Below are 72,089 nucleotides of genomic sequence, written 5' to 3'. Positions count from 1 at the left end.
TTTTGTTATGCTACTTTTTGGCTATTTCTTTTCTTTCTTTCTTTTTGTTTTTCTTTTTAACCAAAAATTTTTATTTAATTGAGATCCATAGACAGTAGGCCACTCTATACTTAGAAGAAGATATCCTAGCTCTTTATTCACTAATAGTGAGCTATTATACAATCACACACATACCACCACTTACTTTTATTCTACTTCTAGCTGACAGAGACTGTCTTACTTCACATTCAAACATTTCTTTTATTGAACTTAAAGATGCAGGGGACAAAACATGCTTCTTGTCAAGTGAAAGTAAACACACAAGCACACACATAAACTAGCCTACTTATTTTAAAAGAGACAAACATAATGCAAAGACTATTAATTAAAAAGAACTACTTAAAGATGCAAAGACAACTTAGAACAGATAGAATGCATGCTTTTTTCTTTGTAGTGATGAACAAGGAGCAAGTCCACCTTTCATTTGTCATGCTTTTTCTTTCTCCTTTCATACACTTGGTTGCTAGTGTTTCCACCATCCGTGTTTGTTGTCTGTTGGCCTCGCCAGAATCCAGCCTTATTCATAGCCTCCTCTACTCTATCTTCAAGTCTCATAGCATTGCTTACCTCTACCTCACTTCTCTTTTTGAAGAATTCATCAAAAGTTGGGAAAGCCGGATCCATGTTGTGCAAATGTTCTCCAATATAGTTCAGTTTGATTTGGCTATTGATGTTGTAATCGGCTTGTACTTCATACCTTGCATCTTGGAGTGTTGTGAACTCTTTGAGAGCCCTCAAATTTTCAGCTTGCATTTGTTCCAACTTTCCAAAAGATTCATGAGATTGAAAAGCATGTTCTTCTTGCATCACAAGGAATCTTGACTCGAATTCACTTTGTTTGTTCATCATTCTTAGCTCCCTTTCTTCTTGTGCTTGTTGGTTTTTCATGTATAGAGAATGGTATTCCTCTTGCCTTTCTTGAATTCTCATGTACTGTTGTGACAATCTTCCTATTGCTTCTTGCATTTGAGTCATATCCATATTGCCATGTGGGAAAAAGTGCGGCTGTTCCTCCTCCTCTTGTGGCTCTTCTTCTATGTGTGGCTCATCTTCTTCCATTGGTTCTTCTCTTTCCCTTCTTCCATGTGGTCTTCGGCCTTGATGTGCTTCAAGGGGCATCATCATTCGTTCAATGGTTATGGGCATGCCTTGGCTTAACCACATTGGATTCTCCTCTTCCATTGGAACTTTAGCCTTTGCACACAACCTCCAAATGGTACTCGGATAGTACAACCAAGATCCGGCCGAATTCTTCTCAGCCAGCTTTTGAATGTCTTTTGTAAGGATTTTATGAACTCTTATCTCTCCTCCCACAATGATGCAATGCAACATCACGGCTCTCTCCCTGTTAACTTCTGAGGTGTTCACTGTGCCCAGAATTGATCTTTTCATCAACTCATACCATCCTTTTGCTTCCGGGGTGAGGTTACATCTCTTCAGATACTTATATTTGTTCTTGTCATCTCCTTCCCACTCTGAGTTCTCCATACAAATGTCTCTCGCAATCTCATCATAATCCTGATCCTCATTCAATCTTTGTTGGTATCCCGGTTCACTAAAGCGGACTGACTTTAGTTTCAAGACTTTCTTGATTGCATCCGGGCTAAAGTCTACTTCCACCCCCCGCACATAGCTCTTGTATGTTGGGGGCTCACGCATGTCAAGTCTTGAGACATTTGCATAGAACTCTCTTATGATATTGGCATTGACTCGGGTGGCTGGTGATGCAAGTTCCTCCCACCTCCTCTTTCGAATTTTGTCCTTCATTTCTTGGCATCCATCATCCGGCAACAAGAGTGGAATTTTAGGATAGATCCTTTTCTCGTTCATCCATTCAATTTGCATTTGATGGTACCGAGACTTGAATCTCCATTGGTCATATCCATGTGTGTCTTCCTCCACCATGGGGTCTTTCCCTTTTCTTCGTTTGGTTCTTGAGGAAGAGGCCATGATCACTTGGTTGGTTGAGTTTTGTGAGGTTAGAGAGAGTGTGAAGAATGTTGGAGAATTTGATGTGTGTTTGGAGCAAGAAGAAATTGAGACCGAACTTGTTATGACAAGAAATGATGAAGGGAAGTTTAAATGGTTGGAGTTTAAAGCAAGAGAAATGTTGAACAGAGCTTGTTATGTTGAGGAGTGATGAAGGGAATGAAGTTTCCAAGGTTGGAATGATTCGGTCATGTGCATGGCTTGAGGTGGTACGTTTGAGCAATGAAAGGCTAAGATGCAACTAGACACTATGGGGATCAAAGGTGTGCATGTAAGGATGAATGAAGACAAGGCTTGCTTCTTCACTTGCCTTTGCCGTGATCATTCTCAAGGAGTGGCAGATTTCTTTTTCGAAGCATGTGATGAGATTTTGTCCTCATGCTATGCTTTCCTTTGTCTTGTCTCCTTCATTGAAGATTCTTTGACCACCTAGTCATCACAACATACATTAGTTTTGTCCAACTATGGCAAGAGTATTCCTTTTATATGAATCATCAATTCTTATATCCAAATGAACCGTGACTCATCTTTGGAGGACACCAAACTTAATGTTTGGTCATGCATGAAGAAATTGTGTCTCTTCCTCCAATTAGTGAAATCCCAATGTCACTCTTAGTTAAATGTTTATAAGAATTGCTTTCATCCTAATTTTCCTTTTCTCTCTTTTTTTCATGAAGGGTCAATTGTGTCCCTAAATCGGTTCATCAAGTTTTGATGAACACCAAACTCGTTTCTTGTCAAAGGGTACATCACAATTGATGCCTTCATTACCGAATAAGAATTTTTCCATTTATAAGATTTTGGAAAACAACAATTGTATGATTATTGATGCATGAATTTCAAATTTTCATGAAGCTATGTGGACACCAAACTTTAGTGTTTGGCCATATGCTTTTAAGCTTGCAAAACGGAATTATTTGTAACGTTGGTTTAGTGTGCTTGAAGGCACACCAAACTTAGAATTCTCAGCATATGTTTCAAAACAGTGCATGCAGGCAATGGACATGTTCATGAAAAGAGAAAAGAATTCATGCTCAAATGATCATAACTTATTGAATTTAAAATGACATGAATCTTAAATCATGGGTTGCCTCCCATGGAGCGCTCTTTTATTGTCATTAGCTTGACATTGAGGCTTTCTTTTATGGTGGTTGGTGCTTGTAGAGCCTCAATTTGTCTCCCCTGACTGTGATCCTCTTCTTTGTTCCCTGGTGTTCAATTTCAGCATGCTCTAATGAGAGTATGTTGCTGACAGTGTAGTAGTCCTCAGTTTGTTGGTTTGCCCCCAGCTGTTGATATATAAGTTGAACTTTGTCATCTTTGGAAAGCCCCTCTGTTGGGATCTTCCTGTTCTTCCAACCCCTTTTTGTTTTGTTTCTCTGTTTCATCTTTCCTTTTGTTGTTCTTTCTTTTCTGGCCGTAGGCTTCCCTTGGGGACCTCTCTTCTCAATGGCTAGTACTCCAATATCCTCTTGGGCCTCTTCATCAGTCTGCACAGTCCTTAGCCTTGGGATGTTGCTGTGACTCTCTTTGTCAGCTTCTTCCCTCAACTGTGATTCTCCCTTGTCAATTTTCATACAGTCTTTCTTCTCATTACCAAACTGTGCTTCTGGTAACACCTTCAGAGTGACACTCTTGTCATGCATTCTGAGAGTTAATTCTCCTTCCTCTATGTCTATGATAGCTCTAGCAGTGGCCAAGAATGGCCTTCCCAGAATAATAGAGTCACCATCATCCCCTTCTGAATCTAGAACCACAAAATCTGTAGGGTATATGAAATTGTCCACCTTGACCAGAAGGTTTTCAATCATACCCCTGGGGTATACTGTTGACTTATCTACTAGTTCTAGAGATATCTGTACTGGTTTAACTTCCTCTATATGCAGCTTTTTTACCAAGGAGGATGGTATTAAGTTGATACTTGCTCCTAGATCGCACATTGCTTTAGTGATGGTTAATTCCCCAATGGTGCAAGGTAGCAAAAGCTCCCTGGATCTTCAAGCTTAGGGGGAAACCCTTTTTGAATCAAAACCCTGCATTCCTCAGTGAGCAGTATGGTTTCCTTCTCATGCCAACTTCTTTTCTTGTTGATAAGCTCCTTCAAAAACTTGGCATAAAGAGGCATTTGCTCAAGTGCTTCAGCCAAGGGAATGTTGATTTCCAGCTTTTTGAAAGTTTCAAGAAACTTGTGAAAATGTTGGTCCTTGGTTTCTTTGTTGAACCTCTGGGGATATGGCAGTGGAGGTACAAAGGTTCTCTCTACTTGTTGCTTTTGATTCTTGGTTGGCTTTTCAATTGCTTCATTCCCTTTTTTTGGAATTTTTGGTTGTTCCTCCTTTGCTTGAGTTTGCTTTGAGGCTTCCCTGCTTGCCATTGCACCATCATCATTGGCTTCCTCTGTGTGTGTTGGCTGTTCCTCTTCTATTGGTCTTTTGCTGCTCTCTACTTGCTTCTTAGTAGTGTCATTGTTGCTCGTCAATGTTCTCCCATTCCTTAATTGTATTGCCTTGCATTCTTCCTTAGGATTTGGAATTGTGTCACTTGGCAGTGAGCTTGAAGGTCTCTCAAGAGAAATCTTCTTGGAGATTTGCCCCATCTGTCTCTCTAGGCTCTTCAGGGATGCTTCCTGATTCTTGGTTACCATTTCCTGGTGTTTCAACATTTTGTCTATCACAGCCTCCAAGTTAGTGATTCTCTGGGCTTCAGGTGATACTTGAGGTGGGTTATGAGATGTGGGTGGTAGATGATAGGCATTTTGGTTGGTGGGTTGGTTATTGGATTGGTACTAGTTGGGGTTGGGGTAGTTGTTTTGATGTTTTCTGTAGGGGTTTTGGTTAGTCTGCTGCTGGTTGGTGTTTTGGTTGCCTCTTGGGTTATTTTGATTTGAGTTCCTCTGCCATGGTTGTTGGTTTTGGGTGTGATTATCTCCCCATCTGAGGTTTGGGTGGTTCTTCCAGGATGGATTGTATGTATCACCATACACTTCATTTGGTCCTTGGTTGTGCATATACTGTACTTGCTCTTGTTGTTGTTCTTCTTGAGTTTCTTCACTCTGTCCCAATGTGGTTGATGGTTGGCTAGTGTTAACTGCTGCAACTTGGAGACTATCAATCCTCTTGGCCATTTGCTCAAATTGTTGTTGAATTTGCTGCTGCATTATCTTGTTCTGAGCCAAGATTGAATCCACTCCTTCTAGCTCCATTACTCCTCTTCTTTGTGATGGTTGGCGGCTTCTTTGATGAGCAAAGAAATATTGGTTGTTAGCCACCATATCAATGAGATTTTGAGCTTCCTCTGCAGTTTTCATGAGTTGCAAGGAGCCTCCAGCTGAGTGGTCAAGTGATTCTTGAGCCTTTAGGGTGAGTCCTTCATAGAAGTTCTGTAGCTTGTCCCACTCAGTGAACATTTCTGGTGGACATTTCCTCAGCAGAGCCTTGTATCTCTCCCATGCTTCATACAGATTTTCATCATCCAATTGTGTGAATGTTTGTACTTCGGTTTTCAGCCTGTTAACCCTTTGAGGTGGATAGAATTTGGCTAGAAATTTAGTCACCAAATCATCCCAGCTAGTGATGCTTCCTTGAGGAAAGGTTTCAAGCCACTGTGCGGCCTTGTCCCTTAATGAGAACGGGAACAGAAGAAGCTTGTAGGTCTCAGGATTTACGCCATTGGACTTGACAGTGTCACAAATCCTTAAGAAGGTAGATAAATGTTGATTTGGATCCTCCAATGGTCCTCCCCCAAACGAGCAGTTGTTTTGGACTAATGTAATGAGTTGTGGCTTCAATTCAAAGTTGTTTGCATTGACATTAGGGGTGAGAATGCTGATTCCACAATGTCTAGCATTTGCAAAGGTATAGGAGGCCAAAACTCTCCTCTGGGGTGGGTTGTTGTTGTTGTTATCTGTTCCACCAGGTGGATTGGTTGAATGCTCCTCCATATCTTGGAATTCTTCTTCTGATTCCTCTTCTCCAACAACATTTTTCCCTCTTTCAGCTCTTCTTAACCTCCTGAGAGTTCTCTCGTCTTGTTCATGAAAGGTGGGTGTGGTTCTTCTTGTACCTGACATACAATCAAAACATAAGAAACACACAAACCAGTGACACTTCAATCTACTGCTAGAATGAAGTTTTAGTTAGCTTAAGCAAAAATTCAAACAGTTAGCGGGTTAATTGCAAATTAGAGAAAAATAAAGAAAAAATGCTTGATCTAGATCACCACCTCACTTAATCATTGTCAATCTAATCAATCCCCGGCAACGGCGCCAAAAACTTGATGGGATATTTTTATGAAAAAACGAATTTCTCCAAAACACCCAAAACTAACCGGCAAGTGCACCGGGTCGCATCAAGTAATAAAAACTCACGGGAGTGAGGTCGATCCCACAGGGATTGAAGGATTGAGCAATTTTAGTTTAGTGGTTGATTCAGTCAAGCGAATCAAGATTTGGTTGATTGATTGGCAAATTGCAGAATTTAAATTGCAAGGAAAGTAAAGGGAACGGGTGATTAGCATGAAATTAAAGAAAACAAGAAATAAATTGCCGAATCTTAAAGTGCAAGTAACATAAATTGCAGAAACTTAGATTGCAAGAAATGTAAATTGCAGAATCTTAAAGTGCAAGAAATGTAAATGGCTAGAAATGTAAAGGGGATTGGGGATTGGATTTGCAGAATTTAAACAAGGAAAAGTAAATTGCATCAAACAGAAGAGTAAAAGAGGATTTGGATCAAATCGGATCTCAAAGCAGAAAAGTAAATGAACATTGAAAACAGTAAACAGAGAATGTAAAATTGAGATCTCAGGACCCAGAGACTAGAAAACCAAGTCTAGATCTTAATGCCTTCCTAGATCCAACAAGAACAATTGCAAGGGAATTGTAAATTGCAAGGAAAGTAGATGAAGAGCAATTAACAGAAATTAAATTTAATCAAGAAGTAAATAAAGCAGAGAGATCCAAGGATGAGATTGAAACAGAATTTCTTCAATTCACCAACCCAAGATCCAAGACAATTGTAATTGAAATTGAAAGCAATAAAACTAAGAGGAAGAGAAGTGAATTCTCCTTCCCCAAGACTAAGAAATTAAAGATCACTCAATATCCAAAGCTCTCCGAAAACTATTATGAAAATTTCAAAAGAAAGCTCCCCGAAGAACTTGAATTCTATCCTATTTATACACTTTCTTCAAATGATCTTCAAGTCTTGAGTTGGGCCTTTGCTCTTGGTGGAATTGGGTTGAAAGAGGCCTTGGTTGATTGCTCTTGGAGTTTGGAGAAGAACCAAAGTGAACCAAATGAACCGGGCTGGAGTTTTGCAAAAGTTGGACCAAAAGTTGGAGCAAAAGTTAGGGTCTAACTTTTGGTCCAACTTTTCATATCAGTCCCCATATTTTGCTGATACTCACGTTGGTGCAAAAGTTAGGGGTCTAACTTTTGCACCAACGTTGGCCTTCCTTAGTGCACTTATGGCGCCAACGTTAGCCCAAAAGTTAGGGGCTAACGTTGGCGCAAACTTTTGCTCCTTCCCTTGTATTTTTCATGTGCCAACGTTAGCCCAAAAGTTAGGGGCTAACGTTGGCGCAAACTTTTGGTGGCCAGGGAGGTTTTTCTCATGCCAACATTAGCCTCAAAGTTAGGGGCTAACGTTGGCACAAACTTTTGGTGCCTAGGGGTGATTTTCATGTGCCAACGTTAGCCCAAAAGTTAGGGGCTAACGTTGGCGCAAACTTTTGGTGCCCAGGGAGTGATTTTCAAGTTCCAACGTTAGCCCAAAAGTTAGGGGCTAACGTTGGGGCTAACTTTTCTCCCAAAAGTTTGTGCAAAAGTTTGAGGCTAACTTTAGGTCCAGCTTTTTGCTTCCTGGTTCAATTTCACTTATTCCATTGTCCTCTCTTTACTCCTAGCTATTCCTTCTTGCTTCAACCTTTCTCCAAGCTTTCTTCACCTATCATTAATCAACCAAACACATCAAAGCTATGCTTAAAATCATGAGATATTCATTCTTTCATAATATGTGACAATTATAGTATAAAACCTCATGAAATAGCATGAATTCATACATGGTTGATTAAATCAAAGGAAACATGAAAATCTACCAAATTGGCTTACTTGTAGCTCAAGAAAGTGCACAATTCAAGTGAAAACAAAAGAAAAGGACTAGTGAAAATAGGCTAAGATGACTTGTCATCAGTTAACTAAGTGGAATTTAGATTCAACTTTCATTATTGTTGAGAGAGATAACTAAGTTGGACTTCCAATTTCTCTTACCTTGCCAGAAGTTTACTTTACAGTATTTATTTATTTTAATTGCCATCTACTTTACTTGTCATCTAAATCACTTGCTTCTCACCTTCTAAACCCCGATTACAACCTTTATAGCCAATAATAAGAACATACTTCCTTGCAGTTCTTTGAGAAGGCGACCCGAGGTTTGAATACTTGGTTAACAATTTTTAAAAGGGATTTGTTACTTGTGACACCCAAAATGTTTGTACGAAGGGATTTCTGTCGGTTTAGAGACTATATCTACAACGCGACTATTTTTTTTTGAACTTCTTTACTGGCAAAAATCCTAACGTCATTATGCCTCTTAGATTCCCAGCTTCTTCATCACAAATGAAGGTATCAGATTTAAACTCAAGCCAAGATCATATAGGGCATTGTCAAAAGTGATCTTTCTAAAAGGACATTGGAGCTAAAACTCCCTATGTCTGGCATCTTCCTTGGTAGTTCATTTTGGACTAAAGTAATACACTCTTTGGTCAGTACCACAGTCTCATCTTCTGGTTTTGTTTGCACGCCTAGGAAAGGTAGCTCTTGAGACTCTTTCACCTCTGCAAGGGCGAGCTCTGTGATAATCATAGGCTCCTCTTGCACGCCCAGAGAAGAATCAACTTGAGGTTCCTTCTCTTCTGTAGGGGCGTGTTCAATAGCATTCTCAGGATCCTCCTGGTCCTTGATTGCCTTCAGTCCCTCAATAGCAGGCTCCTAAGATTCGGCCTCCTTGGTGAAGACTACTGTTCCACCTTCTTTTAAGGTCTCCTTCCCAGAGAGCATCAAGCTTTCTATAAAGGCCCTATAGGGATGCATCAGTAAGAGGAATATTACCCTACTCAAGTGTCTATTGGTCGCGGGTGTGAATGTCGCCTTGAGGGTAGTTACCACTCATATCACTAGGAGCATTATAAATCTCTGCAGGGGGTGCGGCTACAGTATTCATGTCTAGAACTTCTACCCTAACTAGGGTCTCCTCACAGGAGTATAAGTACTGGTTGTTGGCAGCTATCTCGATGAGCTCATCTTCCTCTTCGTGTGTCTCTATAAAGTACAGAGAACCACCTGCAAAGTGATCTACTATCTTCTTGACTATCTCAGAGATGGCTTTATAGAAGATGATTGTCTTGCCCCAATTCTGGAAACATATGGGGAGGGCAATTCTTGAACATCAGCTTGTACCTCTCCCATACATCATGGAGAGACTCACTCTCCTTCTGCCTGAAGGTATGAACATCTGTCACCAGCTTAGTTAATCTCTGTGAGGGAGAGAACTTGTTCAGAAATTCGTTAACAACCTTATCCAAGGTGTTTACACTTCTGTTGAGTTCCATATGCCACCATTCATTTTCTTGAGCACTCAGAGAAAATGGAAAGAGTTTTAGCCTCTACAATGTCACAAAATTGTAGGAAGTTGGAGATGAACTTACTGGGGTCTTCCTGTGGGTGTCCATGAAACTGGTACTTTTCCGTAATAGTAGGATCTAGTCTAGGTTGACCTTAAAGTCATCTGAGTCAATAGGAGTGTCAAATGTATAGGAACCCAGAGGTCTCCCAATTCGTGTATTCCCCTTTTGATCCATAGTGACTTCAGTGTTCCTACATACATAAATAAGAGACAAAGAAAAATGAGAGTCTCTATTTCACAGTGTAGGGAGCTCCCAGTGAGATATCCAAAAAGAAATAGAAGAGAATAAAGAGGGAGATTTTGAAAATTAAAGAGGAAAAAGGAATTTAAAAATTAATTTTTTTAATTTGGAAATAATAATTAAAAAAGAATGGAAAAAATAAATAAATAAATTCGAAATAAAATAAAAAATAGAAAGAAAGGGAATTTAAAAATTTTTTTAAAATTAAAAAAATAAAGACAAACAATTATCTAACTAGATTTGAAAAGAAAGATACAGATTTGATTTTAAAAATTTTAAAATTGAAAAAGTGAAAGTCAAACAAAAAGATTTGAAATTTGAATTTCAAAAGAAAGAAAAGATTTGAAATTTAAAATTTAAAAGAAAGAGTCAAACTAAATAAGATAAGATTTAAAAATTTAAAATTTAAAAATTAGGAGATTTGAAATTTAAATTTGAGATTTTGAAAATTAAAATTTAAAGATTTAAAATTCAAATTTGAAATTTTAAAGATCAAGAATATAGAAAGATAAGATTTGAAATGATTTGAAAAAGATTTTTTTTTTTGAAATTTGAAATTAGAGAAGATAAGATAAGAATTCGAAAAGATTTGAAAAAGATTTAAAAAAGATAAGAATTGAAGTTTGATTTTTGAAAAAGATTTTATTTTGAAATTTGAAATTTAAGTTTTAAATTTTGAATTTTAAAATTTGAATTTTGAAAATTGAAATTGAGTTAAGATAAGATAAAATTTTGAAAATTGAATTTTAAAATTTTAATTAAAAACAAGATAAGAAAACAATTTGAAAAAGATTTGATTTTTTTGAAAAGATTTGATTTTGAAATTTAAACCTAAGATAAGATAAGATAATGATTTGAAATTTAATAAAAAGATAAGATAAGAAAAGATAAAGATTTGAAAAAGTTTTGAATTTTAAATTTAAAAAAAAAAGATAAGATAGAATCATAATTTAAAAGAAAAGATTTGAAAATATTTTAAAAAGATAAGATTTGAAATTTGAAATTTGAATTTTGAAACTAAGAAAGGATAAGATAATGATTTGAAATTAAAATTTGAAATTTTTATTAAAATTTTCAAAAAACTTTTGAAATAAAGATAGAAAAGATGTTTTTTTTTTATTTTTTAAATTAATGAAGAAAGAGAAAAATAACCAAAAGACACCAAGCTTAAAATTTTTAGATAAAAAAAGTGCTAATTTTCGAAAAATCAAGAGAACAATCACCAAAAGACACCAATTTTCAAGAACAACTTGAATATTAAGAAAGAAAACAAAGAACAATTTGAAAATTTTGAAGAAACAAGGAACACACAAAGGACACCAAATTTAAAGATTGACACAAGATTCAAACAAAAGATACTATTTTTGAAATTTTTTTTAAAAGAACACCAAGAAAATTCGAAATTTTAACAAGAACAAGAACAAAGACTCAAACAAAAAGGTAAAGATCAAAAAGAAAAGAAACGGTTTTGAAATTTTTTTTTATTTTTTCGAAAAAGAAAATAAAGAACTCAAACAAAATTAAAAAGTACCTAATCTAAGCAACAAGATAATCCGGTAGTTTGTCAAATCTGAACAATCTCCGAAAACGGTGCCAAAAACTTGGAGCACGGAAATTAACTCCGGACAACTAAACCAGCAAGTGCACTGGGTCATCCAAGTAATACCTGAGGTGAGTCAAGGTTGATCCTACAGAGATTGTTATTTTGAATCAAGCTATGGACACGTTGTGGATCTTAGTCAGGCGATTAGAAAAGATAGTTTATTAAGATAAACGCAAAAAACATGAATAGGGATGAAATTACTTAATTTGAGTAAAAACAGTGATAAGAGAACGGTTAAGGCTTAAGAGATGCTTCATTCTTCTGGATCAACCTTTCCTACTGTCTTTCTTCAATTGTGAGTGATTCCTTCCATGGCAGGCTGTAAGTAATCAACGCCGGTTTAATGGCCGCCAATCTTCCTCCCTCAAGTCGAACGCCAGGTTTAGTGTGCACCCAACCTGAATGAGGGTAAAGCTCCTACAGTTCATCCCATTGATGATCCTACTCAAAATGCCACAGACAAGGTCGAATCTTCCGAATCAGAGAATGTTGCGCCTTTGGTTCTAGCCTCTACCACAAAGACCCTAATCTCCCCATACCTCGACTGAACTAGTATCTCGAGAAGTCCCCAACGAAGTCGTGGATTAGCCATCTAAGAAATGTATAATCAAGCTGGTGGTTCAGTGATCTACTGTTACAGACTCACACTGAACCCATGTAGAATGAAGATGAGTGTCACGGATCATCCCATTCATAAGGTTGAAGAACGAAGATACATCTTAGAATAGAGTCACACACGAATTGAATAGAACAGTAGTACTTTTATTAATCCAGGAAAATCAGCAGAGCTCCTAACCTTAACCTTATGAGGTTAGTGACTCATACAGTATATAATAGTGTTCAAAAATAATGGGGGAGGAAGAAGATCCTAAACATGGGTGATCTTCTCCTATATATACTAATCTAATGACAGTGAAAAAATCTACTTCTAGGGCCCACTTGGTGAGTGTTTAGGCTGAGTTTGAGTGTCTCCCACTTGCTAATGTCCCTTAGGGGTCTTGAACGCTGGCTAGGGACCCCCATTTGGGCGTTGAACTCCAGTTGCTCCCTTATGGGCACTGGACGCCAGGACTGAGGCTGGTGGCTCTCGTTGAATGCTAGTTTTGGGCCTTCATTTCCGAAACAAATTATAGACTATTATATATTTCTGAAAAGCCTTGGATGTTAGCTTTCCATAGCCATTGAGAGCGTGCCATTTGGACCTCTGTAGCTCCAGAAAAACTCTTTCGAGTGCACAGAAGATCTACAGTCCTTTCTCTACTTCTGAATTAGACTTCTGCTCAAACTCCTCAATTTTAGCTAGAAAATATCTAAAATCACCATAAAACACACAAACTCAAAGTAGAATCCAAAAATATGAATTTTGCACTTAAACCTATGAAAATATAATGAAACTATCTGAAAACAATGCCAAAAAGCATATAAAATATCCACTCATCAACATTTCAACAGACACTTGGTGAGTATAATAATAAAACATAGTAAAATGCAAAAGATAATTGAAACTATAAATAATTAATGCAAACAATTAACAATAGCAACTTAATCAAACATATATAAACCTCAAAAGATCAAATTCATCAACAAGAACTCAATAGTAATTAAACTAACGAGGTAATTTCAATTATAAGAAAGTATGAGTAAATATTGTGTATTTGAAGAGAAAATTAAAGACTACTTATAATAGAAACAAGCTAGAATCCAAGATTAAAAATATAAATAGCAATTCTACTCTGAACCATAATAAACGCTGAGAACTAAGAGAATTTTGCTAAGAAAACTAAACTAAAACCTAACTAAAACTCCTAAAAAATGATGTATGTATGCTATGGCACTACAAAAAATTCTGGTTAAAATTGCGGTTTTTTTGTGTAATTACGGTGGTTTGAACCGCCATTATTACCAGAAACGGCGGTTTTAGAAAACGATGTAATTCTGGGTGCCATTTTGGTTATTACGGCGATTTTTAAAAAACTGCCACAATTTCCTGAGTTAAAACGGCGGTTTTTAGATAGGTTAAAACGGTGGTTCAAACCGCCATTTTTCCAAATAAAATTACATTTTTTGGTTGGTTAAAACAGAGGTTCAAACCGCAGTTATTTCAAAGGTTAAAACGGCAGTTTTTGTTGGTTAAAATGGCCGTTGAAACCACCATTATTTTTAGAGTTAAAACGGCGGTTTTGGTTAGTTAAAATGGCGGTTCAAACCACCATTATTTCCAGGATGAAAATGGTATTTTTGGTTGGTTAAAACGGCGTTTATGAACCGCCATTTTTATCCTAACATAGCATCATTTTGATTGGTTAAAATGGCATTTTTACTTGGTTAAAATGGCGTTTAAAATCGCCATTTTTACCGAGTTAAAATGGCATTTCATGTTGTTTAAAATGGCAGTTATAATCTGCCTTTTTTACCAGATAAAAGTGACATTTTTTAATCATTTACAAAGACAAATTTTAACCGTCATTTTTCTCGCATTAAACAAATTTTTTTATTAAACTTTTTCAATAACAAAAAATCAATACTCAAACAAAATATTATATAACTCATAAACAATGTATTAAATATAATATATTATTTTCTAGTATTAAAATCAAAAAATAATAACCCCCTATACAAATAAAGTATCTAATATAGCATAATCTTTTAATTATAAATGTCTTAACATGTATCTCTTAATACATAAAATCTCCATCATAGCTTTTGGTGCACTTTGTCATGATAATCTCTGTCATCACTCCAATCATTCTTTTGTCTTGATTATTTGCCTGAAAAAAAATCATGTTCATTTTAATTAATTATCTTTCACAGCTTGGCTTCTTCTTCTTCTTCTTCTTCTTCTTCTTCTTCTTCTTCTTCTTCTTCTTCTTCTTCTTCTTCTTCTTCTTCTTCTTCTTCTTCTTCTTCTTCTTCTTCTTCTTCTTCTTCTTCTTCTTCTTCTTCTTCTTATTATTATTATTATTATTATTATTATTATTATTTCCTGTAATAATGCCTAATTAATTATTACTAGCTATCTAAGAGATTCTGGAATGAAACACAAACTAATCAACAAGCAAACACAAAGTGCCAACCCTTCAAAATTTCCAAGCAAAGCCAATAGAATTAGACCATTTTTTCTTCACAACTTAATAAGTGATCAGCAGTTATTCTTGTTCTTCAAGCATAATGAGTCTAAAAGAGATGGAAGCATACATAATTTTTATACCTCATACTCAAAACTTTCCTACATGGATTAGATTTTAAGGAACAAGCCACTACTGCTATTAACAGATTCTTTAATTTCTGCCACACAGACACACTCTTAGTGGAGGAGATATCTATTATTGACTTAAATAAATAAACTAATAAGTTCTTCTTATGATATATACATACCAATAACTAATAAGGAATATTCCGTTTGAGAAATTTTTTTATTATACTTTATACTTTTATAATTACTATTTTCTTGATCAATATATACTCATATTTCTCTAGTTTACCTTATGTAATAGAAAGTTTGAAGATAGAAGAAAGTTTGTAACAGAATTTGTTTAGATCATACTACAAAGCAAAAACAAGATTTGTCAAATTATTATTACCCCCAAAAAATTGGAAATAACATGTTGAAGATTGAAATGGTAACATTCTCTTAAAACAATGTTTCTACAAGAGCAACCCACCTTATATGGAACATAATTACCATGCCAAGCAACAACATCGAAGGGAGAGAAATCCAGAACTGCAACAAATAGTTCACCACCAAAATTCTGCACTATAGTGTACCCAAGATTGAATTTATCTTCAAGGAAATCCCTTGGATATGCAAGACCATTAGCATATAAAAAAAAAACAAAATAGCAGATCAATTGATCTTTAGACATTACAGTTAGTTTATTCAAGTGCTAATTTAGATGTTCAGTTGTTAACATAAAAATTTTATCTTGTGATATCATTACATTAAATTACTTCACAAACAAGATATAATAAGTGCACTCAAATTCTAACTAAGACAAAAAGAAATTATAAGGAGAAAAACTAATTATGAGAAAATGATGAAACAAAAAATAAGGACGACTTGAACATACACAAGGGGTAGATTTGTATTTCCAAATAAAAAAATAAAAAAGAAAAGAAAAGAGAATCAATCAGCTCCCGGAAGAAGCTTGGTACTTGATTGGGAGGTTGTTCCAAAACCTCTAACAGCTGCAGGGATGACTCTTGATGGAGACACAACACCTCTGCAAACGAAGAGAAATAAGAATCTGTTCCTAGTCTACTCTGTAACCACCCTTTGTTCTCCAAGAACCCGTCTGCCATGATCCATGTGTTCTTGAAACCGAGGCTCGTTAATGTTCTTGCTACTATTTTTACTGAGTCCGAGTACCTAATTTTGCATCCAGCACCAATGGTTAACACTTAATAATCAATTTATATAATGATATAACTCAAAATAATAACAAAGAAACTAACGAGTCCATGATCAGAATGTTAGAGCCTTTGTTGATTTTCTTCAAGTAAGAAATCTTCAAAGCTGCTAGTTCAGCTTCCACTTTCTTCACATTCCTAACAAGTCCTCTGAGCTCTCTTGGTAGTTATCACCTACAAAGCACAGGAGGAAGCGTATTAGCCGATGGTTTTGCATAAGAACTTGTTAATGTCAAAGGTACCTTTGTAACCACGGAAGTTGAAGGTGATGCCAGACCAAATTGGAGGAAGTAAGAGGTATGCAATAAAGAGTGCTCCACCTGTTCCAGAAATCACAGTAGGATCTGAAGAAGATATTGTTTTAACTGTCGTCGAAGCTATTGGCTTCGCACCTTCAATCACCTTGGTTGTTTGTTGTGCAGTGTCCACGACTGCCTGAAAATTACAGAGAATATCCATACCAGGTCAAGAAACTTCGTTCTTCAAACATCATTCAAGTTTCTAAAAAAAGGTGCAAACTTCTTGAAAGGCGAACTACAAAATTCTTAGGGGTCTTAATATGATCTATTTCTTTAAATTCGATATTCAAGGTCATAAAGAAGAACCTAGAATAACTAGTCTATTTTTCTTTTCCCTTTTTGAAAGTTCTGTTACTACTCGACTTCGAAAAGGGGAGAAAGTGTTTTGGTAGCATCAAATGAATAACATTTCGAAAAACAGAACACAGAAGAAAATTGAGTATAATTTAATAATGAAACTCTAAAGACATTTAGCAATCTCAATTCTAATCACACTCTTAATTAGACCTTATCTCTGAGCAAATTGAGAAATTTTCCAAAGAAGTCCATGCTTTCGTAACAGATTAGTATTTATAAAACACATGCTAAATACAAAAACTAGTGCATTGTTGCTTAAACAGGAACCAAATTGAGCACTACAGAAACATGTATCAAACATCATGAATCATAATTCAGAATCAAACAAGTGATATTCTTAAACCTTGGCAACAGTGATGATAGGTTGGGGATCAACACCAGTGCTTTGGAGTGCCTTCTTGTACACCAGGAACTAAATGAAGATCTAACATGCAAAAGAATTTCCACTTCAGTGAATATTGTTTTGACTTTTTAAAAGCAACTGGCAAAAGAAACACACACAAAATTAGCCAATATAGCAAAAGAAACCGAGCAAAATTAAGCATTTCTGTTTCCCAGATAAACACTAATAATATTTTAATACATCAAAATTAAATAAAATGCTCAAGCTAATATAGGGCAGCTCTTGCAGCCAAAATTTTAACTCAAATATAAATATGAAAGCTTTAACTAATGGAAAAAAAATCTCAACAAAAGAGTATCTAATTTTTTAATTCAATTTGTCAAGAATCATAACACCATGTATTTATAATTTATAAAAAATTAATATTTTAAAATTTGAGAGAGAGAGAGAGAGAGAGAGCACCTTTTCTCCCTGCTCTTTTCCATCAGTTCCCTCCAAATCCAACACAAGTGTGCAAGGCTTAATGCCTGCACACCGAGCAATCCAGATTCCTTCGGTTGTTTTAAACCTAAAAACAAGCAATGCAAAGACCATCACATATCACATATCATATATCATATCTATACTTACAAAAGTCAAATAACATTGTATATAAAGAATGGGGATTACAAGAATTACTTGCCTTCTAGCATCAACACTCATCTCTTGGAAATTGGTATAAAACAAATGATTCAAGAGTGTGCTCTTCCTTGCCAAAAGTGAATAGAACAGTAAGTTACCATCACAACAAGAGGGGGGCTCCAAAATGAGTATTGTTGATTATACATAACAAGAAACTATCATGGAGAATGCTATTAATACCATAAAAGTTGACGAGCCGACTTCAGATAAAACAGACTTTGCTAGATCATTTGGAGAAATGATCTCATAATTTACAGAATCCTTCATTCCATTTTTTGAAACCCTACAATGATACAAGAACATATAAATTATTTGTCGAATTGATGTACCATACAATGCAAGCATTAGTTGAAACCTAGAATAAAATCAAGAACAAGTTACAACCCTTTTCCTACATGTAGGGGCTAAATCAACATGTATATGATATGTATATTTTAAAGTTTGCATTTAACCTTGTTCAGCATTTTCTGCTTACCTGCTAAGCTGTTCTACAACTTCAAATTTCAGTAAGTTTACATTCATCAACCTAGTTTAGTTTATTATTCATTAAGTTATACGTGAGTTACCATCAAGAATCCTAACACTTTAATGTTAAAAATGGATGAAAACCTTAAGGTCTTATATAGATCTAAGAGAAATACCAGACCTAAGAGGAAACTAACAGTCAAAACAAAATTCAAACACCAACAGCAACAAAAATGAGACCTTATACTAAAAAAATCAATAAATCAATCACTGTCGACAGAAATAAATTCAAAAACTAAGAAGAAAATAATATCAGAAACACAAAATAAAATACCTAACAGAAATGGAATATAAATGAGACCTTTGGAAGAGTAAGGGACAGCGGCAAAGGCACCAAGTAGAGAAATGGAGGAACATCAGCGGCGGCAGAGCAGCGGAACACAAATTGCTATTGATCTTGCTGCGCAAACGGCGGAATCGACTTCTCCACTCGTGATGGATCCTCGCAAATGGCCTTAAAAGAGATACTTATCACAGAGGAAGGAAATTAAAGGAAAGGAAAGGAAGGAAAGAAGGAAGGAAAGGAAGGTGTTGTCGATTTTGGTGGAGAAGACACAGAGGTCGACAAGGAGAGGAAGCTGGAGGAGACGTCATCGGAGGAGATCGCCGCTGTAGGAGATGTCACCGAAGGAGATCGACGCCGAATGAGATGTCACCAGAGAAGATCGTCGGAGAACACAAGAAGATCGAAGATCGTTGCACAGGCCAGGAGCAACAGCGCCACCCATGTGGTGTTTCGACTTTCAGCTAAGGGTTTCTGAAAAATAGGGATTACTAATTCTGCTTTTATATCACGTGATAATTGCGGTTCAAAACTGCCTTAATTATAAAAAATGCCACAAATCCAAAAATCAATTGTGGCAGCAGTAGAAACGCTGGAATATCCAAACATAATGGCGGTTTTCCAAAGGTGCCGTAATATAAATGTCATTTTAACCTCTTTTTTGTAGTGTGGTATGTTGTGGTATGTTGTCCCCTTTTGATAGAGTTTCAAAACTTCAGATTTGGACCAAAGAGACCCCCCAAAATCGCGAGGCACATGAAATTTTAAGTGAGTCATGCGTTTGTACTTGTACATATGCACAAGCATGTGTGCGTACGCACACTGGCCGAAACTCCCCTTGTGCATACGCATAGAAAGGTGTGCATACGGACACTAGCTGAAACTCTTCTTATATGTACGCATAGAAAGGTGTGCATACACACACTAGTGTGTTCTTCTCCTTTGTTTTCTTCATGAAATGTCCCACTTTGCATGTTTTCCTTCCACTTCTCCAAAGCCATCCTAGCTTATTGGTCCTGAAATTACTCTACAAAATATATCACGACATTGAATGGAATAAAGTGGAATTAGATTGACTATTTAGAGCATAAAAATAATGTTTTCAACACTTAGGTACAATTTAGAGAGAATTTACAAAAGCATACTATTCAAGTGAATAAATGCAAGTTTATTTGATGAAATCTACTCAATTCAAACAAAAAATTATCATCAAATGTGGATTTATCAGACATCCCCTAGTCCTTCTAAACTACAAAAGTGAGGGAATGACACTCTAGGTCTTCAAAAACTTAAGCCAAGCTCACGCCATCAAAATACAACATATCAATCATCACTCCTCCGCACGATCAAAGATCCTTACTAGGCCTCCAGTGCTCCATCTAAAGTGAAGGAAAGGGGTAAAACTTTGGGTTTTTAGTAAGGTTGGGGTTGTTAATTTAAGTTCTTTGATTCTTCGAGGTTTAGCAAATAAATAGCAGAATACAGAGAAACATTATACAGATAAAGAATACAAAACAACACCACACAGAAAAAGAATACAGAAAGCACACACATACGCACAGAATATATATATATGGTAGAGAAGTATGAGCAAACAAGTATGATACATGTCTATCCGATGCAGGCCATGAACTCACGTGTCAGTTTACACCTTGCAACTCGACATTACCTAAGAGCCAATCCTAGATATGGTTTTTTAGATGTTTAATTGCACAAGCCTTATGGCCGAACCCATTCAGTTAACTTTAAATGGTATTAAGCTATACGGCGGTGTAGCCATTTAATTGAATTTAAATTATATAAGCCCTACAGTATAGCCATTCAGTTGACATTAAATTGTATTAAACCCTATGACATAGTCATTTCGTTGACTCTAAATTATTTCAAGATGTCTATATCTTTAGAACAATCTTTAGTATATGGGTGCCCCCACTATATACTCAAATGATTAGCAAGCTGGATAGGCCCTAAACCTTGCTAGGCATGCAGCCTCTCACTCAACATCCTTAATCCCTAAGCTTTAATTAATTATATTTTAACTCTTTAGTTTGAATTTCTACAAAATTATATTTTTTTTTTGTTATATACCAAACTTCATTAATTGTACCTTGATGCTTAGCGCTTAAAGCAGCACTTGGCGTTTTCAAAGCATAAAATTTTGCAATCGCTCGCAGGCGCCTAGCGCCCAGAAACTTAAAGCAGCAGGGCACCTAGCGCCCTTGTTTAAGAAATTGGTTGCCCAGCAGCCATGTTATATACATATAGTTGGACACCCAACGCTTATAATTCATATATACTATATATATGTTAATTATTATATGGTATATACATATAATACATGTTAATGATTATTATATATACTTTTACCTTATATATTATATGGTATATTTTCTTGTATGGATACCTGGAGGGAGAGCTTGGTCTCTGGGAATCAACGCCGAGTTGTTATCTTTGGTGCCGACCTTTGAGCTTTGTGGTAATCCGAGCTTTACTCCAAGAGTATGTCCAATCGCGTAGATCTTTGAGCAAGAAACAAGGGGGAGTGTACCTGCAAAGGCACTCCGAAGCTTAAGTCAGTATTGAGAATTCAATGTGTCCTTTTAGGATGGAAGATCATACCTTTTATGGGTGAAAATGTGCAAGTCAGTTATGCTTCTACTTTATTGCCTATATTAAAGAGCAATAATAAGGGTGAAATGTTAGGTTGGACGTTTCACTTTTGGGAAGCAGTCCGTTAAGCTGAGTTATAACATAAGTTGCCGATTAATGGCGTTTATTGCCGATTAATGACTGTAATGCCAAACTATAACTCCAGCTTTCTAAATAATAACGTGAATAATGATGAGTTATGAATGACAATGCCAATTTATGATGTTGGATTTGTAACGGCCGGATCATAGCCCCCAAGCTTTGCCTGGAAATTGTGTTTAATGAAGTAGGTTGAGCTTTTTAATGAACAAGTCGGTTATTTGAGTTGGTGCATAACTCGGCGTTTGATGTGGTCTAGGAGCCCCCAATTCAAGATGATTTGTTAAACAATTAATAAATTAATATTAATGAGAGAGAGAATAGTGCGCATACTTATTAATGACGTGCGTATTCCCAAAGTACATCATATCTCTTGGGTCAGTTGAAGTGACTATTTGGTGGTTTTGGGAAGCGGTTTCTGGGTTTTGAAATTAACTTTTGGAGTTGAAAAGGTTTGGTGGTTTGACATAAGGTTGTGTGAGCCTTTTCAGAAGAAGTTTAAAGCAAAATATGAGCAAGAGAGGTATCATCTTTTTCTAACATCTGTAATCTTTGCTTTCCTTCTCTGTTATCTTTTTTCTTGTTCTTTCTCTTTTTGTTTTTAGGTTGATAATGGGGTTTGAGAAAGAGAAGAGGGAAAAGATTGACTAGTCATATGAGTGGGTGAATGAGGATGTGAAGAGGTATCCGTCACTATTTTTGGACGAGGGTGCTGTTAAGGAGATATAAGTTAGTAGGATAGTGAGGGGTGGGTGTGGGGTGCGATTGGACTTGCTTCCTTACACAGTTGTTGAACGTGTGTTCTACAGGGGGGAAGGGTTTGAGTTCTTTTATATGTATAGTAGTATTTTAGAGGAGTTAGGAGTGAAGCTTCCATTTAGCGATTTTTAGTGTCAGGTGCTGAAACAACTGAACTGTGCGCCTTAACAACTCCATCCCAATGGTTGGGCATTCCTTCGTGCATTTGAGATTCTGATGGAGTTTTTGGAGGAGCCGCCTACAGTGGAGTTATTTTTCTCATTGTTCCAGGAAAAAGTGTTTGGAAGGATTGTTGGGTGAATTTGAATAGTTCACCAGGGTTTGCTGTGTTCAAACTGTACAAATCATCGTTCAAAAACTTTAAGGAGATGTATCTGAAGATTAGGGGTGTGGAGGATGACTATCTATTTTACGTGGACGAGTTTTTGGGAGAGAAATTCCCCTTGTGGTGCTGTTTAGAACCTCAGAGTATTCTAGGGCCTGAATCAATATGTCCCCGGAATGAATGTATTATTGAGTTTTTGGTGGAGGGGATAGATCGGAAAAGTTTGTTATCGGTGTTTGAGTTGTTGAAATGGGATGAGAATAGGCAGGCTGTAGTGGATTATTTAGGTGAGCTTAGTTGTAAATGATGTAGTCTAGATAATGCTTGTTTTCATTTTGTAATCGATTTTGGATTATTGTTTTTTTAAGGTGGGAAGTATCCCGGGGTCAACTCGGCTACCCTTAGATCTCGGGTGAAGAGCAAAAGCTTGGAGAAGGAAGGTTCAACATCAAAGGCAGAAAAAATGGTAGGTGCTGGGGAGGTTGATCAGCCAAAGCCGAGGAGGACAAAGGTAATTTTGAAAAGGAAGAAATCTGACATGGTCAATTTGTAAGAGGATTCTGAAGATGGTCTCGGAGTTCCGAATGAGGAGCTGTGGAGGTTCTATGATAATCAGAAAAAATTGCATGAGGTTGTTGAGTAGAGTGAGGGTTCCTCTCTTTGGGGGAAGGATTATCCCTTCATGATTACTGCCGATGAAGTTTGTCAGACTCCTGCCGATGTTATCTTGGCTGAAGAGGTGGGAGATGTGGCTATTAATCAGTACATGCAGGTAATTTGCAATTATTTGTTTGTTTTGGTTTGATATTTTTATGGATGACCAATTTGGTGCATTTTTCTTAATTTGTATAAGGTTATTGGTCTGAGGCTTGCCAGTTTAGAGCGTAGCCGAGAAAAGAAACATTGTCAAGTGGCCGAGTAGAAGCCAGATGCGAAGTTGGAGGAACAGTTGAGCTTGAGGAATGTAAGGGTTACAGAACTGGAGAGTAAAGTAGCTGATCTTGAGAAAGAGCTAAAATTGATGAAGGAAAATTATGCAAAAGAGGTTGAAGATTTGAAGAAGAAAGAGGCCGAACTTTCTTCTATGACTTCCAGGTTGTAGAGGTAACAGCGAGATTGAAGGAAGTTGAGAAAAGTAAGGTAACAGAAATTTTAGACTCTTTTGTTGAGGGATTTGAAAGGGCTTCCTTGCAAGCAAAGTTTTTGTCTCTTGATTGTGATTTTTATCATATGGATCCGGGTAAAATTATCAGAGATAGAGTTATGGTTGAAGATGACGGAGATGCTGAGGAAGAGGATGAGAATAGTTGATCAGTGTGTATGTTTTGTGTTTTAAAACATGTATGTTGGTGATTTGTTTTGCTCCTGTAGTGAGCTTATGACTATTTATGTTCATAATTTTGGTACTGTTTCTGTAAACAGTTTATTTGGATTTTTGTTACTTGCACATGTTGATTTTGTAGAAAACATATATATTTTTATGATAGGTGAATTTTGCCTAGTTGTGATTGTGGCTTGGAGCCAATTTGTTTTTTAGGCAAATTTGTGTTAATGGTGTAATGCCATTAATTTGATGGAGAAGTATCATTGAAAGGCTGAGTGGGCGAAGTTTATTGAGATGCCGATTTAATAGGCATTGATAGTATATTGTGTAACTGGATTCTGTTTAATGGTCAACAGTAATTTTGAGTATTTCTCGGCAATCTGTTATTAAGTCCGAGTAGTTTGTTTAAGATCGTGGATTTGTTTCGACTGATATTTGCCGAAAGGTCGGGTTCAGATTATAATCGGATATTTGAATGAATGATAGTATCCGAGTGGTTGGATTTTGATTAAGATTAGTTACTTGATGGAATGATTGTATCCGAGAGGTTGGATTCCGAGTGAGATCGGATATATGTTTTATTTTGAATGATCGGCTTCCGATTTAGATCGGAGGTTTGTTTGAATGATCGGATTCCGATTTAGATCGGATATTTGTTTGATTGAATGTTTCCAAATGATTGGTTTTCAGATTAAGATCGGTTATCAGATTGAATCATTGTATCCGAGTGATCGGATTCCGTTAAAGGTCGACAGTCGGAATGACATTGTATCCGAGTGATCGGATTCCATTTTAAGGTCCGTAGCCGGATTGACTGATTGTGTCCGAGTGATCGGATTCCGTTTTAAGGTCGGCAGTCGGAATGACTGATTGTATCCGAGTGATCAGATTCTGTTAAAAGTCGGATACCGGATTGACTGATAGATTTCGAATGACCTATCTTGGCATATGATCGGTGTTGATAGTATCCGAATGGTCGAAATGATAGTATAGGTCGGCATTATATGTTTATAGATGAAGCGGAAATATAAAATGGAGAAAATAATGATTTGATAAAATAAGAAATTTATTTATTGAAGAACCCTTGATTTCAAAGGCCCAAGTAGGCTAGCCTCGTTAAAACCTCTCCAAGCAAAACCCTTGTGGGAAAAATCTTGGTAGTAGAAAAAAGAGTACTGGCCTGTCCCTAGTATTAACTGTAATATAACTTTAAGGAAGATACATTCCAAGTGTTAGGGAGATCTTTACCCTCTAGGGTTTGTAGTCAGTAGGCTCCATTGCCGATTACTTCTGTGACTCGGTAAGGGTCATCCCAATTAGCTGCTAGTTTGCCATGTGCTGATGGTTTCCTAGCTTGTTCTGTTTTTCTGAGCACAAGATCGTGGACTTAGAAAGACCTTGGTTGAAGTCTCTGGTTATATCTTCGAGCTATGTGCTGTTGCATGGCCAAATGTTTGACTACTATTGTTGATCTTATTTCTTCTGCGACATTGAGTTCGGTTTGCCGAGCTGTGTCTTTTGTAGTCTGGTCGGCTAGTTCAGTGCGTAGTGAGGATTGGGAGATCTCCATGGGTATCATTGCGTCGGACCTGTAGACTAGCCAGAAAGGTGTCTCCTTTGTTGTTGAGTTGACAGTGGTGTTGTATGCCCATATGATCTCTGGGATAAGCTCGGCCGAGAGGCCTTTTGCTTCATCTAGTTTCTTTCTTAGAGCATGTAGTATTACTTTATTTGCAGCTTCAGCTAACTCGTTTGTTTGTGGGTGCTCTACTGATGAAAAGTGTTGTTTGATTTTCAAGTTCTGCAAGAAGGATGTGAATTTTTGATCAGCAAACTGGTGACCATTATCTGTGATAATGTGCTGAGGAATGTCGAATCGACAAATAATATATTTCCAGACAAAGGAAAGCATTTGTTGAGATGTAATCTTGGCAAGAGGTTGTGCCTCTATCCATTTGGAAAAATAATCAATTGCTACAACCAGGAATTTTACCTGACCTGCTGCTGTGGGGAAAGGGCCGAGGATATCTATGCCCCATTGGTTGAACGGCCAACTTACCTCAGAACAGTGTAGGAGTTCAGCCCTAGATGTGTGATCGGACTGTGTTTCTGGCAATTGTTACAGCTTTTAACTTTTGCTTGACAATCCTATCGTATTGTTGGCTAATATAATCCAGCTCTGAGGATTTTTGAAGACAGACTTCGGGCTCCGAGGTGTGTACCACAGATCCCTTCATGCGCCTCAGCAAGTGCAAGCTCGGCTTCTGTTCTGCAAAGACATTTAAGTAATGGACGAGAGAAGCCTCGTCTATATAGCGATTATTATAAATTGTAAAAAAGGAGGCTTGTCGGTGGAAGTTACGAGTATTTTCGACGTCGCCTGGCAAGATCCCTGTCCGGAGATATTCTATGTATGGAGATCTCCAATCTGCTTCCTATGTTACACTTAAGATTTGTGTTATTTCAATGCTTGGCTTGAGCAATGTTGACTGGTAAAGTGATGACCTGTTTGGTTGAGTTCTGGCGAGTTTAGACGGAATCTAAGCTCGGCCATTACTCTCCCTTGGTATGTGCTGTATTTCATATTTAGAAAATTTTGTAAGTAAATTTTGTACGATATCCAGGTATTTAGAAAGCACATGATCCTTTACTTGGTATAAGTTGTTTACCTGCTGGACGATAAGTAAGGAGTCGCAATATACCTTAAGTTCGGTGATGTTTAGGTCGGCAGCGAGTCTAAGGCCAGCAATTAGTGATTCATACTCACGTTGATTGTTGCTTGCTTTAAATGAAAAATTGAGGGCCGTGGTTATCATCGAGAATGATACCTGCTCCACACCCTTGTGGGTTCGAGGACCCATCGACATATAAGGACTGGTACGTGGCAGAAGTTAGACCAATTAAGAGAGTCTTAATAAGAGAAATGCGTTGCAAGTATAGCTCTCAACTAGCTAAGGTCTGTCTTACCAATTTAACAAAGGGGTTGTCACAAATTTTAAGAATAAAAATACTGGGAGTATGAGTCCCAGGTCGTCTCCCAACGAGTTGCAGGAAAGAGTGCTAATTTATCAATTAAAAATTTTCCAGAAAGTTTGAATTGGATAATGAGTAATTAAAATAATTGTAAATTAAAGCAATAAAACTAAGATTAATATAAAAAACCTTGACAAGGGAGTTGATTAATCGGAAATTCTATCCTTGTTGGAATCTTCTCAAGTGTAATGTAAAGCGGTTGTTGTTTTCACTTAGTTAACCCTTACTGAGTAAAGGAAAGTCAAGTGATTGAACTGATTCTTATCCACAGATCCTAGTCCTTTTCCTTGGAAAGGTCTAGGGTTAGTAGATATAGAATTAGCCAACAATGTTCAAATTAACAAAGCACTTGAGCATTCCAACTCAAGTGTCTCCTCTTAATCAACTCCCATGTCAAGTAGAGTTTCTACTCCATTGACATGGAATCAATATTCATAAAAATATAAGAAAACATAATTAAATGGAATAAAATAGAGAATTAATTAAAAATAAAAGTAACTTTATATATTAATAAATTCAAAATGCAACATACTTATTTGAACAGGGTCAATGAGCAATGAATAAAAGTAAAGGAATAAGGAAACAAACTAAAGCAATATCTTCATGGAGGTAATGATTCTTCAGCATCCAAAAATCCAAAACAAAAGCATAAACTACTAATGTAAAGCTAATCTAGATTCAGATCTAAAACTAAAAGTACTCCTAATATCGATGTATCTGAATGTGTGTGGATGCGTGTTGAGTTTCTGCATGTTCCCTAGGTTTTATCTGTGTTTCTGGGCCAAGAACTGGGTTAAGATGCGGCCCGAAATCACCCCCAGCGTATTCTACTATTTTTGCAAATTGCACAGGTCACGGGTACGCGTCGTCCACGCGTTCGCGTCATTTAGCGTTTTTCCTTGTCATGCGTTCGCGTCGTTCACGCGTTCGCATCATTCGTACAGACTTCAATCCACGCGTTTGCGTCAGGCACGCGTTCGCGTCGCTGCGATTTCTTGATTTCGCGCACTCGCGTGAGCCATGCGCTCGCGTCATTGTTCGCTGGTCATCTCCTTGGTTTCTTGTGTTCCTTCCAATTTTTCAAGCTTCCTCTCCATTCTCTAAGCCATTCCTGCCCTATAAAGCCTGAAACACTTAACACACGGATCACGGCATCGAATGGGATAAAGGAGAGTTAAAATGTATAATTAAAAGATCTCTACGAAGCAAGTTTTCAACCATGGAGTAATTTTGGGAAGGAATTGTAATATCATGCTAATCATATGAATAAGTGGGTAAAGACTTGATAAAACCACTCAATTAAACACAATATAAATCATAAAATAATGGTTTATCAAGGACCATTCGATGTAGTCTTCAGTTGTACTTGGTACCGAGAATTCGGCAATAAAGTCGGCCAAGAACTGGGATTTGATGGATGTTCGGCCTTTGTACTTGATATCGAATTCTGATAGCTCCACCGACCATTTAACTAGTCGGCTAGCCAGCTCAGGTTTCTCTAGGACTTGCCGCAAAGGATGATCTGTCCGAACATGGATTTCATGGCTCTGAAAATATGGTCGGAGTCTTCTGGTAAAGAAGACCAGGGCTAGGGCTAGCTTCTCAATGCTCGGATATCGAATCTCGGCATTTTGTAATATTTTGCTAGTAAAATAGATCAGGAACTGTTTCTTTTCCCTTTCTGCAACAAGAGCGGAACTTATAGCCCAGTTAGTGACAGATAAATATAAGAATAATGGTTCCCCTTGTGGGGTGTTTGTAAAATTGATGGTTTTGAAAGAGTTTCTTTGATAGTTGTGAATGCTTGTTCACATTCATCAGTCCAATAGAAAACTTTTTTCTTTTTTAAAGTTTGGAAAAAACATAAAGATTTAGAAGCTAGGCGAGGTAAGAATCTAGAGAATGCAGCAAGTATCGCTGTTAACCGCTGGACTTCCTTGATTGTGTGTGGACTTGTCATGTCTAAAATAGCTCGGCATTTTTCTGGATTTGCCTCAATACCTCAGTCCATTGGCCCCTCTCTTTGCTTCCTTGTAGCGCTCCTTCCTTGCTAGCATGTTCCTGGTTCAAACCTTGCTAGCTTCATTTTGGACACTTTCCTTGCATACTAGTGCTCCTTCCCTCTCTTGGTTCATGGGTTCGAATCCTGGCTCCTTCACTATCAATTGTCACATCATAATTTTCTTTGGAATGGAGCCCGATAAAGTTAACTAAGTTAACTGAGCGCTATGCCTTTGCCTTGTTCCCTTGGGGGCTCAGTTACTTGTTTCAACGCAGCATCCTTGCCTTTGTGCACTTGGCTTTGGTTGCTTGGTCTCTAGCGCTCAAATAGAGAGCGCTACGCTCAATTAGTGAGCGCTATGCCTTGGCCTCTTGATGCCCCTTTGGTGAGTGCCACGCTTTTGTGTCTTGGGTCACGCTTTTCAAAGCGTGGCCTAAAGTCCAAAGCGTGCTCTAACTTCAAAATTGTGCCAAAATCCCTTTTGTCACCATTTTTTCACCTACAAATAATCAAAACAACCAATCAAAGCATCTCCAATTTCACAAGGTTTCTAAATTATTCAAAAACCAACTAATTCTAGCTTAAACCTTATGATTTTGTGTCAAATAATTAATGGTTGATTGAATTGACATACTGATAAACCACTATTTTATGGTTTATCTTGTGCTCAATTGAGTGGATTTTATCAACTCTTTACCCACTTATTCATGCTATTCGCATGGTTTTACATTTGCCTTGCTAATTATGTACTTTGATTGAAAACATGCTTCTTTGATTTTATATTTGTTTATTATTAATCCTCTCTTATTACCATTAGATTCCTTGATATGTGTGTTAAGTGATTTCAGAGATTGCAGGGCAGGAATGGCTCAGAGGATGGAAAGAAAGCATGCAAAAGTGGAAGGAATATAAGAAGTTAGAGAAATTGCTAAGCTGTACAGCCTGACCTCTTTGCACTCAAATAGTTATAACTTTAGCTACAAAGGTCCAAACGACACGGTTCCAGTTGCGTTGGAAAGCTAACGTCCGGGGCTTCGATTTCATATATGATATGCCATAGTTTCCCTGATGCTAGGCGACGCGACCGCGTGCTTCATGCGGCCGCATCGCAGTGACGAAAAACAGCGTGTTTGAATTCGCAACCAGCGAATTCTGGGCTGTTTTTAGCCCAGTTTGCGGCCCAGAAAACACAAATTAGATGCTATAAAGTAGGGGAATGCATCCATTCATAAAGAAGGCTTTCACAATTCACAATTTTAGGAGTAGATGTAGTTTTTAGAGAGAGGTTCTCTCCTCTCTCTTAGGATTAGGATTTAGGACTTCTCTTAGTTTTAGGAGTGACTCTCAATCCCATGTTCTTTATTTTTATTTATTCTTCCAATTTAATTTATGAACATCCATGTCAGATTTAAGTTCTTTTGTTAATGCAATTTGAGGTATTTCAGTTTAATATTGCTTTCTTTTATTTACATGATTATTGCTTCCCATTTGAAGGCATTCTTATTCCAGTAGATTTACTTTTTCCTCTTTTGGTCTTGGTTAAGAAATGAGTAACTCAGGAGTTATCCAATTCAACAGCATAATTGATAATTGTTATCTTGCCAATTGAGTTGAACTTCAATAATCCCAATCTTTTCTTAGGAAATAAATAGGATTCGAAGATCAAACCAATTTATCCCTTGACTTTCCTTTGCTTTAGTAAAGGTCAACTAAGTAGAATTAAGATTCAACTTTCATTATTATTGATAAGGATAACTAAGTCTGGACTTCCAATTTCTCATACCTTGACAAAAGTTTATTTTATAGTTATTATTTTATTTTACTTGTCATATAGCATATTTCCTCCTTACTTCCAAAACCCCCAATTTACAATCTTCATAACCAATAATAAGAACATACTTCCCTGCAATTCCTTGAGAAGACGACCCGAGGTTTGAATACTCGGTTATCAATTTCAAAGGGGTTTGTTACTTGTGACAACCAAAACTTTTGTAAGAAAGGTTGATTGCTTGGTTTAGTAACTATACTTACACGAGAGTTTTCTATAACTTCTAAACCATCAATCTTCAGTTCTTCAAAATGGCGCCGTTGCCGGGGAATTGCAAACGTGTGCCTTATTATTGGTTATTGTAAATATTTAAAAAAAAAATTCAGATTTTTATTTTAAAATATTTTTATCTTATCTTATCTTATTTTTCAAAATTCAATTTTTTAAAAAATCATCTCTTTTTCAAAATATTTTCTTTTTGTTTGTTTTTATTTTTATTTTCTCCTACTACTATGAATTCTCACCCCTCTCGCTTCAAGTTTGATTCCAATGTTGTTGTTAGGAATGGAAACTATAATGAGAACAGGCATCAAGGTTGGAAGAATCAAAGATGGGAGGAGCCACAAGGATTTACTCAACCCTCATGGCAACAACCGCCTCCAATGGACTATTAACAACCACCACCATACGCCTATGAACCCCCTCCTCAACATAACTTTGGACAACCAAACTCACAAGCCCCTTTCCGCCATTCACCTCCATATGACCCTAATCCTCAACCACCATACCAACAACCTTATGAGCCATATGAACCATATATAGAACCACCCCAATTCCAACCCAATTAATCACAAAAACCACCACTTCAATATTCACCATCTCTATATCTATCAATCCAAGAGCACTATGATCCTATTTATGAAAGCCGAGTGCATCAAGAGACAAAGGATCGTTTCAAGGAAACAGTGGATCGATTTCAGGCAACCATTCGTCAATTAGAGCAAGCGATAAATCAATTAGCTTCCTGACGTTCGGACACTCAAGGAACCCCCATGGCTTCATGTGGACAATCTAATGAAGAACGTAGCATGAAGGAGATACTAGAAACTCCAATGAACAGTACAGAGCATGACTTTGTACTGGAACAAGTGGAGGAAGCCAGAATTATTGAAGAAGAAGTGGTTGAAGACTTAGGAGATGCAAAACCTCCATGGAAAAGTCCAGTCATAGAACCCCTTCCAAGACGTTTGAAATTGATGCTGAGGAGGGTGTACAACCTCCAAGGCATACCACAGTTGAAGACTTGGAAGAGGTTGATCAAGAGATGGAGATTCAAGAAGAAGAAGCACAACCTCCCATGCCCTTGGAAAGCAATGAAGAGGAGATTGAATTGGAAGAAAGCTACCAAGAGGAAGAGGTTGAAATTGAAGAAGCTTGCAAAGAGGTGGTAATTATCAGAAAAGCACAAGGGAGTGGAGCTTGCAATTTCATTAAAAATACCTCCCCCTAAGTTGCCATCATCCTTCACAACATTCAAGTGGGTAAAATTCATATCCCTTAGCTTTCTAATTCCACTTGAATATGGGCTACTGGAGACGGATGGTCAACTTAGAGCTCTTTGTGGCATTAAGAGTAAGAGGAAGATGGCTAGTGGTAAGAATTATCCTGCAAGGTTCATTATGGTTGGAAGCTTTAAGTTTAAATGCAAAGGTCGGTATAAAGCTCAACTGAATGGGTCTATGAAGCTGTTTGGATGTCTCAGTGAGAATTTCGAATGTTCACCACCCAAGTGGAAAAATGATGATCAACAAGAAGATGGGTGCAAAGGCAAGGTCTGGGACCTCGGAATTCAATCTAGAAATCAGCACTCTTGGGGTCTTGTCACTTGCTTTAACTTACTTGAAGGCTTTCTGCGCCTAGTTTGGGATCCTGGAGGCTATTGGCATTCCAAGCATTGGTGGAGATTCCTGGATGAGTTCAAGCACAAGCCACCATAACAGGGAGCTCACCAAATGTCCAACTTAAGGACTTTAACTAAAAGTGCTAGGTGGGAGACAACTGGTGCACGAAATTGTGATCATCAATGGCGCCATCAACATGGTACGCTCAATTGTAATCTCAACTTTTTGTCACAACTTCGCACAACTAACCAGCAAGTGCACTGGGTCGTCCAAGTAATAAACCTTACGCGAGTAAGGGTCGATCCCACGGAGATTGTTGGTATGAAGCAAGCTATGGTCATCTTGTAAATCTCAGTCAGGCGGATATAAAATGGTTATGGAGTTTTCGAATATTAATAATAAAATAGGGATAGAAATACTTATGTAAATCCTTGGTGAGAATTTCAGATAAATGCATGGAGATGCTTTCGTCCCTCTAAACATCTGCTTTCCTGCTGTCTTCATCCAATCAGTCTTACTTCTTTCTATGGCTGGCTTTATGTAAGGACATCACCGTTGTCAATGGCTACTTTTGATCCTCTCTGAAAAATGGTCCGATGCGCTGTCACTGCATGGCTAATCGTCTGGAGGCGTCACCCTTGGCAATGGCTGCATCCTATCCTCTTGTGAAAATAGTCCAAATGCTCTATCACAGCACGGCTAATCATCTGAGGTTCTCGATCATACTGGAATAGGATTCACCCTCCTTTTGGGTCTGTCACTACGCCCAATACTCGCGAGTTCGAAGCTCGTCACAGTCATTCAATCCCAGAGTCCTACTCGGAATACCACAGACAAGGTTTAGACTTTCCGGACTCTCATGAATGCCGCCATCAATCTAGCTTACACCACGAAGATTCTGATTAAGAGATCCAAGAGATACTCATTCAATCTAAGGTAGAACGAAAGTGGTTGTCAGGCACGCGTTCATAGGGAATGATGATGATTGTCACGTTCATCACATTCAGGTTGAAGTGCAAATGAATATCTTAGAAGCAGAATAAGTTGAATTGAATAGAAAAACAGTAGTACTTTGCATTAATCTTTGAGGAACAGCAGAGCTCCACACCTTAATCTATGGAGTGCAGAAACTCTACCGTTGAAAATACATAAGTGAAAGGTCCAGGCATGGCTGAATGGCCAGCCCCCAAAACATGATCACAGGATCAAAAATACAATCCAGGATGTCAAATACAATAGTAAAAAGTCCTATTTATACTAAACTAGTTACTAGGGTTTACAGAAGTAAGTAATTGATGTATAAATCCACTTTTGGGGCCCACTTGGTGTGTGCTTGGGCTGAGCTTGAATGTTACACGTGCAGAGGCTCTTTCTGGAGTTGAACGCCAGGTTGTAACGTATTTCTGGTGTTCAACTCTGGTTTGTGACGTGTTTCTGGCGTTTAACTCCAGACAGCAACGTAGAACTGGCATTCAATGCCCTTTTACGTCGTCTAAACTCAGCTAAAGTATGGACTATTATACATTGCTGGAAGGCCCTGGATGGCTACTTTCCAACGCAACTGGAAGCGCGCCATTTTGAGTTTTGTTGCTCTAGAAAATCAACTTTGAGTGCAGGGAGGTCAGAATCCAACAGTATCAGCAGTCCTTCTTCAACCTCTGAATCTGATTTTTGCTCAAGTCCCTCAATTTCAGCCAGAAAATACTTGAAATCACAGAAAAACACACAAACTCATAGTAAAGTCCAGAAATGTGAATTTAACATAAAAACTAATGAAAACATCCCTAAAAGTAACTAGATTCTACTAAAAACATACTAAAAACAATGCCAAAAAGCGTATAAATTATCCGCTCATCACAACACCAAACTTAATTTGTTGCTTGTCCCCAAGCAACTGAAAATCAAATAGGATAAAAAGAAGAGAATATACTATAAATTCCAAACTATCAATGAAACATAGTTCCAATTAAATGAGCGGGACTTGTAGCTTTTTGCCTCTTGAATAGTTTTGGCATCTCACCTTATCCATTGCAGTTCAGAATGATTGGCATCTATAGGAACTCAGAGTTCAGATAGTGTTATTGATTCTCCTAGTTCAGTATGATGATTTTTGAACACAGCTATTTTGTGAGTCTTGGCCGTGGCCCTACGCACTTTGTTTTCCAGTATTACCACCGGATACATAAATGCCATAGACACATAACTGGGTGAACCTTTTCAGATTGTGACTCAGCTTTGCTAAAGTCCCCAATTAGAGGTGTCCAGGGTTCTTAAGCACACTCTTTTTTTGCTTTAGACCTTGACTTTAACCGCTCAGTCTCAAGTTTTCACTTGACACCTTCACGCCACAAGCACATGGTTAGGGACAGCTTGGTTTAGCCGTTTAGGCCAGGATTTTATTCCTTTAGGCCCTCCTATCCACTGATGCTCAAAGCCTTGGGATCCTTTTTGTTGCCCTTGCCTTTTGGTTTTAAGGGTTGTTGGCTTTTTGCTCTTGCCTCTTGGTTTTAAGAGCTTTTGGCTTTTTCTGCTTGCTTTTTCTTTTTCTTTCTATATTTTTTTTCGCTATTTTTTTTCTTTTTTTTTTTTCTGCAAGCTTTGTTCTTTGCTGCTTTTTCTTGCTTCAAGAATCATTTTTATGATTCTTCAGATTATCAAATAACATGTCTCCTTATCATCATTCTTTCAAGAGCCAACATATTTAACATTCTTAAACAACAACTTCAAAAGACATATGCACTGTTCAAGTATTCATTCAGAAAACAAGAAGCATTGTCACCACATCAATATAATTAAACTAAGTTCAAGGATAAATTCGAAACTCATGTACTTCTTGTTCTTTTGAATTAAAACAGTTTTCATTTAAGAGAGGTGATGGATTCATAGGACATTCATAACTTTAAGACAAAGTTACTAAATACTAATGATCATGTAATGAAGACACAAACATGGATAAGCACTTAACATAGAGAAAACGAAAAACAGAGAATGTAAGAACAAGGAATGAGTCCACCTTAGTGATGGTGGCGTTTCCTTCTTGAGGAACCAATGATGTCCTTGAGCTCTTCTATGTCTCTTCCTTGTCTTTGTTGCTCCTCCCTCATTGCTTTTTGATCTTCTCTTATTTCATGAAGGATGATGGAGTGCTCTTGATGTTCCACCCTTAATTGTCCCATGTTGGAACTTAATTCTCCTCGGGAGGTGTTGATTTGCTCCCAATAGTTTTGTGGAGGAAAATGCATTTGAGGCATCTCCGGGATCTCATGGTGATGAGCTTCATGCGTCTCTTGAGATCCATGAATGGGCTCTCTTGCTTGCTCCATCATTTTCTTAGTGATGGGCTTCTCTTCCTCAATGGGAATGTCTCCTTCTATGAAAGCTCCAACTGAGTAACATAGATGGCAAATAAGATGAGGAAAAGCTAGCCTTGCCCCAGGGGAGGGCTTTTCAGCTATTTTGTAGAGTTCAAGGGAGATAACTTCATGAACTTCTACTTCCTCTCCAATCATGATGCTATGAATCATGATGGCCCGATCCACAGTAACTTCAGATCGGTTGCTAGTGGGGATGATGGAGCGTTGGATGAACTCCAACCATCCTCTAGCCACAGGCTTGAGGTCCAGTCTTCTTAATTGAACCGGCTTGCCTTTGGAGTCAATCTTCCATTGAGCTCCTTCCACACATATGTCTATGAGGACTTGGTCAAACCTTTGATTAAAGTTGACCTTCTAGTGTAGGGGCGTGCATCTCCTTGCATCATAGGCAAGTTGAACGCCAACCTCACATTTTCCGGACTAAAATCTAAGTATTTCCCCGAACCATTGTAATATAATTCTTTGGATTCGGGTTCTTACTTTGATCATGGTTCCTAGTGATCCATGCATTGGCATGGAACTCTTGAACCATTAGGATGCCGACTTGTTGGATGAGGTTTGTTAGAACTTCCCAACCTCTTCTTTGGATTTCATATCGGATCTCCGGATACTCATTCTTCTTGAGCTTGAAAGAGGCCTCAGGGATCACCTTCTTCTTGACCACAACATCATAGAAGTGGTCTTGATGAGCTTTGGAGATGAATCTTTCCATCTCCCATGACTCGGAGGTGGAAGCTTTTGTCTTCCCTTTCCCTTTTCTAGAGGATTCTCCGGTCTTAGGTGCCATCAATGGTAATGGAAAAACAAAAAGCTTATGCTTTTACCACACCAAACATAGAATTTTGCTCGTCCTCGAGCAAGAAAAGAAAGAATAGATGAAGAAGAAGAAGAATTATGGAGAAGAGGGGGAGAGGTGTATTCGGCCAAGAAGAGAAGAGAGTGGTGTGTTGTGTGAAAATGAGGAAGAATGGAGGGCTTTATATAGGGAAGGGAGGGGGGGTTAGGTTCGGCCATTTAGGGTGGGTTGGGTGGGAAATTGATTTTGAATTTTGAAGGTAGGTGGAATTTATGAGGTAGGTTTATGGGGAAGAGTGGATGGATGTGAGTGGTGAAGTGGTGATAGGGAAGAGAGATTGAGGTGATTGGTGAAGAGTTTTGGGAAAGAGTGTTTATGGGATTGTGTGAAAGAGGGGTGAGAAGAAGTGAGTGGAGGTAGGTGGGGATCCTGTGGGGTCCACAGATCCTGAGGTGTTCAAGGATTTATAACCTTGCACCAAATTAGGCATGTAAAATTCTTTTGCACACAACTCTGGGCGTTCAGCGCCAGATTGGTGCTTGTTCTGGTCGTTGAACGCCCATTTATTGCCCATTTCTGGCGTTGAACGCCAGAACCATGCTTGTTCTGGGCGTTCAGCGCCAGCTCCTCTCCAGGGTGCAGTTCTGGCGTTCAAACGCCCAGATGCTGCTCATTTTGGGCGTTCAGCGCCATAACCATGCTCTGTTCTAGCGTTGAATGCCAGCCAGGTGCTTCTTACTGTCGTTTAAACGCCAGTAAGGTCTTCCTCCAGGGTGTAATTTTTCTTCTGTTGTTTTTGATTCCGTTTTCAATTTTATATTTATTTTGTGACTCCACATGATCATGAACCTAATAACACATGAAAAACCATGAAAATAAAGATTAGATAAAAATTGGGTTGCCTCCCAACAAGCGCTTCTTTAATGTCAATAGCTTGACAGTGGGCTCTCATGGAGCCTCACAGATGTTCAGAGCATCGTTGAGACTTTCCAACACCAAACTTAGAGTTTGGGTATGGGAGCTCAACACCAAACTTAGAGTTTGGTTGTGGCCTCCCAACACCAAACTTAGAGTTTGACTGTGGGGGCTCTGGTTGACTCTGTTTTGAGAGAAGATTTTTATGCTTCCATGTTTACAGAAGGGTAACCTTGAGTTGTAAACACAAGGGAGTCCTCATTCAATTGAAGGACTAATTCACCTCTGTCAACATCAATCACAGCTCTTGCTGTGGCTAGGAAGGGTCTTCCAAGGATGATGAATTCATCCTCATTCTTCCCAGTATCTAGGACTATGAAATCAGCAGGGATGTAAAGGCCTTCAACCTTTACTAACACGTCCTCTACTTGTCTATAAGCCTATTTTCTTGAATTGTCTGCCATCTCTAATGAGATTTTAGCAGCTTGCACCCCATAGATTCCTAGTTTCTCTATTACAGAGAGGGGCATGAGGTTTATCCCTGAACCAAGGTCACACAGAGCCTTTTCAAAGATCATGTTGCCTATGGTACAAGATATTACGAACTTTCCAAGATCCTGTTTCTTCTGAGGCAATGTCAGTTGTTCCAGATCACTTAGTTCATTGGTGAACAAGGGAGGTTCATCTTCCCAAGTCTCAATACCAAATAATTTGGCATTCAGCTTCATGATTGCACTAAGGTACTTGGTGATTTGCTCCTCAGTAACATCCTCATTTTCTTCAGAACAGGAATACTCATCAGAGCTCATGAATGGCATAAGGAGGTTTAATGGAATCTCTATGGTCTCTAGATGAACCTCAGATTCCTTTGGTTCCTCAGAGGGAAGCTCCTTATTGATCACTGGACGTCCCAGGAGGTCTTCCTCCTTGGGATTCACGTCCTCTCCTTCCCTTACAGGTTCGGCCATGGTGATTATGTCAATGGCCTTGTACTCTCCTTTTGGATTTTCTTCTATATTACTTGGGAGAGTACTAGGAGGGATTTCAGTGATCCTTTTACTCAGCTGGCCCACTTGTGCCTCTAAATTTCTAATGGAGGACCTTGTTTCATTCATGAAACTCACAGCAGCCTTAGATAGATCAGAGACTAAGTTTGCTAAATTAGAGATATTTTGTTCAGAGTTCTCTGTCTGTTGCTGAGTGGATGATGGAAAAGGCTTACTATTGTTAAACCTATTTCTTCCACCCTTATTAAAGCCTTGTTGAGGCTTCTGATCCTTCCATGAGAGATTTGGGTGATTTCTCCATGATGAGTTATAGGTGTTTCCATAAGGTTCACCCATATAATTTACCTCTGCTATTGCAGGGTTTTCAGGATCATAAGCTTCTTCTTCAGAAGATGCTTCTTGAGTACTGTTGGATGCAGCTTGCATTCCATTCAGACTCTGAGAAATCATATTGACTTGCTGAGTCAATATTTTGTTCTAAGCTAATGTGGCATTCAGAGTATCAATTTCAAGAACTCCCTTCTTCATAGGCGTCCTATTACTCACAGGATTCCTCTCAGAAGTGTGCATGAACTGGTTATTAGCAACCATGTCAATGAGTTCTTGAGCTTCTGCAGGCGTTTTCTTTAGGTGAATGGATCCACCTGTAGAAGTATCCAATGACATCTTAGCCAATTCAAATAGACCATCATAGAATATATCCAGGATGGTCCATTCTGAAAGCATGTTAGAAGGACACTTTTGGGTCAATTGCTTGTATCTTTCCCAAGCTTCATAGAGGGATTCACCTTCTTTCTGTCTGAAGGTTTGAACATCCACTCTAAGCTTGCTCAGCTTTTGAGGAGGGAAGAACTTGGCTAAGAAAGCCGTGACCAGCTTATCCCAAGAGTTCAGGCTATCTTTGGGTTGAGAGTCCAACCACACTCTAGCTCTGTCTCTTACAGCAAAAGGGAAAAGCATGAGCCTGTAGACTTCAGGATCTACTCCATTAGTCTTAACAGTATCACATATCTGCAAGAATTCAGTTAAGAACTGAAAAGGATCTTCAGATGGAAGTCCATGAAACTTGCAGTTCTGCTGCATCAGAGAAACTAATTGAGGTTTCAGCTCAAAGTTGTTTGCTCCAATGGCAGGAATGGAGATGCTTCTTCCATGTAAATTGGAATTAGGTGTAGTAAAGTCATCAAGCATTCTCCTTGCATTATTGTTGTTGGGTTTGGCTGCCATCTCCTTTACTTGTTCGAAATTTTCAATAAGGTTGTCTCTGGATTGTTGTAATTTAGCTTCTCTTAGTTTCCTCTTCAGAGTCCTTTCAGGTTCTAGATCAGCTTCAACAAGAATGCCTTTTTCCTTGTTCCTGCTCATAAGAAAGAGAAAAGAACAAGAAAAGAAGAGGAATCCTCTATGTCACAGTAAAGAGGTTCCTTATTGTTAGTAGAAGAAGAAAAGGAATAGGGGTGAAGCAGAATGAAGAATCCAAACACCAGGGTAAGGATAGGAGCAGTGATGTGAGATGAAGAGAAGTGTTAGTAGATAAATAAATAATTAGAAGGAGATGAGGGAGAGGGATTTTCGAATATTATTTTTGAAAAAGGGTTAGTGATTTTCCAAAATAGTTTTTGAAAAAAAGTTAGTTTTCGAAAATTAAAATCAAAAATTAAAATAATTAGTTAATCAAAAGGAAATTTTGAAAAAGAGGGAAGATATTTTCGAAAATTAGAGAGAGAGAGTTAGTAAGGTAGTTTTGAAAAAGATAAGAAACAAACAAAAAGTTAGTTAGTTAGTTGAAACAAATTTGAAAATCAATTTTGAAAAGATGAGAAGATAAGAAGTTAGAAAAGATATTTTAAAATCAAATTTTTGAAAAAGATAAGATAAGAAGATATTTTTGAAAAGATATGATTGAAATTGGTTTTGAAAAAGATTTGATTTTTAAAATCACAATTAATGACTTGATTCATAAGAAATCACAAGATATGATTCTAGAACTTAAAGTTTGAATCTTTATTAACAAGTAAGTAACAAACTTGAAATTTTTGAATCAAAACATTAATTGATGATGTTATTTTCGAAAATTATGTGATAAAGATAAGAAAAAGATTTTTGAAATTTTCGAAAATAACTAAGAAAATTGAAAAAGATTTGATTTTTGAAAAAAGATTTTGAAAAAGATAAGATTTTTTTTAAATTGAAAATTTGATTTGACTCATAAAAACAACTAGATTTTAAAAATTTTTGAAAAAGTCAATCCAAATTTCGAAATTTTAAGAGAGAAAAAGGGAAATATATATATATATATATATATATATATATATATATATATATATATTTTTTTTTTATTTTTTGAATTTTTATGATGAGAGAGAAAAACATGAAAAATGATGCAATGCATGAAAGTTATGGATCAAAGTATGTGATGAATGCAAGAACACTATGAATGTCAAGATGAACACCAAGAACACTTTGAATGTCATGATGAACATCAAGACTTATTTTTGAAAATTTTTATATGCAAAGAAAACATGCAAGACACCAAACTTAGAAATCTTTCATGTTTAGACACTATGAATGCAAAAATGCACATGAAAAACAAGAAAAGATGCAAAACGAGAAAACATCAAGATCAAACAAGAAGACTTACCAAGAACAACTTGAAGATCATGAAGAACACCATGAATGCATAAATTTTTCGAAAAATGCAAGATGAACATGCAATTGACACCAAACCTTCAACTTGACTCAAGACTCAAACAAGAGACATGAAATATTTTTTATTTTTATGAATTTATGATTTTTTTTTTGGATTTTTCGAAAATTATTTGAAAAATAAAAATAAGGATTCCAAAATTTTTAATATGAATTCCAGGAATCTTACAATCTTAGTCTAAAGCTCCAATCTGAAGGGTTAGACATGGCTTAATAGCCAGTCAAGCTTTAGCATGAATATGGGAGTAATTCATTCAATTTTAGGCCAAAACCTCAGTCCAAAAGAATTTAGACATGGCTTTATAGCCAGCCATGCTTCAACAAGCTTCATGAAACTCTAGAATTTTTGAAAACATTTTTTTTTTCGAAAACAAAGGAGAAAATTTTTAAAAGATTTTTGAAAAATTTTTGAAAACTTTTTGAAAAGAAAACGAAAAGAAAGTTACTCAATCTGAGCAACAAGATGAACCGTCAGTTGTCCAAACTCGAACAATCCCCGGCAACGGCGCCAAAAACTTGGTGCACGAAATTGTGATCATCAATGGCGCCATCAACATGGTACGCTCAATTGTAATCTCAACTTTTTATCACAACTTCGCACAACTAACCAGCAAGTGCACTGGGTCGTCCAAGTAATAAACCTTACGCGAGTAAGGGTCGATCCCACGGAGATTGTTGGTATGAAGCAAGCCATGGTCATCTTGTAAATCTCAGTCAGGCGGATATAGAATGGTTATGGAGTTTTCGAATATTAATAATAAAATAGAGATAGAAATACTTATGTAAATCCTTGGTGAGAATTTCAGATAAATGCATGGAGATGCTTTCGTCCCTCTAAACCTCTGCTTTCCTGCTGTCCTCATCCAATCAGTCTTACTCCTTTCTATGGCTGGCTTTATGTAAGGACATCACCGTTGTCAATGGCTACTTTTGATCCTCTCTGAAAAATGGTCCGATGCGCTGTCACTACATGGCTAATCGTCTGGAGGCGTCACCCTTGCCAATGGCTGCATCCTATCCTCTTGTGAAAATGGTCCAAATGCTCTGTCACAGCACGGCTAATCATCTGAGGTTCTCGATCATATTGGAATAGGATTCACCCTCCTTTTGCGTCTGTCACTACGCCCAGTACTCGCGAGTTCGAAGCTCGTCACAGTCATTCAATCCCAGAGTCCTATTCGGAATACCACAGACAAGGTTTAGACTTTCCAGACTCTCATGAATGCCGCCATCAATCTAGCTTATACCACGAAGATTCTGATTAAGAGATCCAAGAGATACTCATTCAATCTAAGGTAGAACGGAAGTGGTTGTCAGGCACGCGTTCATAGGGAATGATGATGATTGTCACGTTCATCACATTCAGGTTGAAGTGCAAATGAATATCTTAGAAGTAGAATAAGTTGAATTGAATAGAAAAATAGTAGTACTTTGCATTAATCTTTGAGGAACAGCAGAGCTCCACACCTTAATCTATGGAGTGTAGAAACTCTACCGTTGAAAATATATAAGTGAAAAGTCTAGGCATGGCCAAATGGCCAGGCCCCAAAACGTGATCACAGGATCAAAAATACAATCCAGGATGTCAAATACAATAGTAAAAAGTCCTATTTATACTAAACTAGTTACTAGGGTTTACAGAAGTAAGTAATTGATGTATAAATCCACTTCCGGGGCCCACTTGGTGTGTGCTTGGGCTGAGCTTGAATGTTACACGTGTAGAGGCTCTTTCTGGAGTTGAACGCCAGGTTGTAACGTATTTCTGGCGTTCAACTCTGGTTTGTGACGTGTTTCTGGCGTTTAACTCCAGACAGCAACGTAGAACTGGCGTTCAACGCCCTTTTACGTCATCTAAACTCGGCCAAAGTATGGACTATTATACATTGCTGGAAAGCTCTAGATGTGTACTTTCCAACGCAATTAGAAACGCGCCATTTTGAGTTCTGTAGCTCCAGAAAATCTACTTTGAGTGCAGGGAGGTCAGAATCCAACAACATCAGCAGTCCTTCTTCAACCTCTGAATCTGATTTTTGGTCAAGTCCCTCAATTTCAGCCAGAAAATACCTGAAATCACAGAAAAACACACAAACTCATAGTAAATTCTAGAAATGTAAATTTAACATAAAAACTAATGAAAACATCCCTAAAAGTAACTAGATTCTACTAAAAATATACTAAAAACAATGCCAAAAAGCGTATAAATTATCCGCTCATCAACAACCCACCATGGTATGATCGTTCCTTTTTCATTTTTATTTAGTTTTATTTATTTTCGAGTTTTATTTTATTTTATTATATTGAACCTGGAGTTTTGCATCACATTCATATTAGCATTGCATTCTGCATACTACATTATTAAAAAAAAAAAACAACACGGACGCGACGCGGTAGCGTCGCTGACTTGTCCGCGTCACCAGTGCAATGCAAAGAAAAGAATTGAATAGAGAGTCACGCTAAAGCGTGGCTGGAGGCACGCCTTTAGCATAATTTGATCCCACGCGACCACGTCGCTGACGCGTCCGCGTTAGGTGGGAACATTGGCCTCCCACGCGACCGCGTCACCCACGCAGCCGCGTGACCTGAAAATCGACATCAAAAGGGTGCATGGCCAAAAGATGAGCTGGAGTGATGCTGGACCGGCGCTAGACACACAGACCTTTCCACGAGGATGCGTGACCAACGCGACCGCGTCATATCCTCATAATGGCCACTCACGCGATTGCATTCTCCACGCGATCGCGTCACCTGGATTTTGGCAATACCAAGTTTCGAACAGAGTGTTGTGCGACCGCGAGGCCGTACTCGCACCACTAGCACAAATCAAGTCACGTGATCTCATGCCCCACGCGTCCGCGTCGCCTGACCTTATTGCGCACCACGCGGCCGCATCACCCACGCGACCGCGTCGCCAGCGTCACACAACCTATCCAGATTAGTGCCAATTTTCTTATCTTTTATTCTCTAATCCTAATTTCTTCTATCTTTTCTTCTTTCTTCTTTCTTTCTCTTCTTCTTCCCTCTACTCTTCTATCCCTTTAATTTAATACATTTATTTGTTCTCTTCTTTTTCTTTTTCAATTCTTTTTCATACATTTTTATGTTGATGTTGGAGTTTTATTTGGATAAGTGCCTTAATTTATTTGAGCATGTGGCTATTCTGAGGAAAGATTTGACAATTGGCATTTACTTATGGCTCTCATATACATTTGGATTATATTATTTTCATCCCTATTTTTAACTTGCCCACCCAATGTATTTGAGATTATCATTCACAATTGTCATCATTACGCATGCTCTTTAATTTGGCACATTTATGCTTGAGCTATGCTTCTCATGCCTATTATTTGTATATTTTTATCCTCTTGCATCTAATTATTTTGAATTGCCCCTTTTGATCTTTATTGTTGTCTTTCCTACATGTTGTAGCTACTATGTAGTTGGGCTATCATCTTTCCTTTGGCATTCCTTATCACTTGGAATTTCCTCCCTTCTAGTCTTAGTTTTCTATATTTTACACTCTTCCTTTTTCTTCCTCCTTAGGCATGGGTACCAAGAAAAAAAAAGAGAAGGTCACTAACAAGACACCAGCAATGAAAGGAACCGAGAGATCTCCAACTAAGGCACCTCCATCTACAAGCGTCAGTTGGAGCAACCCGTCCACCTGCACATCTCAGCATGCACCGAGGACGGTGCAATCTTTAAGTGTGGGGAGGTCGATACCGATCTCCATGGGTTAGTTACTCCTCTATCTCAACACCAATGATTTATTTTCCTTATTCATTGTTGTATTTGCATGTTTGATTGCATATTTGTTTAATTTTTTGCATATTTTACCACTTGGTTGAAGTAATATTTTCTTTTTCAAGAAAATTTTTAGAGAATTTCACTAATTTGAATAAAATTTAATGTTACACTTGTTTGAAGAGATATTATACTAGAACATGGTTTAGAACTCGAACACACAAAACCTGTGAGATTTTTGAGCCTATTTGAATTGGTTACATTTTATCAACCAAAATTCTGTTTTAGTGTGTATTTTTCTCTCTAAAATTGTGATCTTTGTCTTGCTTAATTCTATATTTCTATTGTTTGATGTATACATGCACTTATATGATTGAGGCCTTTGTTTCACTGAGCTTACATACCCATATGGCCTTACCTTTCATTATCCTTTGCAAACCAATTTGAGCCTATTTTACCCCTTTGTTCTTTACTTTAGCACATCATTAACTCTAAGCGGAAAACAATATTGTCCTTAATTTGAATCCTTGGTTAGCTTAGACTAGTGAGAGTGCTCATGAATTAAGTGTGGGGAAAAGTGGGTTTGGAAATATTTGGTTTAAGAATTGGGTGTTATATATCTTTATGAAAATGTGAAAGAAATGTTTAGGACATGATCATGCATTCAATAATTTAATCATAGGCATTGAGAAAAACAAAAGAAAAATATATATATATAAAAGAAGAGAAAAAGAAAAGAAAAAAGAGCAATTAAGCAAAAAGGGGACAAAATGCCCCAAAGTAAGTGAAAGCAATGCATATGTACTGTACTTGAAATTAGAATGCATGAATATGTGGAAAACATGGTTAATGGATAGTTAGATATTATATTATAATTACATGGATTGTCTAAAGTTAGGTGGCAAATTTAAGTTAATTAAGGATTCAGATTTTAGTCCACTTGGCCAAATACAATCCTACCTTGACCCTAACCCCATTACAACCCTTAAAAGACCTCTTGATTTGTGTATTTGTGCATTAAATTTATGTTGATTGTTAGATGAAGAGCAAGCCTTAGAAAGCAAGGTTAGTAGAGAATCGAGAGAAACGAACCTTAAACACTTGAGTGATTAGAGTGTATACACTACCAGTGAGGGTTCGATGCTCCATTCTTTGTTCCCGGCTTTCATGAGCTATTTTCTTCTGCAAGTCTATTTGTACTTCATTTTTATATTTTGAATTAGTGAAATCCAGTTCATGTATGTTCTTAAAAGATTTGTTTACTTTTAACCAAGTAGGTAGAAACATTCTGCATATAGTTGTATTCATACAGATAGGTTGCATTTCATGCATTCTACCATTCCTCTTCATCTTTATAGCTTTCTCTTGAGCTTAGCATGAGGACATGCTAATGTTTAAGTGTGGGGAGATTGATAAACCACTATTTTATGGTTTATCTTGTGCTCAATTGAGTGGATTTTATCAACTCTTTACCCACTTATTCATGCTATTCGCATGGTTTTACATTTGCCTTCCTAATTATGTACTTTGATTGAAAACATGCTTCTTTGATCTTATATTTGCTTATTATTAATCCTTTCTTATTACCATTAGATGCCTTGATATGTGTGTTAAGTGATTTCAGAGATTACGGGGCAGGAATGGCTCAGAGGATGGAAAGGAAGCATGCAAAAGTGGAAGGAATACAAGAAGTTGGAGAAATTGCTAAGTTGTCCAGCCAGACCTCTTCGCACTAAAATGGTTATAACTTTAGCTACAGAGGTCCAAACGACGCGGCTCTAGTTGCATTGGAAAGCTAACGTCTGGGGCTTCGATTTGATATATAAGATGTCATAGTTGCCCTGAAGTTAGGTGACGCGACCGCGTGCTCCCCGCGACCGTGTCGCAGTGACAAAAAATAGCGTGTTTGAATTCGCAACCAGCAAATTTTGGGCTAATTCTAGCCCAGTTTGCAGCCCAGAAAACATAGATTAGAGGCTATAAAGTGGGAGAATGCATCCATTCATAAAGAAGGCTTTCACAATTCACAATTTTAGGAGTAGATGTAATTTTTCGAGAGAGAGGTTTGACGTTAGGATTTTTGCCAGTAAAGAATGTCATAAAAACGTTTTGGAAGGATTTTTGCCAGTAAAGAATGTCATTTTTCGCATTGTAGATATAGTCTCTAAACCGACAGAAATTCCTTCGTACAAACGTTTTGGTTGTCACAAGTAACAAACCCCTTTAGAAATTGTTAACCGAGTATTCAAACCTCGGGTCGTCTTCTGAAGGAATTGCAAGGAAGTATGTTCTTATTATTGATTATGAAAAAGTGTGTTTTTGGGGAATGTTGAGTTTGGGCAATGGGCACAGGTATATTTAAATGACAAGTAAAATAAATTAACAATAATAAAATCCCTTGGCAAGGTATGGAGAACTGGAGGTCCTATCCTAGTTATCCTTATCAATTGTGATGAGAATTGGATTCTTCCCCCACCTTATTAACCTCTAACTATGAAGGTAAGTTAAGTGGACAAATTAATTCCAATTTTCAATCAACAATGAATTTGATAACTCAAGACTTACCAATGTCTCAACCAAAGCCAAAAGAGAAAAATCCAAATTATTTATATAATAAAAAGGAGCAATCATAATTCTGAAATACCTCAAAAAATATATTAAATAGAAAATCAATCTAAACATAGAGAGTCATAAATAAAATTGAGAAAAGAAATAAAAGAACATTGAACCTGGGATTGAGAGTCACTCTAAAACTAAGAGAAATCCTAAATCCTAATCCTAAGAGAGAGGAGAGAACCTCTCTCTCTAAAAACTACATCTACTCCTAAAATTGTGAATATGAAAAGCCTCTCTTTGAATGGATGCAGTCCCTCACTTTATAACTTCTAATCTGTGTTTTCTGGGCCACAAACTGGGTCAGAAACAGTCCAGAATTCGCTGGTTTCTAATTTTGCCATGCTGGATTTCCGTCACTGCGATGCGGCCGCATGGATCACGCGGTCGTGTCACCTAGCGTCAGGGAAACTATAACATATTATATATCAAATCGAAGCCCCAGACGTTAGCTTTCCAACACAACTGGAACCGCGTCATTTGGACCTCTGTAGCTAAAGTTATAGCCGTTTGAGTGCGAAGAGGTCAGGCTGGACAGCTTAGCAGTTTCTCCAACTTCTTGTATTCCTTCCACTTTTGCATGCTTCCTTTCTATCCTCTGAGCCATTCCTGGCTTATAATATCTGAAAACACTTAACACACATATCAAGGCATCTAATGGTAATAAGAGAGGATTAATAATAAGCAAATATAAGATCAAAGAAGCATGTTTTCAATCAAAGCACATAATTAGGAAGGTAAATGTAAAACCATGCAAATAGTATGAATAAGTGGGTAAAGAGTAGATAAAAACCACTCAGTTGAGTACAAGATAAATCATAAAATAGTAGTTTATCAACCTCCCCACACTTAAACACTAGCATGTCCTCATGCTAAGCTCAAGAGAAACTATAAAGATGAAGCGGAATGGTAGGATGTATGAAATGCAACCTATAAATGCAACTACATGCTAAGATGTTTCTTCCTAATTGGTTAAAAATAAATAAGTTCTCTAAGACAAAAATGATTCAAATTCCACTAATTCAAAAAAAGACAAGTAAACTTGTAAGAAGATAGCTCATGAAAGCAGGGAACATAGAATTTAAGCATTGAACCCTCACTGGTAGTATATATCACTCTAATCTCTCTAGTGTCTAGGGTCAATCACTCTACTCTTCTCTAATCATGCTTTCTAAACCTTGTTCTTCATCTAACCAATCAACAAATATTTAGCATACCAATGCAAACATCATGAGGTCTTTTCCAAGGTTGTAATGGGGCTAAGGTGAAAGTAAGGGTATATATAAGGCTAAGTGAGCTAGTAAAGTGAATCTTTGAGTAGTCTAAGATCTCACCTAACATGTACATACTCTATAAAAATTTTAAAATCATACCTAGCTACCTATAATTCCCACTTTTGTATGATTCCCATTCTCACGTACCAAATTTTTCTTTTTAATTTATCACATGTGCATTGATTTTTTTCATTAACTTAACATTGGGGTAATTTTGTCCCCTTATTTATTTTATATATATATTTTTTTCTTTTTCTCTTTTTTTTTTTGAATCATAAAAGCAAACATAACTTATCAATGCACATGGATTCTTCATTTTTTTTCTATTTTGGTTTTTCATGAGTAGGTTCCCAAATTCCCAATATTCAAATAAATTAAATACATTCCCTTATTAACCAATGTTCCCACATTTAGTTGATGCAAAATTTCTATCTTAAGCTAACCAAAGATTCACTTGGGATTTTTAATTTGTTTTTCTGCTTAAGGCTAGTAATGTGGTTATAGAACAAGAGGGGATTAAAAGCTCAAGGGGATAACAAAGGTGATGTAAAAGGTAGGCTTATTTGGGATAAGTGAGTTAATAACAAATAATGGCCTCAATCATATGCAAGCATGTAAATATACTAAATAGTGGACATATAGAATGGAACAAAGCAAAGATTGCAATTATAGAGAAGAAAACACACAGGAATAAAAATTTATGGTTAAATAATGTAACCATATAAATAAGCTCAAAATCTCACAGGTTGTGTGTTCTTTAGCTCAAAAACCATGTTCCAAATACAAGTTCAAACAAGTTTTAACATAAATTTTTTTTAATTTAAATTAGTGAAATTTTTCAAAGATAGGGTCTTAAAAGAATTTTATTACTTTAACCAAGTAGTAACTAAATGCATAAAATCAAACAAATATGCAAATGCAACAATGAACTAACAAATAAAATAAAATATTGGTGTTGAAACAGAAAGGTACTAACCCATGGAGATCGGTATCGACCTCCCCATACTTAAAGATTGCACCGTCCTCGGTGCATGCTAAGATGTGCAAGTGGATGGGGGTTGTGGTTTCTCAGCTGGGCTCTTTTTGTTCCTTTCCTTGCTGTTGATTTGGGAGTAGCTTTCTCCTTTCCTTTTTTGGTGGCCATCCTGAAAAAGGAAAGAGAAAGTAAATTAAATTCAAAGAGATATATATAGCAAGGAAGAGTGGTGATGGATGCACATTAGGATGTAATTGACATTAACACATGCTCTCGAGTACATGTGAAAAGCCAGCAATGAAAAATAGCTAGTGCATGTAAAGACAAGTGAATGCAAGGTGTTTATTGGCATGCCGGCAAAGGGCATGAGTAGCATACACCAAGCAATACTTTGTAACAAACCATCACGTTTGTATTGACAATTAATTTCAATTAATACAATAGTAAAGGGAGTTTATGAAAAGCAAGCATTCAGAGTAGTAGGATAAAAGATACTGAAAAGCAGTGCACAATGCCATACGGGCGTTTTCACAAACACATAGCATGCATGTTAAATAATCTAATGAAAATAATAAATTGAACATGCAAGCAACCCTTTAAGAATAAATATATATAATTGTCAAATAATTCCTCTAATAATCCACAAGTAAAATATAGAAATAATGACCCAAATAAATTTCTAACAGCAATGAAAATAATGCAATGAATGAAAGTATGTAAATAAACTAAAATAAAATAAAAAGAAAAATAAGAGAGATGAGAAGGGAAAGAAGATAAGAAAAGAAGAAGAAAGAAATAAGAAAAGATAAGAAAAATAAGGATTAGAGAAGAAAAGATAAGAAATTTGGCTGATCTGGATAATCTATGCGCCGCTTGTGACGCGGACGCGTGAGTGACGCGGTCGCGTGGTGCGCAAGAAGGTCAGGTGACGCGGACGCATGCGAGGCCAAAGTTCCCATGGGATGCGGACGCGTCGGCGACGCGGTCGCGTGGGATGATTTGTGCCATTGGCACGCCTCCAGCGCTGCTCCTGCGAAACTCTCTGTTCATATTAATATTATCTCACATCTCCTTGCAACGCGGACGCGTCGCTGATGCGGTCGCGTCGCATGCTCGCTTTTTTTTTATCTGAAAATTGCAGAATGCATTGTTAATATGAATGTTATGCAAAACTCCAGGTTCAATATAACAAAATAAAATAAAATTCAAAAACAAATAAAACTAAATAAAAATGAAAAAGGACGATCATACCATGGTGGGTTGTCTCCCACCTAGCACTTTTAGTTAAAGTCCTTAAGTTGGACATTTGATGAGCTTCCTGTTATGGTGGCTTATGCTTGAACTCATCCAGGAATCTCCACTAGTGTTTGTGATTCCAGTAACCTCCGGGGTCCCAAACTAGGCATGTAAAACCCTTGAGCAGCTTCAAAAAGATTCTTAGGCTCCCGGGGTGTTGGATGTCAGAACAGATTCCAGGATCCTAAACCTTGCTTTTACACCCGTTCTTGTCTCGATCTGCACTTTTCCAGCCGGGTGAAAGGTGATCTGAATTCTCACTGCAGCGACCAAACAGCTTCCTAGACCCATTCAGTTGAGCTTTATACCAACCTTTTCGTTTAAACATAAAGCTTCCAACCATAATGAACCTTGCAGGACAATTCTTACCACTGACCATCTTCCTCTTACTCTTAATGCCACAAAGAGCTCTAAGTTGACCATCCGTCTCCAGTAGCCCATATTCAAGTGGGATTAGAAAGCTATGGGATATGAATTTTACCACTTGAATGTTGTGAAGGATGATGGTGGCAACTTAGGGGGAGGTATTTTTAATGAAATTGCAAGCTCCACTCCCTTGTGCTCTTCTCTGATAATTACCACCTCTTTGCAAGCTTCTTCAATTTCAACCTGTTCTTCTTGGTATCTTTCTTCCAATTCAATCTTCTCTTCATTGCTTTCCAAGGGCATGGGAGGTTGTGCTTCTTCTTCTTGATTCTCCATCTCTTGAACAACCTCTTCCAAGTCTTTAACCGTGATATGCCTTGGAGGTTGTACACCCTCCTCAGCATCAAATTCAACCGTCTTGGAAGGAGGCTCTATGTCTTGACTTTTCCATGGAGGTTCTGCATCTCTTAGATCTTCAACCAACTCTTCTTCTTGAACAATGACAGCTTCTTCTACTTGTTCTAGTACGAATTCATTCTCTGTCTTGTCCACTGGAGTTTCTGGTATTTCCTTCATGCTCTGCTCTTCATTGGACTGTCCACATGGAGCTGTGGCTGATCCTTGTATATTTGAGCGCCTAGAAGCCCATTGAAGTAATGCTTGCTCCAGTTGTTGAGTGGTTGCCTGAAATCGATCCAATGTTTCCTTGAAACGATCCTTTGTCTCTTGATGCACTCGGTTATCATAGGTAGGATCATAGTGCTCTTGGATTGATGGATATGGAGATGGCAGATATTGAGGTGGTGGTGGGATAGGGGGATCATTCTGTGATTGAAAAGGAAGTGCACTAGAGCTTGAGGGTTGATTGTTAAAGGTATTTGGTGGTCTGATTTGGGTGGCGAGAGCTCGTATAGTAGAGTTTAGATCGGTAAGTGCTCTCTCCATGGAGGTTTGGGATGGATCTATGTATGGTTCATTTGGTTCATAAGGTGGTTGGTATGGTGGATGTGGGTTAGTGTCATATGGAGGTGAATGGTGGAAAGAGGCTTGTGAGTATGGCGGTCCCAAGTTGTGTTGAGGAGGTTCATAGGCATATGATGGTGGTTGTTGATAGTCCATTGGAGGTGGTTGTCGCCATGAGGGTTGATTAAATCCTTGTGGCTCCTCCCATCTTTGATTGTTCCAACCTTGATGCCTGTTCTCATTGTAATTTCTTCTTCCTGCAACATAATTGTAACCAGACTCATAGCCAAAGGGGTGAGAGTTCATAATAGCAAAATAAAAATTAAAAATGAAAATAAATTTAAATTAAAAGGTTATCTAAATTTTGAATTTGAAAATTAAATTTTGAAATTTGAAATTTAAAATTTTGAAAATTTTTAAATTTAAATTTTGAAAATTTTTAAATTTGAATTTTGAAATTTTGATTTTTGAAATAAGATAAGATAAGATAAAAATTTTAAAAATAAAAATCTGAAATTTTTTTTTTTCGAAAAAATTAATTAAAAATATTTTTGAATTTAATGAGAAAAAATAAAAATAATAAAATGACACCAAATTTCAAATTTTTAGATCAAAACGAAGAAAACAACTAAGAACAGCTTGAAGGTCAAGATGAACGTGAAGAACAACTTGAAGATCAAGATGAACACTAAGAACAAATTTTTGAAAAATTTTTTTTTTAATAACTAAATAAAAACAAATATCCTCTTAATTTATGGAAAAGCAAAAATAAAAACAAAAAAAACAAATAAACAAGCAAAAGAAAAATATTTACAATAACCAATAATAAGGCAAACGTTTGCAATTCCCCGGCAATGGCGCCATTTTGACGTTTGGGTTTTTGCCAGTAAAGAATGTCATAAAAATAGTCGCGTTGTAGATATAGTCTCTAAACCGACAGAAATCCCTTCGTACAAACGTTTTGGTTGTCACAAGTAACAAACCCCTTTAGAAATTGTTAACCGAGTATTCAAACCTCGGGTCGTCTTCTCAAGGAATTGCAGGGAAGTTTGTTCTTATTATTGTTTATGAAAAAGTGTGTTTTTGGGGAATGTTGAGTTTGGGCAATGGGCACAGGTATATTTAAATGACAAGTAAAATAAATTAACAATAATAAAATCTCCTGGTAAGGTATGGAGAACTGGAGGTCCTATCCTTGTTATCCTTGTCAATTGTGATGAGAATTGGATTCTTCCCCCACCTTATTAACCTCTAACTATGAAGGTAAGTTAAGTGAACAAATTAATTCCAATTTTCAATCAACAATGAGTTTGATAACTCAAGAGTTACCAATGTCTCAACTAAAGCCAAAAGAGAAAAATCCAAATTATTTATATAATAAAAAGGAGCAATCATAAGTCTGAAATACCTCAAAAAATATATTAAATAGAAAATCAATCTAAACATAGAGAGTCATAAACAAAATTGAGAAAAGAAATAAAAGAACATTGAACCTGGGATTGAGAGTCACTCTAAAACTAACAGAAATCCTAAATCCTAATTCTAAGAGAGAAGAGAGAACCTCTCTCTCTAAAAACTACATCTACTCCTAAAATTGTGAATATGAAAAGCCTCTCTATAAATGGATGCAGTCCCCCACTTTATAGCCTCTAATATGTGTTTTCTGGGCCACAAACTGGGTCAGAAATAGTCCAGAATTCGCTGGTTTCGAATTTTGCCATGCTGGATTTCCGTCACTGCGACGCGGCCGCATGGATCACGCGGTCGCGTCGCCTAGCGTCAGGAAAACTATAACATATTATATATCAAATCGAAGCTTCGGACGTTAGCTTTCTAACGCAACTGGAACCACGTCATTTGGACCTCTGTAGCTAAAGTTATAGCCGTTTGAGTGTGAAGAGGTCAGGCTGGACAGCTTAGCAGTTTCTCCAACTTCTTGTGTTCCTTCCACTTTTGCATGCTTCCTTTCTATCCTCTGAGTCATTCCTGCCTTATAATATCTAAAAACACTTAACACAAATATCAAGGCATCTAATGGTAATAAGAGAGGATTAATAATAAGCAAATATAAGATCAAAGAAGCATATTTTCAATCAAAGCACACAATTAGGAAGGTAAATGTAAAATCATGCAAATAGTATGAATAAGTGGGTAAAGAGTAGATAAAAACCACTCAATTGAGTACAAGATAAACCATAAAATAGTGGTTTATCAAGGTTCTCTCCTCTCTCTTAGGATTAGGATTTAGGACTTCTCTTAGTTTTAGGAGTGACTCTCAATCCCAGGTTCTTTATTTTTATTTATTCTTCCAATTTAATTTATGAACATCCATGTTAGATTTAAGTTCTTTTGTTAATGCAATTTGAGGTATTTCAGTTTAATATTGTTTTCTTTTATTTACATGATTATTGCTTCCCATCTGAAGGCATTCTTATTCCAGTAGATTTACTTTTTCCTCTTTTGGTCTTGGTTAAGAAATTAGTAACTCAGGAGTTATCCAATTCAATAGCATAATTGATAATTGTTATCTTGCCAATTGAGTTGAACTTCAATAATCCCAATCTTTTCTTAGGAAATAAATAGGATTCGAAGATCAAACCAATTTATCCCTTGACTTTCCTTTGCTTTAGTAAAGGTCAACTAAGTGGAATTAAGATTCAACTTTCATTATTATTGATAAGGATAACTAAGTCTGGACTTCCAATTTCTCATACCTTGCCAAAAGTTTATTTTATAGTTATTATTTTATTTTACTTGTCATATAACATATTCCCTCCTTACTTCCAAAATCCCCAATTTACAATCTTCATAACCAATAATAAGAACATACTTCCCTACAATTCCTTGAGAAGACGACCCGAGGTTTGAATACTCGGTTATCAATTTCAAAGGGGTTTGTTACTTGTGACAACCAAAACTTTTGTAAGAAAGGTTGATTTCTTGGTTTAGTAACTATACTTACAACGAGAGTTTTTTATAACTTCTAAACCATCAATCTTCAGTTCTTCACATACCCATGCAATTTCACTCCAAATTACTTACTTATAATATAAGAAAGTGCAAAAAACCTAATGAAACAAGTGAAAAATGCTTGAAAATCTAGCATAAAATGACTTGTCATCACAACACCAAACTTAAACCTTGCTTGTCCCCAAGCAAGCGCTAAACATAAGAGGAAATGAAATGAAACAGAGAAGTATGCATGTCCTTATTTAGCAGTTAATTGAACTTGGTTCATGGGGTTTTATGCAGACAAATGTAGCTCATTTATTCTTTGCTGATAGATAAGAAATGTTTCCTTAAAGGTTCACTTAGATTTGCTGCTATAATGCCTTGCTTTTGATTGATCCCTCTTGGCTTTTTCTTTCTCTCCTTTGCTTAGAAAGCTTATTCTTTAATGAAGGCTTGGAGGCAAATGTTGCAGCAGCCTTTTGGCTAAATTTTGCTCAACATTTCTTCACCACAGACACATGGTTCACAATTTCTTCCTAGGAACATTGATGCCCAACAACTCTTTGGATTACTGAATGCTTTGTATACTCCTCAGAACTTACTTGTCCAAGCATATTGATGAGCGGATATTTTATACGCTTTTTGGGGTTAATTTCATATAGTTGTTTGTATGTTTTAGTTAGTTTTTAGTTTATTTTCATTAGTTTCTAGGCAAAATTCATATTTCTGGACTTTACTATGAGTTTGTGTGTTTTTCTATAATTTCAGGTATTTTCTGGCTGAAATTGAGGGAGCTGAGCAAAAATCTGATTCAGGCTGAAAAAGGACTGCTGATGTTGTTGGATCCTGACCTCTCTGCACTCGGAATGGAATTTCTGGAGCTACAGGAGTCCAATTGACGCGATTCCAATTGCGTTGGAAAGTAGACATCCAGGGCTTTCCAGCAATATATAATAGTTCATACTTTGCTCAAGGATAAATGACATAAACTGGCGTTCAACGCCAGTTCCATGTTGCAGTCTGGCGTCCAGCGCCAGAAACACGTTACAAGTTGGAGTTCAACGCCAGAAACAGGTTACAGCCTGGCGTTGAACGCCCAAAACAGCCCAGGCACGTGAGAAGCTTTAGTCTCAGCCCCAGCACACACCAAGTGGGCCCTAGAAGTGGATTTCTGCACTATCTATCATAGTTTACTCATTTTCTGTAAACCTAGGTTACTAGTTTAGTATTTAAACAACTTTTAGAGATTTATTTTGGATCTCATGACATTTTTAGATCTGAACTTTGTACTTTTTGACGGCATGAGTCTCTAAACTCCATTGTGGGGGTGAGGAGCTCTGCTGTGTCTCGATAAATTAATGCAAGTATTTCTGTTTTCCATTCAAACATGCGCGTTCCTATCTAAGATATCCATTCACGCTTAATTATGGAGAAGGTGATCACCTTCCTCAATCCATGAACGTGTGTCTGACAATCACCTCCGTTCTACATCAGATTGAATGAGTATCTCTTAGATTCCTTAATCAGAATCTCTGTGGTATAAGCTAGATTGATGGCGGCATTCATGAGAATCCGGAAAGTCTAAACTTTGTCTGTGGTATTCTGAGTAGGATTCTGGGATTCGATAGCTGTGACGAACTTCAAACTCGTCAGTGCTGGGCATAGTGACAGACGCAAAAGGATAGTAAATCCTATTCCGGTGCGATTGAGAACCTGCAGATGATTAGCCATGCGGTGACAGCGCACCTGGACCCTTTTCACTGAAAGGAAGGATGGTAGCCATTGAGAACGGTGATCCACCAACACACAGCTTGCCATAGGAGGACGTGCGTGCGTGAACAAGAAGATAGAGGAAAGCAGAATTTCAGAAGACAAAGCATCTCCAAAACTCCAACATATTCTCCATTACTGCATACAAGTATAATTTGTGTTCTGCCCTTTTTATCTTTTACAATTCAAACTAAAAATTATTATTGATATTATATCCTGACTAAGAGTTACGAGATAATCATAGCTTGCTTCAAGCCAACAATCTCCGTGGGATCGACTCTTACTCACGTAAGGTATTACTTGGACGACCCAGTGCACTTGCTGGTTAGTTGTGCGAAGTTGTAAGAGAGTAACGTGAAAATTGACATCACAATTTCGTGCACCAAGTTTTTGGCGGCATTGTCGGGGATTGTTTGAGTTTGAACAACTGACGGTGAATCTTGTTGCTTACATTAGAAATTTTTTTTTGTCTTTTGGGTTAGAGTCTTTTATTTTCTTTTCAAAAATTTTTCAAAAATAATTTTTCTATTAAATCTTGTGCCAAACTTTAAGTTTGGTATTTTCTTGTTGATTTTCCTTTGTTTTTCAAAAATTTTAGTTTGGTTCTCTAAAAATTTTAAGTTTGGTGTTTCTTCTTCATGTTCTTGTTGTTCTTGTGAGTCTTCAAGGCGTTCTTGAGTTTTCCTTGTGTCTTGATCTTAAAATTTTTAAGTTTGGTGTTCCTTGGTGTTTTCCCTCCAAAATTTTTGAAAACAAGGAGCATTAAATCTAAAAATTTTAGATCTTGTGTTATTTTATTGTTTTTCTCTTTCCTCATTAAATTAAAAAAAAAATATCTTTTCCCTCTATTTTAAAGCAATTTTTCGAAAATCAATTTTAAAATTCATATCTTTTTCAAAACTTCCTAACCACTTTCTCTCTCCTCATTTTTTTGAAAATCTTCACCCATTTTTATTTATTTTATTTTAATTTATTTTATTTTCGAAATAAATAAATAATTAAATAAATAAAAATATTTCTTCTCTATTTTACATCATCTCCCTTTCTCCATCATGGATCTAAGTGGAAATAAACAGTCCAGAAGGACTCTGGGGTCATATGCTAACCCCTCTACTGCTTCATATAGGAGTAGTATCTGCATACCCTCCATTGGAGTCAGTAGCTTTGAGTTGAATCCTCAGCTCATTATCATGGTGCAGCAAAGCTTCCAGTATTTCGGTCTTCAACAGGAAGAACCTATAGAGTTTCTGGCACAGTTTTTACAAATTGCTGACACAGTACATGATAAGGAAGTAGATCAGGATGTCTATAGATTATTACTGTTTCCATTTGCTGTAAAAGACCAAGCCAAGAGGTGGTTAAATAACCAACCTAAGGCTAGTATAAAGACATGGAAACAGCTGATAGAGAAATTCCTGAATCAATACTTTCCTCTAAAACGGATGACACAGCTAAGGCTGGACATCCAAGGCTTTAAACAAGGAGATAATGAATCTCTTTATGATGCCTGGGAGAGATACAGAGAGATACTAAGAAAATGCCCCTCTGAAATGTTTTCAGAGTGGGTTCAGCTAGACATCTTCTATTATGGGCTTACAGAAAGAGCTCAGATGTCTCTAGAATACTCAGCTGGTGGATCTATCTACATGAGGAAGACAATTGAAGAAGCTCAAGATCTCATTGATATAGTTGCCAGAAATCACCATCTGTACCTAAGCAGTGACCCTTCCATGAAAGAAGAGGCTAAAACAGTAACTGCTGAACTCAGTCCTGTAGAACAAGCTGCTGAATTCAATCAGCAATTGGACTTTCTAACAAAGCAGTTAGCCGAATTCAAGGATAGACTACAAGAGACAAGGATGGCTAATATAAATATGGAAGTACAATTAAAGCAAACAAAGCAGCAGCTGTCAAAACAAATAACAGAAGAATGCCAAGCAGTTTAATTAAGAAGTGGGAAAACATTAAATACCACACCTCAAGGCAGCAGGAAACCAAGAAATGAGCAAACCACCCAAAATCCATCTTAGGATAGTAAGAGCCCGGGGAAAGATAATTATGGCATTAAAACGCCAGAAATTGGGTGGAAGGCTGGCGCTGAACGCCCAGACCATGCTCAGGACTGGCGTTCAATGCCAGAAACAAGCAAGGAACTGGCGTTGAACGCCCAAAAGAAGCACAGTTCTGGCGTTCAGACGCCAGGAACAAATGAGGAGTTGGCGTCTAACGTCACTCCAGCTTCTAACTCTGGCACTCAATTGCCAAAGAGGAATCAGACACACACAAGTGCTGATGACAACCGATCTAAAAAGGCTTCTTCAACCACTTCTGTAGGAAATAAACCTACAGCAACCAAGGTTGAGGAATATAAAGCTAAGATACCTTATCCTCAAAAACTCCACCAAGAGGAGCAGGATAAGCAATTTGCTCGCTTTGTAGATTATCTCAGGACTCTTGAAATAAAGATTCCGTTTGCAGAAGCACTTGAGCAAATACCTTCTTACGCCAAGTTCATGAAAGAGATCTTGAGTCATAAGAAGGATTGGAGAGAAACTGAAAGAGTTCTCCTCACTGAAGAATGCAGTGCAGTCATTCTGAAAAGCTTTCCTGAAAAGCTTAAAAATCCTGGAAGCTTTCTGATACCATGCACATTAAAGGGAAATTGCACCAGGACAGCTTTATGCGATCTTGGGGCAAGCATCAACCTAATACCTGCATCCACTATCAGAAAGCTTGGTTTAACCGAAGAAGTTAAACCAACCCGGATATGTCTCCAACTTGCTGATGGCTCCATTAAATACCCATCAGGCGTGATTGAGGACATGATTGTCAGGGTTGGGCCATTCACCTTTCCTACTGACTTTGTAGTGCTGGAGATGGAGGAGCACAAGAGTGCTACTCTCATTCTAGGAAGACCTTTCCTAGCAACTGGACGAACTCTCATTGACGTCCAACAGGGGGAAATAACCCTGAGAGTCAATGAGGATGAGTTTAAGTTGAATGCTGTCAATGCCATGCAGCATCCAGACACACCAAAAGACTGCATGAAAGTTGATCTCATTGACTCTCTGGTAGAGGAGATCAACATGGCTGAGAGTCTCAAATCAGAGCTGGAAAACATTTTTAAAGATGTTCCGCCTGACCTAGAGGATTCAGAGGAATTGAAAGAGCCTCTGAATTTTCCTCAGGGAGAGGAAAAACCTCCTAAACCCGAGCTCAAACCATTACCACCATCCCTGAAATATGTATTTCTGGGAGAAGGTGATACTTTTCCAGTGATCATAAGCTCTGCTTTAAATCCACAGGAAGAGGAAGCACTAATCCAAGTGCTAAGGACACACAAGACAGCTCTTGGGTGGTCCATAAGTGACCTTAGGGGCATAAGCCCAGCTAGATGCATGCACAAAATCCTATTGGAGGATGATGCTAAGCCAGTGGTTCAACCACAGAGGCGGCTAAATCCAGCCATTAAGGAAGTGGTGCAGAAAAAGGTCACTAAATTTCTGGAGGCTGAGATTATTTATCCTATTTCTGATAGCCCCTGGGTGAGTCCTGTTCAAGTTGTCCCTAAAAAGGGAGGCATGACAGTGGTTCATAATGAAAAAAATGAACTGGTTCCTACAAGAACAGTTACAGGGTGGCGCATGTGTATTGATTACAGAAGGCTCAATACAGCCACCAGAAAGGATCATTTTCCTTTACCATTCATAGACCAAATGCTAGAAAGACTAGCAGGTCATAATTATTATTGCTTTTTGGATGGCTATTCAGGCTACAACCAAATTGTAGTAGATCCCCAGGATCAAGAGAAAACAACATTCACATGTCCATCTGGAGTATTTGCTTACAGAAGGATGCCATTTGGGCTATGTAATGCACCTGCAACCTTTCAGAGATGCATGCTCTCTATTTTCTCTGATATGGTGGAAAATTTTCTGGAAGTCTTCATGGATGACTTCTCAGTATATGGAGACTCATTCAGTTCCTGTCTTGATCACCTGACACTGGTTTTGAAAAGATGCCAAGAGACCAACCTGGTTTTAAACTGGAAAAAATGTCACTTTATGGTGACTGAAGGGATTGTCCTTCGGCATAAAATTTCAAACAAGGGAATAGAGGTGGATCAAGCTAAAATAGAGGTAATTGAAAAATTACCACCACCTGCCAATGTCAAGGCAATCAGAAGCTTTCTGGGGCATGCAGGATTCTACAGGAGGTTTATAAAGGATTTTTCAAAAATTGCAAAACCTCTAAGCAATCTGCTAGCTGCTGACACACCATTTGTGTTTGACACAGAGTGCCTGCAAGTGTTTGAAACTCTAAAAGCTAAACTGGTCACAGCACCAGTTATCTCTGCACCAGACTGGACATTACCATTCGAATTAATGTGTAATGCCAATGATCACGCCATTGGTGCAGTACTGGGGCAGAGGCATGACAAGCTTCTGCATGTCATTTATTATGCTAGCCGTGTTTTGAATGATGCCCAGAAAAATGACACAACCACAGAAAAAGAATTGCTTGCGGTGGTTTATGCCATTGACAAGTTTAAATCATACTTAGTAGGATCAAAAGTGATTATATACACAGATCATGCTGCTCTTAAATATCTACTCACAAAGCAGGATTCAAAACCCAGACTCATAAGATGGGTGTTGCTTCTGCAAGAGTTTGATATAGAAATAAGAGATAGAAAAGAGACAGAGAACCAAGTGGCTGACCATCTGTCCCAGATAGAACCAGTGGAAGGGGCGTCCTCCCCCTCTATTGAGATCTCTGAAACCTTTCCGGATGAGCATTTGTTCGCCATTCAGGAATTACCATGGTTTGCAGACATTGCAAACTACAAAGCTGCAAGGTTCATTCCCAAGGAGTACAGCAGGCAACAAAAGAAAAAATTAATTACTGATGCAAAGTACTATTTGTGGGATGAACCCTATCTCTTTAAGAGATGTGCAGACGGCATAATTCGTAGGTGTGTGCCTAAGGAAGAAGCACAAAGGATCTTGTGGCATTGCCATGGGTCACAATATGGAGGTCATTTCGGAGGTGAGCGAACAGCCACCAAGGTCCTCCAATGTGGTTTCTACTGGCCTACACTTTACAGAGATTCCCGAGAGTTTGTACGTAACTGTGACAGTTGCCAGAGAGATGGTAATTTGCCTCACAGTTACGCCATGCCTCAACAAGGAATCTTGGAGATTGAGTTGTTTGACGTATGGGGTATTAATTTCATGGGGCCTTTCCCACCATCATACTCAAACACTTATATTCTGGTGGCAGTTAACTATGTATCAAAATGGGTTGAGGCCATTGCCACACCCACCAATGATACTAAAACAGTGCTGAAGTTCCTCCAGAAACATATATTCAGCAGGTTTGGTGTCCCTAGGGTACTGATCAGTGATGGGGGCAGACACTTCTGCAACAAACAGCTTTACTCTGCCATGGTCCGGTATGGGATTCGCCACAAAGTGGCGACTCCATATCATCCACAGACAAATGGGAAAGCTGAAGTTTCTAACAGAAAACTAAAAAGAATCCTGGAACGGACTGTAAGTACTCGTAGAAAGGATTGGGCATGAAGCTTGGATGATGCTCTGTGGGCTTACAGAACAGCATTCAAGACTCCTATAGGGACCTCTCCGTACCAACTTATGTATGGTAAGGCTTGTCACCTGCCCGTGGAACTGGAACATAAGGCCTACCGGGCAACCAGATTCCTAAACTTTGATGCCAAACTAGCTGGAGATAAAAGATTGCTCCAGCTGAATGAGCTAGAGGAATTCAGATTCACTGCCTTCGAAAATGCCAAGCTTTATAAAGAGAAGTAAAAAAGGTGGCATGACAGAAAGCTGTCATCTAGAATCTTTGAACCAGGACAAAAGGTTCTATTATTTAACTCTAGGCTCAGGCTATTCCCCGGGAAACTGAAGTTCCGGTGGAGGGGACCATATACGATTACAAGTGTATCACTATATGGTTATGTGAAGCTTCAAGATATTGATTCTGATAAGAAGTTCATTGTTAATGGACAGAGAATCAAGCACTATCTTGAAGGCAATGTTGAGCAAGAGTGCTCAAGGCTGAGGCTAGATTAAAAACTCAGTAAGGTCCAGCTAAAGACAATAAAGAAGCGCTTGCTGGGAGGCAACCCAGCCATGGGGCATCACTTCCTCTAAGAATTTTGCCCTATTCTTGATTTTATTTGTTTATATAAAGTTCATTGATACTAAGGTAAAGAGTCAATTGTATAAGTTTACAGGGTTACAAAAGGATTCTGCACAAAAAATAGAGAAAAAGAGCTCACTGGCAAGAAAATGCCAGTAAAAGTCTATTTTGGGCGTTCAACGCCCAAAAGAAGCATCCACTGGGCGTTGAACGCCAGTAAGGATAGCCATCTGGGCGTTAAACGCCAGAAAGAAGCAACTTCTGGGCGTTGAACGCCAGAAAGAAGCTCCTTCTGGGCGTTTAACGCCAGATTTACAGTGTCCTGGGCGTTCAGAAAAACTTCCAGTGACAAAGGAGTTCCTGGCGTTCAACGCCAGAAAGAAGCAACTGCTGGGCGTTGAACGCCCAGGAGAAGCAGCAGTTGGGCGTTGAACGCCCAAAACATGCAGCGTTTGGGCGTTCAAACGCCAGGATGGTGGGGAGGAGGTAATTTCGTTTTTACTTCATATTTTTCATTTTAATTTTAATTTTCATGTTTCAATTCATGATTTCTTGCATAAACATGTTACAAACCCTGATTTCTAAAATCCCTAATTTCTAAAAACCCTACTTTAAAAATATCAAATGTATCTTAATCCATAAGCACAAATCCTTTTTTTTTAAATCCAATTCAACTCTATTTCAAATTTTCAAAACAAATCTATCTCTTTTCATTCTAAAATCTTTTCAACTAATCAATATCTTTTTTTTAAATCTCCATATTATCTTTTTTTCAAAAATCCAAATTTATCTTTTTCAAATATCTTTCATATCTCTTCAATTTTAAATTATATCTTTTCTTATCATACTTATTTCTTTTTAAATCATATCTTCTATCTTATCTTTCTCCCTATTTTCGAAAACCCACCCCCCCACCCTCTTAAAAACACATTCGGCCTCCCTCCTTTCATCCACCATTCAACACTCGCTCTCCTTCTATCCCTCTCCTTTCTTTCTTTTGCTTGAGGACAAGCAAACCTCTAAGTTTGGTGTGTTTATCCGTGATCACTAAACCATACCCACTAAGATCATGGCTCCTAAAGGAAAACAACCCACTCCAAGAGGCAAGAAAGAAAGTGTTCCAAAACCACTTTGGAATCAAGGGAGGTTCTTAACCAAAGAACATTCAGACCATTACTACAAAGTAATGGGTCTAAGATCAGTGATCCCGGAAGTCAAGTTCGATCTGAAAGAAGATGAATATCCGGAGATCCAAGAGCAGATTCGAAACAGAAACTGGGAAGTCCTAGCTAATCCTGAAACGAAAGTGGGAAGGAATATGGTTCAGTAATTCTACGCTAATCTATGGCAAACAGACAGGCAGAGAATATCTGGAGCTGCCATCTATGACTATAGGATTGTGGTCAGAGGAAACATTGTTCACATCCACCTTGACAAAATCAGGGAGATCTTTAAGCAACCTCAGCTGAAAGATGACCCAGACTCCTTCAATAGGAGAATGATGAGAACAAACAAGGGCCTGGAGCCAGGTGGACCACCAGCACGAAGGGTTCCCCAAATCAACTCAAGAGAGAAGATCTCAAACCAGTCGCCAGAGGATGGCTGGACTTCATTGGGCGTTCTATATTGCCCACCAGCAACCATTCTGAAGTCAATATTAGAAGAGCAGTGATGATCCATTGCATTATGTTGAGAAAAGAAGTAGAAGTTCATCAACTGATCCCATCTGAATTCTACATACTTGCCAACAAGAACTCCAAGGATGCCAGGTTGGCTTATCCAAGCCTAATCTCTATGCTCTGCAAAAATGCTAGAGTAAAGATGGGAATAACAGAGTATATCTCAGTGGAGCAACCAATCACTAAAATCACAATGGAAAAACAACAAATGCAGGATGACCCCATCAAGAGAAGGGCGCAAGAATTTCTACCAGAACTCCCTCAATTTGAATACTGGGAACATCTTGAAGCATCTGTTACTAAGTTGCAAGAAGCTATGGATCAAATAAAAGAAGAACAGCAAAATCAACATAGCATACTCTGCAAACTGCTCAGGGAACAAGAAGAGCAAGGGCGTGACTTCAAGGAACTGAAGCGTCAGAAGTTATCTCTTGAAGGACCAAGCACCCTACAGAGTAGAGGAACACCATTGCAATTCCCCGACAACGGCGCCATTTTGATGAGAGGACTTTTGTGTGGTTTAGAATTCACAATAAAGTCTTGTTGTAAAGTATAGTTTCTAAACCAACACTAATCCTTTCATACAAAAATTTGTTTGTCACAAGTAACAAACCCCTAAATTTATAAACCGAAATATTAAACCTCGGGTCGTTCTCCCTAGGAATTGCAATGAAGTGTCCTTGTTATTGGTTATGAACTATGTTTGAGGTTAATAAACTAACAACTAGAAAAGCTCTTGACAAGGAATAAGAATTAGAAGTCTAATCCTAGTTATCCTCCTCAATTGTGACCACAATTGTCCATTGCTACCACTTAGTTAACCTCTAACCATGGAGGAAATTCAAGTGGATGAATTAACTTGATTCAACAAGTCCTAGCCAACTCCCAAGGGAAAGACTAGCTTTAGTGGTATCCAAATCAATTAGCAACTTCTAATTATCAATCAACAAAGGAATTAGAGAACTCAAGCATCACTAATTACTCTAACTAGGCCAAGAGAAATAAAATCTACACTAAAATCCAACCAAGCATTTTATCAAACACTTGGAAGGCACAAAAGAAAAGCATAGTAAATTGATAACAACAATGAAAATCTAACAACAATTATTGCAAGAAATCAACAACAACAATCAAAAGGAACACAATTATTATGAATTACCTCTAATTGAATTGAAAGAGAAGAGATGAAACAAAAGTAGATCTACAACAAAGTATAAGAACAACATAAAGGAAATTACAACAAAAGAATAGAGGAATGATGATTGCAACAACAAGAATTGAGAAGCAAAAGTAGAAGAAAGCATGAATCAAAATCTAGATCAAAGAACTATACCTAATCCTAATTCCTAATCCTAGAGAGAAGTGAGAGCTTCTCTCTCTAAAACTACTCTAAACTAATCCTAACAAGTGCGAATGTATCAAAAATGAGTGAATCCCCTTTTCCTTTCAATCCTTGGTCATTTTATGCAATTTTGGGCGCCAAAGTTGGTTGAAACTGGGCCCCACAGCTCTCAGAAATTGCTGGGCACATTTTCTATTTAAAAATCATGTATGGAGACTGACGCGTATGCGTACAGTGCGCATGCGCGCCCATGGAGCAATTCGCAATTCGCGCGTGGGCGTAAAAAATGCGCGCATCCATGGGCTTTTTCCAAATCTTTGGTTTTTCCTGATTTCTCCACCTTGCATGCTTTCCTCTTCATTCCTTTGGTCCATTCCTAGCCTTTTCAATCTGAAATCACTAAGAAACAGGTCAAGGCATCTAGTGAAATTAAAGGTGAGTTAAATTTAGCTAATTAAGGGCTAGAAAGCATGTTTTCACATTTAAGCACAAATTAGGAAACAATCATGAAACCATACTATTTCATTGAATAAATGTGGGTAAAAGGTCATAAAATCCCCTAAATTAAGTACAAGATAAACCCTAAATATGGGGTTTATCAGTCACCATTGGCTCCTTGCCTTTCCTTCTTCTAGAGCTTGAAGAAGCCATGAATTAAGAAGGAAATAAAGAAGAAAGGATGAGCTTAGGCACGGTTTTGTTATGGAAGGGAATGGAAAGTGATGTTGCTGTTGGGTAAGGAAGTCTACTGGAACGTGTTTAGGATGAAGGTGTGGATGAAACAAGGGCCTTTACGTGACTAATTCTTGTATGGGAAGGTATATGTGAGCTTGGAAGTGTCACCACCTATTTATAGTCAAAGCATGAATCTTTGAACAAAACCACAAGTGAAGAAAGATTTTTGGTTAGGCAAATGAAGGGTGAAGATTGAGCAAAATATTGTGGGGAGCTCATAGCATGAACGGCTTACATGCATAGTTGAAGGTTGACAAGGATTGCTCCCCCATTGGATGCATGTGGTTCGGCCTCTAAGACATTGATGCATGCAGATTTTTGTCTCCAAGAAGGCACCATTCTCTATGCACATGTGATTCTCTTTTCACCTTGTCATGGCCGTGCATCCATTTTGTCCTCTTCTCAATCTTTTCTTATCCTACAAAATTAAGTCAAAGCAATGGTAAGCATTGGAATAAATTTTGATACGGTGGTGTGGCGATGAGTAACAAAGAAAGAAAATTCTACATGTTCCTTATCTAAATGACTAATTATGCTCCTTATATTTTGAACAAAGATTTAGTGGACACCAAAGTTGTTCTTTGTTGAGGGATCCATGTAAAACTCAATGAGTATTTGCCACAATTGGCACATTCATTATAAAGAACATTTTATTTCTTACTATGATACCATAAGCTAAAAAAATTATGAAGCAATGTATGATCCATCTATTCATAAATTTGATCCTATGAACAAAATTGATTTTTCTGAAATTCTCTGCATATGTAAACACCAAACTTAATGTTTGGCTATACACTCCATCAAAATGAGTAAGCATATATCCTAAGAAAGCTTGAGAAGCTATTTTTGGAGTGCCTTCAGGCACACCAAACTTAGAAGTCTAGCATATGCTTTAAGACAATGTATGCAATTATCAAATATACTCATGCGAACTCAAATTCATGCTAGAAGGACCATTGATTATTGAAATTGAAACCAAAGCAAAAATATTAAATCATGGGTTGCCTCCCATGAGCACTCTTTTATTGTTACTAGCTTGATATTGGGCCCTCATTAGGGTGGTTGATGATTGTGATGTCTCAATTTGTCTCCTCTCACAGTAAGCTTCCTTCCAATGCCTTGATGTTCAATCTTTGCATGCTATAGTGAGAGTATCCTGTTGATATTGTAGTAGTCATCAGATTGTTGATTTGTCCCCAACTGCTAGTAAATTAGCTGCACTTTATCTCCCTTTGAAAATCCTTCAGTTGGGATCTTTTTATTTTTCCACCCTTTTGGACCCTTTTTCTTGCTTTTCTTTTCCTTTTTGGCGATTTTTCTCCTTTGACAGTGGGCTATATTTTGGAATCTGCCTTCTTAGTGGCTAACGCCTCACTTCCTTCTTGCTTTCTCTCATCATTTTTTAGAGTCTCATTCTCCTTTTGTCCTGCTTTGCTGCTTGTCTCTTGCTCTGGAAGAGGATTAATGAGTGTCTTGTTGGTTTCTTCCTTCCACTGCAAGTCTTTTTTGCCAACCTCCATGCATTTTTCCTTTTCATTATTGTGATGTGCTTCTGGAAAGACATTCAAAGTAATGCTCTCATCATGTACCCTTAGGGTCAGCTTTCCTTGTTCAACATCTATGATGGCCCTTACTGTGGCCAAGAAGGATCTTCCCAAGATAATAGAGTCACTTTCTTCTTCTCCCAGATCCAGGATCACAAAGTCAACTGGGAATATGAATGTCCCTACTTGAACCAGGAGATTTTCAATCACTCCTCTGGGAGATACCAATGATTTGTCCACGAGCTCTAGTGACATTTGTGTGGGCTTTACTTCCTCTATGCATAGCCTTCTCATCATAGAATAGGGAATTAGATTTATGCTTGCTCTTAAGTCACACAGTGCCTTATCAATGGTTAGACTACGAATGGTACAAGGCAGGAAGAAGCTCCCAGGGTCCTTGAGCTTTGGTGGGAGGCCCCTTTAAATCACAGCACTGCATTCTTTAGTGAGCATAATAGTTTCATTCTCATGCCAACTTCTCTTTTTGTTGATGAGCTCTTTCAAGAATTTTGCATATAGAGGCATCTGCTCTAATACTTCAGCAAGTGGGACATTAATCTCCAGCTTCTTAAAGACTTCAAGGAACTTGGAAAAGTGTTAATACTTGGTTTCCTTGTTGAACCTTTGAGGATATGGCATGGAAGGTGTGAAAGCCTTCTCCAACTGCTTCTGTCCTTGAGAGGGTTCCTCCATTACTTACTTTCCTTCCCTTAAATTTTGTGGCTAGTCATCTTTCTCTTTAAGCTTCTCTTTGTCCTTCTTGCTTGCTGTCATCTCTTCCTTTTTGTTAGCCTCATTTTTCTCAGATGGCTCTTTGTCATTTTTCTTCGGCTTCTTATTGGCTTCAGTGTTACTCACCAAGATTTTTCCACTCCTCAGTTGGATGGCTTTGCATTCTTCTTTAGGATTTGAAATTGTATCACTTGGGAGTGAGCTTGTTGGCCTTTCAATCATTGCTTGCTTAGACAGTTGTCCAATTTTCCTCTCTAAGTTTCTCATTGAAGCTTCCTGATTCTTGCTTGTTAACTCCTGATGCTTTATCATTTTTTTCATTAATATCTCCAGGTTTGAGATTCTTTGAGTATCTTGTGGTATTTGTGGCTGGTTGTGGGGTGTTGAAGGTGCATGATAGGTGTTTTGGTTAATGGCTGGGTTATTGGGTGGATAATAGCTAGAATTGGGGTAGTTGTTTTGAGGTTTTCTATATGGATTGTGGTTAGTGTTTTGCTGGTTGTGGTTGTTTGTGTAAGTTATGTTTCTTGAGTTATTTTGGTTTGAATTCTTCTGCCAGGGCTGCTGGGTTTGAGTGTGGTTATCTCCCCATCTTAGATTTAGATGGTTCTTCCAAGAGGAGTTGCATATATCTCCATGAAATTCATTCTGGCTGGATCCTTAGTTGTGCATGTAGTTCACTTGTTCCTACTGTTGATCTTCACCACTTTCCTCACTTTGTCCCCACCCAGTTGGTGGTTGATTGGTGACATTCACTGATGCAACTTGTAAGCTATCAATCCTCTTAGCTATTTGCTCAAATTGTTGCTGGATTTGCTACTGTATTACCTTGTGTTGAGCTAGGATAGTGTCCACTCCTTCCAACTCCAATACTCCCTTTCTTTGAGCTAGTTGGCGTTGTCTTTGATGAGCAAAGAAGTATTGATTGTTTGCCACCATATCTATGAGGTTTTGGGCTTCCTCTGCTCTCTTCATTAATTGTAGTGAGCCTCATGCTGAGTGGTCTAGTGCTTCCTGACCTTTCAGTGTTAATCCTTCATAGAAGTTTTGAAGGATGTCCCATTCATTGAACATTTCAGGGGGACATTTTCTAATCAGGGCCTTGTATCTCTCCCATGCCTCATAGAGAGATTCTGCATCCATTTGTGTGAAGGTTTGGACCTCTGTCTTGAGCGTGATGATCCTTTGAGGTGGGTAGAACTTGGATAGAAACTTATTCACTAGATCCTCCTAGCTAGTGATGCTTCCTTGTGAGAAGGCTTCAAGCCATTGAGCAGCCTTGTCCCTCAATGAAAATGGGAACAGCAACAGTTTGTATATGTCTGGATGCACACCATTGGACTTCACTGTGTCACAAATCCTCAGAAAGGTGGATAAGTGTTGGTTTGGATCTTCCAGAGGGCTTCCTCCATATGAGCAATTATTTTGGACTAAAGTGATGAGTTGGGGATTCAATTCAAAGTTGTTTGCATTGACATTTGGGGTAAGGATGCTACTCCCACAATGCCTTGGATTAGCAAATGTATATGAAGCCAAAACTCTCCTCTGGGGCTGGCCATTGTTGTTGGCCACTCCCACTATTGGATTTGTTGGATTTGTTGAATGTTCCTCCATTTCTTGATATTCTTTTTGAAAAATTTCTTCACCAATGACTCCCTTCCCTCTTGCTTCTCTTCTTAGTCTTCTAAGAGTCCTCTCGTCTTAGTCACAAAAGGTAGGGATCTCTCTCCTTGCCTCTGACATACAACAGCAAGAAAAACAAACAGAGAACCAGAAAACAAAAATAATTCACTCTACTGGTAGAGTGAAGTTAGTGTTAGCTTAAGCAAAAAGTCAAACAGTTAATATGCTTAATGAAAATAAAAGAAAATCAAAGAAAAAGTGCTTAATCTAGACCACCACCTTACTTAATCATTGTCAATCTAGATCAATCCCCGGCAACGGTGCCAAAAACTTGATGGGTTGGAAATTGGATTCCAACATCTAAACTCACCGGCAAGTGTACCGGGTCGCATCAAGTAGTAATAACTCACAAGAGTGAGGTCGATCCCACAGGGATTGATGGATCAAGCAACTTTAGTGGGTGATTAGTTTAGTCAAGCTAACATTGGTGAATTGGGTGAAATTGAGCAACAAAATATAAATTGCAGTGAAAGTAGAGTGCAGAAAGTAAATTGGACAGAAACTTAAAGTGCAAGAAAGTAGAAGAGCTAAAACTTAAATTGCAAGAAAAGTAAATTGCATGAAACTTAAAGTGCAAGAAATGTAAATTGCTTGAATCTAAATTGCTGAGAAACTAAAATTGCTTGAAGAATAAAGGATTTGGGAACTAGGATTCAAAATAAAACTGGAATTGTAAAGTGTAGAGAAGTAAGAGATGAAGTAGATTTGCAGAAATTCTAAAGCAGAAATGAAAATTGCAGATGAATTAAAAATCAGAAGTGAAAACTTGCTTCAGATTGAAACTTAAAGAAATAATTGAGATCAGATCTTTAATTCTTAAATTCAGAAAGCAGAAAAATAATGGAACTCCAGGAGGAAGAACTCCAAAGAATTCTTCAATCAAAGTTCACAAACCCAGAATCAGAAAGCAAAGGTTGCAGACGAAAGAAAATGAAAACAGGAAACAATCTCCGACCCGATCTCAATTCTCTAGAATTCAAAAAGGAAAATTAAAAGAGAGCTCTCTATTCTACTCCTACTCCTCTCTAGTAGAGCCAGTCTTTTTTTTAAAATGGAACAAATGCCTTTTTATATGCTTTACAAAAATAAAAATGAAATTGAAATCAAATTTAAATGAAATTCCTAATCTAACTGATCCTTGTGCC

The 72,089-nt window shown here is 37.7% G+C and overlaps 1 protein-coding gene, 1 non-coding gene and 1 pseudogene across 2 annotated transcripts; 1 reads left to right on the top strand and 2 right to left on the bottom strand.

Moving 5' to 3' along the window:
* Positions 1 to 15,381: 15,381 nt before the first annotated feature.
* LOC112785888 (calcium sensing receptor, chloroplastic-like) lies at positions 15,382 to 18,163 on the bottom strand (annotated as a pseudogene).
* Positions 18,164 to 24,992: 6,829 nt separating this feature from the next.
* LOC112785887 (uncharacterized) lies at positions 24,993 to 26,466 on the bottom strand. The gene is made up of 2 exons (XM_025829308.1): positions 26,275 to 26,466; positions 24,993 to 25,466 (listed from the first exon to the last, which is right to left on the bottom strand). Exons 1-2 carry the CDS (start codon positions 26,464 to 26,466, stop codon positions 24,993 to 24,995), a joined length of 666 nt encoding a protein of 221 aa, XP_025685093.1.
* Positions 26,467 to 39,121: 12,655 nt separating this feature from the next.
* On the top strand, positions 39,122 to 39,229 carry LOC112787580 (small nucleolar RNA R71). The gene has a single exon (XR_003194985.1). It is a non-coding gene; the product is annotated as a small nucleolar RNA R71 (small nucleolar RNA).
* Positions 39,230 to 72,089: the final 32,860 nt, after the last annotated feature.

This window comes from Arachis hypogaea, chromosome 20 (assembly GCF_003086295.3).
Source record: "Arachis hypogaea cultivar Tifrunner chromosome 20, arahy.Tifrunner.gnm2.J5K5, whole genome shotgun sequence".
NCBI lineage: Eukaryota > Viridiplantae > Streptophyta > Magnoliopsida > Fabales > Fabaceae > Arachis > Arachis hypogaea.
This window is presented reverse-complemented; position numbering and strand designations above follow the sequence as displayed.

Bases quoted from the DNA above. Each gene is read 5' to 3' on its own strand.
- LOC112785887 (XM_025829308.1), bottom strand. From the start codon at position 26,466: ATGGGTCCTCGAACCCACAAGGGTGTGGAGCAGGTATCATTCTCGATG. The intron at 25,467-26,274 runs GTAAACAACTTA...GACATTCCTCAG, and splicing joins CCTTACTTATCGTCCAGCAG to CACATTATCACAGATAATGG.